Source organism: Oncorhynchus mykiss, chromosome 31, assembly GCF_013265735.2.
Source record: "Oncorhynchus mykiss isolate Arlee chromosome 31, USDA_OmykA_1.1, whole genome shotgun sequence".
NCBI classification, from domain to species: Eukaryota; Metazoa; Chordata; class Actinopteri; order Salmoniformes; family Salmonidae; genus Oncorhynchus; species Oncorhynchus mykiss.
In genome coordinates, this window is record NC_050571.1 from 13540610 (window position 1) to 13612698 (window position 72089).

The following is a 72089-nucleotide window of genomic DNA, read 5'->3' on the forward strand; positions in this document are numbered from 1 at the left end:
CTCAGCCGCTAAGTGGTAGGCCACACAAACTCCAAGAACGGGACCGCCGAATAGTACCAACTCAGTTTGGTGGAGGAGGAATAATGGTCTGGGGCTGTTTTTCATAGTTTGGGCTGGGTCCCTTAGCTCCATTCTAGACGATTTTGCGCTTCCAACTTTGTTGCAACAGTTTGGGGAAGGCCCTTTCCTGTTTCAGCATGACAATGCCCCCGTGCACAAAGCAAGATCCATACTGAAATAGTTTGTTGAGATTGGTGTGGAAGAACTTGACAGCCCCGCACAGTGCCCTGACCTCAACCCCACCAAACACCTTTGGGATGAATTGGATCGCCGATTGCTAGCCAGGCCTAATCGCCCAATATCAGTGCCTGACCTCACTAATGCTCTTGTGGCTGAATGGAAGCATGTTCCCCCAGCAATGTTCCAACATCTAGTAGTAAGATTTCCCAGAAGAGTGGAGGCTGTTGTAGCAGCAAAGGGTGGAAAACACTCAATGTTAATCCCCATGATTTTGGAATGAGATGTTCGACAAGTAGCTGTCCACATACTTTAGGCCTTAGAGTGTGCTTGTATGCCTCATTTACTCAAGTGTTTCCTTTAGTTTGGCATTTCACAAGCTAAACTCTAAACTTCCCTAGCAGACACTAATGCTAAACTCTAAACTCCCTCCTAGCAGACACTAATGCTAAACTCTAAACTGCCTCCTAGCAGAGACTAATGCTAAACTCTAAACTCCCCTAGCACAGACTGATGCTAAACTCTAAACTCCCCCCTAGCAGACACTAATGCTAAACTCTAAACTCCCCTGGCAGACACTAATGCTAAACTCTAAACTCCCTCCTAGCAGACACTAATGCTAAACTCTAAACTGCCTCCTAGCAGAGACTAATGCTAAACTCTAAACTCCCCTAGCACAGACTGATGCTAAACTCTAAACTCCCCCCTAGCAGAGACTGACGCTAAGCAAAGAGCAATGACAACGTTTCATGTTGAATATATCCCCAATGAAATATCCCATCTCTCCCAGGGTTTGGTGCTGGAATAACCACACACACATGCTCTTTCTCTCTTCTTGTCTGTCTCTCTCTCCTCACCTCCCCCTCACACCCCTTTGTCCCTGAGTCCTATCTACAGCACAATATTAAGCTGTTGTTTACTGTAGCATGATTTACATTGCTGTACCCTGTCAGACAATGCTGCAGAGAGTACGTCCGAACAGCGAAGGGATCAACAGAGTTCAAATATAACTATCAAGACTGTCGCTCCATATGTTGGAGGTCTGAAACACTGAAATCAGACCGTAGGGGAGACTGTCATCCAGTACAGCTGTTTTTTTTATTATTTTTTCTTTTTCTTTTTCAAGTGGTTTCAGATTATTTCTGTAACGAAAAGCACTATGGAAGTTTTTATTTTTATTTGACCTTTATTTAACTAGGCAAATCAGTTACGAACAAATTCTTATTTTCAATGATGGCCTAGGAAAAGTGGGTTAACTGCCTGTTCAGGGGCAAAACGACAGATTTGCATCTTGTCAGTTCGGGGATTTGATCTTGCAACCTTTTGGTTACTAGTCCAACTCTCTAACCACTAGGCTACCCTGCCACCCTGTTGAAAAAAAATATTATTATTTAGTCAGTAAAAGTGGTTCAATGTTTACTTCCCAGACATGTTTTTTTCTTTGTATTATCTTTTACCAGATCTAATGTGTTATATTCTCCTACATTCATTTCAGATTTCCACAAACTTCTAAGTGTTTCCTTTCAAATGGTACCAAGAATATGCATATCCTTGCTTCAGGTCCTGAGCTACAGGCAGTTAGATTTGGGCAAAAATTGAAAAAAAGGGTCTGATAATTATTTAAACAGGAAACTGGTCCCAAGTGTCTATGTTGAGTTTGTCCTTCCTACTGTATTCTTTACTACTCTCAAGCCAGTTCCGTGAATCAGACAGGAGGGAAATGGCTCCTTTTGAGATGTGATGACAGTGGAGTGAAGTTAATGTAACTCATTCATTATTTAACCTGCTGATGGCCCTCTGATTGCTCATCACTCTCTGTTTGTGTGTGTGTGTGTCATCACTGATGCTCCTGGCAAGTCAGCAAAGCCTCCATTACCTCCCCAGGTCTTCACAATAGGAGTTCTAGGACCTCTTATTTTTTTAGTTTATGGCTGGCTTTCTGTTTCACTGAATTTGAGATAAAATCAACATATTTAATTAACATTTCCAACAGTCCAACATATTCAATTATACACTTTTTATATATATTTTTGAAATATTTCCTGGAGAGAATCAACACTTAAAGGTATTTTCAATGTTCAGTACCCAATAGGATAAACACAGAATGTGACTCCCTGTTGCTTAAGGGAAGTTTTCAACAGACATCTTTACATGTTTTGACTACACTACAGTATACATCATATTTTTATCAACCAGAATACATCATCTGTGAAAAACTAAAGCTATCCAGTGTTTGTGAAAATGTGTTGTTGTAATAATCAGCTCTCTGCTCAAACAAGCAGAGCTATACAGAGCAGAAACACTAAGGGTGGGTCACAGTCACAGCTGGCACAGCTGGCACACACACACAGGGGCGTCATGCACCCCAAAAATCTGAGAGGGCACAAAGTACGTGAGGATGGCTGGGGGGTGTTCTGGAGTAGGCAAGGCCCCCCCCGTCCATAAATTGGAGATTTATTTTTTATTTTTCAAACACGTGAAACAGCTTTTTCCTGTGATCTAGAACCATAATCATTATGCTTAATTTTTCTGCATATCTAAGCATTTTGAAGTGGAATTGCCTAGGAGCAACAACGGCTCAGCCGCGAGGTGGCAGGCCACACAAGCTCACAGGAGGGACCTCTCTCTCTCTCTCTCAGCTCCTTGTGAGTAGCATGACAATGAATACTTGCCTTTTATTTACATTGCTGTACCCTGTCAGACAATGCTACAGAGAGTACGTCCGAACAGCGAAGGGATAAACAGAGTTCAAATATAACTATCAAGACTGTCGCTCCATCTCAGGTCTGAAACACTCAAATCAAACCGTAGGGGAGACTCTGTCATGCAGTACAGCTGTTTTTTTATTATTCTTGTTTCTTTTTCTTTTTCAAGTGGTTTGAGATGATTTCTGTTACGAAAAGCACTATAGAAGTTGAATAAATTATTATTAGTTAGTCAATAAAAGTAGTTCAATGTTTACTTCCCAGGCAGTTATTTATGAAATCATATGCATTAATACTCTGAGTTAACTTGGAGTAATTCCATGTGCATAATGCTTCTGATATTGAAAGAGAACCACCATTAGATGAGCTGAGATTCACAAAGACAAAGACCAGATTAAGAGTGAGAACGACCGGAAGGATCATTGACAAGGTGGACCTGAATGTTTTGACTTTTGAAAACTTTAAAAAATGTATCCTTCCTTTCTTCACAAGTAGGATAGGACTCGTTTCCCAGACACCAGGCCAAGCCTATTTCTGGTCTAAAGAGCACTTTCAACAGGGATTCTCAATTAAGTATGATACAGTATTCCTGGTCTAAATAGCACTTTCAAAAAGGATTCTCCATTAAGCAGGAAACTGGCCCCAAGTGTCTATGTTGAGTTTGTCCTTCCTACCGTATTCTTTACTACTCTCAAGCCAGTTCCGTGAATCAGAGAGGAGGGAAATGGCTCCTTTTGAGATGTGATGACAGTAGAGTGAAGTTAATGTAACTCATTCATTATTTAACCTGCTGATGAGGACCTCTGACTGCTCATAACTCTCTGTTTGTGTGTGTGTGTGTGTGTCATTACTGATGCTCCTGGCAAGTCAGCAAAGCCTCCGTTTTCTCCCCAGGTCTTCACAACAGGAGTTCTAGGACTTCTTTTTTTAGTTTATGGCTGGCTTTCTGTTTCACTGAATTTGAGAAAAAATCCAAAGCTATACTTAAGTAACATTTCCAACAGTCCAACATATCCAATTATACACTTTTTATAATTTTCTTTGAAATATTTCAATGAAGAAAGTCAACATTAAAAAACGTTGAGGTCTTTTCAATGTTCAGGACCCAATAGGATAAACACAGAAAGTGACTCCCTGTTGCTTTATGGGAAGTTTTCAACAGACATCTTTACATGTTTTGGCTACACTACAGTATACATCATATTTTTATCCACCAGAATACATCATCTGTGAAAAACTAAAGCTATCCAGTGTTTGTGAAAATGTGTTGTTGTAATAATCAGCTCTCTGCTCAAACAAGCAGAGCTATACAGAGCAGAAACACTGAGGGTGGGTCACAGTCACAGCTGGCACACACACACACAAGGGCGTCATGCACCCCAAAAATCTGAGGGGGCACAAAGTAAGTGAGGGTGGCTGGGGGGTGCCCCCAGTCCATAAATTGGAGAATGTTGCATTTTTCAAACACCTGAAACAGCTATTTCCTGCGATCTAGAACCATAGTTATTATGCTTAACTCTATTTCAAAAATATTTATATTTTCCTGCATATCTAAGCATACCTCTTGTGCTGACTGGTGGTTATTTCTTTATTAAGGAAACAAAATATGCTTCACTGCTAAAATCTGGATAAACGTTTAAAAGAAATCTGTGTCTTTTTCAGTAAATGTAGTAATTGCTTGCTTTTCTAAAGTCGACCAATCTTGCCAGCAGGAATGCCAGCTAAGATAGTTAGACAAGCTACTCGAACTTGATTAATAGCCTGAAATGGCTTATTATGAGGTCGGGAGCTAGTTATGAGGTCGGGAGATGGGGACCTAGCTACAGTGCCTTGCGAAAGTATTCGGCCCCCTTGAACTTTGCGACCTTTTGCCACATTTCAGGCTTCAAACATAAAGATATAAAACTGTATTTTTTTGTGAAGAATCAACAACAAGTGGGACACAATCATGAAGTGGAACGACATTTATTGGATATTTCAAACTTTTTTAACAAATCAAAAACTGAAAAATTGGGCGTGCAAAATTATTCAGCCCCCTTAAGTTAATACTTTGTAGCGCCACCTTTTGCTGCGATTACAGCTGTGTCGAAGTCGCTTGGGGCATGTCTCTATCAGTTTTGCACATCGAGAGACTGACATTTTTTCCCATTCCTCCTTGCAAAACAGCTCGAGCTCAGTGAGGTTGGATGGAGAGCATTTGTGAACAGCAGTTTTCAGTTCTTTCCACAGATTCTCGATTGGATTCAGGTCTGGATTTTGACTTGGCCATTCTAACACCTGGATATGTTTATTTTTGAACCATTCCATTGTAGATTTTGCTTTATGTTTTGGATCATTGTCTTGTTGGAAGACAAATCTCAGTCCCAGTCTCAGGTCTTTTGCAGACTCCATCAGGTTTTCTTCCAGAATGGTCCTGTATTTGGCTCCATCCATCTTCCCATCAATTTTAACCATCTTCCCTGTCCCTGCTGAAGAAAAGCAGGCCCAAACCATGATGCTGCCACCACCATGTTTGACAGTGGGGTGTTCAGGGTGATCGGCTGTGTTGCTTTTACGCCAAACATAACGTTTTGCATTGTTGCCAAAAAGTTCAATTTTGGTTTCATCTGACCAGAGCACCTTCTTCCACATGTTTGGTGTGTCTTCCAGGTGGCTTGTGGCAAACTTTAAACAACACTTTTTATGGATATCTTTAAGAAATGGCTTTCTTATTGCCACTCTTCCATAAAGGCCAGATTTGTGCAATATACGACTGATTGTTGTCCTATGGACAGAGTCTCCCACCTCAGCTGTAGATCTCTGCAGTTCATCCAGAGTGATCATGGGCCTCTTGGCTGCTTCTCTGATCAGTCTTCTCCTTGTATGAGCTGAAAGTTTAGAGGGACGGCCAGGTCTTGGTAGATTTGCAGTGGTCTGATACTCCTTCCATTTTAATATTATCGCTTGCACAGTGCTCCTTGGGATGTTTAAAGCTTGGGAAATATTTTTGTATCCAAACCTGACTTGATTACACACAGGTGGATTGTATTTATCATCATTAGTCATTTAGGTCAACATTGGATCATTCAGAGATCCTCACTGAACTTCTGGAGAGAGTTTGCTGCACTGAAATTAAAGGGGCTGAATAATTTTGCACGCCCAATTTTTCAGTTTTTGATTTGTTAAAAAAGTTTGAAATATCCAATAAATGTCGTTCCACTTCATGATTGTGTCCCACTTGTTGTTGATTCTTCCTCAAAAAAATACAGTTTTATATCTTTATGATTGAAGCCTGAAATGTGGCAAAAGGTCGCAAAGTTCAAGGGGGCCGAATACTTTCGCAAGGCACTGTAGCTAAAGACAACTTCATAAAATGGTTTGCTAGCTAGTAGTATTAAAGAGAAACAACCATTTGTTTTTAAATATACAGTGTCTTCAGAAAGTAAATCTGTAGAAGTTTGTGAGTGCTTTTGGTGACAAGCCAAATTTTTTCAGCCTCCTGAGGTTGAAGAGGCGCTGCTGCGCCTTCTTCACGATGCTGTCTGTGTGGGTGGAACAATTCAGTTTGTCTGCGATGTGTACTCCGAGGAACTTAAAACTTACTACCCTCTCCACTACTTTCCCATCGATGTGGATAGGGGGGTGTTCCCTCTGCTGTTTCCTGAAGTCCACAATCATCTCCTTTGTTTTGTTGACGTTGAGTGTGAGGTTATTTTCCTGACACCACACTCCGAGGGCCCTCACCTCCTCCCTGTAGGCTGTCTCGTCGTTGTTGGTAATCAAGCCTACCACTGTTGTGTCGTCTGCAAACTTGATGATTGAGTTGGAGGTGTGTATGGCAACACGCAGTCGTGGGTGAACAGGGAGTACATGAGAATGAGAACACATCATTGTGGGCCCCAGTGTTGAGGATCAGCGATACCTTCACCACCTGGGGGTGGCCCATCAGGAAGTCCAGGACCCAGTTACATAGGGTAGGGTCGAGACCCAAGGTTTCAAGCTTAATGATGAGTTGGAGGGTACTGTGGTGTTGAATGCTGAGTTGTAGTCAATGAACAGCATTCTCACATGGGTATTCCTCTTGTCCAGATTGGATAGGGCAGTGTGCAGTGTGATGGCAATTCCATCATCTGTGGACCTATTGGGCCGTTAAGCAAATTGAAGTGGGTCTAGGGTGACAGGTAGGGTAGAGGTGATATGATCCTTGACTAGTCTCTCAAAGAACTTCATAATGACAGAAGTGAGTGCTACGGGGCCATAGTCATTTAATTCAGTTACCTTAGCTTTCTTGGGAACAGGAACAATGGTGGCCATCTTCAAGCATGTGGGGACAGTGGACTGGGATAGGGATTGATTGAATATGTCTGTAAACACACCAGCCAGCTGGTCTGCCCATGCTCTGAGGACGCGGCTGGGGATGCCGTCTGTGTCAGCAGCCTTGCGAGGGTTAACATGTTTAAATGTTTTACTCATGTCGGCCACGGAGAAGGAGAGCCCACAGTCTTCGGTAGCGGATTGCGTTGGTGGCACTGTATTGTCCTTCAAATACGTTTTTTTTATGATTACACTTCAACTGTGAGAGACGGAATCTAAAATACTTATGTCATGTAATAAAATGCAAATTAATTACTTAAAAATCATACAATGTGATTTTCTGAATATTTGTTTTAGATTCCGTCTCTCACAGTTGAAGTGTACCTATGATAAAAATTACAGACCTCTACATGCTTTGTAAGTAGGAAAACCTGCAAAATTGGCAGTGTATCAAATACTTGTTCTCCCCACTGTAACTAAGTGGCTAAGGGAACAAAACATTTATATTTTGGGTCCATGGCCAGGAAACTCCCCAGACCTTAATCCCATTGAGAACTTGTGGTCAATCCTCAAGTGGCAGGTGGACAAACAAAACCCCACAAATTCTGACAAACTCCAAGCATTGATTATGCAAGAATGGGCTGCCATCAGTCAGAATATGGCCCAGAAGTTAATTGACAGCATGCCAGGGCAGATTGCAGAGGTCTTGAAAAAGAAGGGTCAACACTGCAAATATTGACTCTTTGCATCAACTTCATCTAATTGTCAATAAAAGCCTTTGACACTTATGAAATGCTTATAATTATACTTCAGTATTCCATAGTAACATCTGACAAAATTACCTAAATACACTGAAGTAGCAAACTTTGTTTAATATTTGTGTCATTCTCAAAACTTTTGGCCACAACTGTACACCAGATAGGACAGACTGACCCTAGCCCCCGATAAATAGGCTATTTCAGCGTAGTTACTGGGGACTGAGACAGGGGGATTGGGAAACTGTGGCCCCATTCAAAATGACTCCCAGACAGGGCCAATCAGGCAGGATAAACACCACCCACTTTGCCAAAGCACACCCCCAAACCACTCAAGGGAAATCAACAGACCCCAAACTTACTACCATGAGACAAGCCCAAGCATAGCCTCCGGAATAGGGTCAGAGGCACAGAATCCCAGGGGTGAGTAGAAAGCCGGCCAGGCAGAGACAGCAAGTGCCTTGCCGTTCACATTCACACTATAGAGCCACAATCATAGTACCTATTGAAGAGACTTATAGGTTGAGACCGAGACTACATCTCTCAAATGGATCGGCAGACCATTCCATAAATGAGGTCTATAGGAGAAAGCCCTGCCTCCAGCTGTTTCTTTGAAATTCAAGGGACAATAAGGAGGCCTGTGTCTTGTGACTGTAGCGTACATGTAGGTTACATCATGTATGGCAGTGGGAGCAAGTCCATGCAATGTCTTGTAGGTTAATATTAAAACCTTGAAATCATTAATAGACATATAGGTGTTGTCTGAGTGATGATGTTCCAGGAGTTTCAGGAGTTTCAGAGAAGTGCAGCTGAGCTGAAGGCACTGAAGAAAATGTCCCCAGAGGCCAGGAGTCTAGTGTTGGGGGTGATATGGAAGCCGCAGTCAGATGAGTAGAGTGAGTGACAGGGGATTGAGATGTGCAGCATGTCAGATAGGTAAGAAAGAGCCAGGACATGGAGAGATTTGTAGGTGAGCAGTGAAGTTGGTGGAGAGTGGATGTGATGTATCAAGATGGCGCAGACAGAGATGGTCGGACTCGCTTTGAGTCCTTAGGAATCTGCATTTTTTTTACCCCAGGAAATCTTAAGTCTTATTACATACAGCCAGGAAGAACTATTGGATAAAAGAGCGATGTCCTCTGTTTGGACTACCACCCAGGACAATGGATCTAATCCCAAAAGCCGACCCAAGACAACAGCGCCGCAGAAGGGGCTGATGAAACGGCCTCCTGGTCAGGCTCCGTAGATGTTCACATCGCCCACCGCTCCCCAGTATACTACCCGCCAATGCCCAGTCTCTTGACAACAAGGTAGACGAAATTCGAGCAAGGGTGGCCTTCCAGAGAGACACCAGAGATTGAAACATTTTCTATTTCACAGAAACATGGCTCTCTCGGGATATGTTGTCGGAATCGGTTTAGCCACCGGGCTTCTCCATGCATCACGCCTAAAAAGATAAACACAACTCTTTGGGAAGAGGAATGGCGGGGGTGTATGCTTCGTGATTACCGACTCATGGTGTAATCATAACAACATACAGGAACTCAAGTCCTTCTGCTCACCCGACCTAGAATTCCTCACAATGAAATGCCGGCCGTATTACTTTCCAAGAGAATTCTCGTCAGTTATCGTCACAGCTGTGTACATTCCCCCTCAAGCAGACACCAAGATGGTGTCTTCTTCAACCCCAGGAGGCTGAAGAAATGTGTCTTGTCAACCAAAACCCTGACTAACTTTTACAGATCCACAATCGAGAGCATCTTGTTGGGCTGTATCACAGCCTGGTGTGGCAACTGCTCCGCACTCAACCGCAAGGCTCTCCAGAGGTTGGTGGGATCTGCACAATGCATCACCGGGGGCAAACTACCTGCCCTCCATGACACCTATAGCACCTGATGTAACAGGAAGGCAAAAATATCATCAAAGACAACAACCACCCGAGCCACTGCCTGTTCACACCGCTACCATCTAGAAGGCGAGGTCCGGACAGGTGCATCAAAGCTGGGACCGAGAGAACGAAGAACAGCTTCTACCACAAGGCGATCAGACTGCTAAACAGCAATCAATAACTCAGAGAGGTTGCTGCCTACATGGAGATCTCAGAGAGGTTGCTGCCTACACTGGCCACTTTAACAAATGGATCACTAGTTACTTTAAAACTTCTTAGGGATAGCTTAGGGATAGCTTTTTTAAATGTTCACCTAAAATTACATACCCAAATCTAACTGCCTGTTGCTCAGGCCCTGAAGCAAGGATAAGCATATTCTTGGTACCATTTGAAAGGAAACACTTTGAAATTTGTGGAAATGTGAATTGAATGTAGGAGAATATAACACCAAAGATCTGGTAGAAGAAAAAACAAAGCAAAACAACTTTTTTTTTCTACTACCATATTTAAAATGCAAAAGAACGGTCCCATGACTATGATTGTAATTCCGATGGCGTCCACAAGAGGGCAGCAGTGTGTGTGCAAAGTTTCAGAATGGTAACTTGAAGAATGAGCAAGCTACATGATATTTAGTCTGAAGTCACCGAGGTGTCCTTCACGATTTGCCGAAATGTACCCAAGTGGCCTCCGAGTTGCCGAATTGGTAAATTGAAAGATTTTCAAGACCATAACTATAGAAAACATACAGAAATGCTATGCTAATAAAAAATACAGGTTTACACACTCCAGGGAATATCAAACATTAAACACCTCCTTTAGTCTCTATCCCCCTGTGGTCATTAGCTGTGGGCCGTCCCCTTAGACGGTTCCCCGACTCAACCCGGCTCCCCTTCAGCAGGGCCTCAGTGTTCTGATGAGCCTCCATTGCTTCCAGGGGGTCCTCCGAGGTCTGGGGCTTGCATAGACTCACAGCCCTCTTCATGTTGTGGGGTAGCGCACTTAAGAAGCGATCCATGACCACTTTGTCTACGATGGAGAGGGTAGATCCGTCGGTTAGGAGCCATATCCTGGTGATGTGCAGTAGGTCATCTGGGCTCGGGGAGACCAGTTGGGTCCACCGGGCCTGGCTGTACCCATAGCGGCGGAGTATCTTCCGTTTGAGACAGTCGTGGTTAGCTGCCTGTTGGACGTTGCGTTCATAATACTCCTTCCGGACAGGAACGGGGCCCGAAGACTCGGCCACTTCTCCGTTGGCCACCCTTCCCAGAGCGCTGTCCGTTCAAACGTGCAGAAGGTAGGTTTCCATGTCGACATCCTCCATTAGCTTTATTAAAAACTGGTTTCCATGTCAACATCCTCCGTTAGCTTTATTAAAAACTGGTTTCCTTGTCCTCATCCTCCGTTAGCTTTATTAAAATCTGGTTTCCATGTTGACATCCTCCGTTAGCTTTATTAATGACTGGTTCCCATGTCGACATCCTCCGTTAGCTTTATTAATGACTGGTTTCCATGTCGACATCCTCCGTTAGCTTTTTTAAAAACTGTTTTGGATGCGATTCAGTAGGCGTTCCTCCCCGTTGATTCCTGATTTCCTCAACCAGGCAGACATTTTGCAGGCACTGTTCCTCCAGCATTCATCCTGAACTGCCAGTTGCGGTTGTTGGGCCAGGACAAACTGATGCTGATGCTGCGTAAATGTCAACCCTGATCTGACCACGTTGTCAAATTCCCGCATTCTCCGCCACTTGTTTCAGACCAGATTCCTCCTACTCCTCTGTGAAAAAATTGCCTTTCATCGAACCATCTTTGGCACACATTAAGTCATGAACATTCTATTGTTGTCCGACAACAAACTTGTCCATATTGTTATGAAAATGGTCAAACACAAAAACGACAGTCTGGAGACATCGCAGCAGAGGGAAGGGTGGAACATAGCAAGAGATAATGAAAGTGTCATAATGAAGCGCTGATGTTTAGCCAATTAAGAGGTTGTACGTGTATTTGCCTTGGCTACAGTAAGTTCACAGAGAGAGGTCAGAGCTTTCTTTCCCTCATAGGGGATCCATATTTCGTTGTCAATCTACCCCAAATGAAATTCAGAGCTTGTGTGTGTATGTGTGTGTGTGTGTGTGTGTGTGTGTGTGTGTGTGTGTGTGTGTGCGTGCGTGCGTCAGGGGTTGAGGCCTCATTGGCTAGAACTCGAATTGCTAGGGGAAATGGCACTGCACAGCTTCCAGAAAACAGTTGCTTTCAAACTAGGGATTTTGTGGCTAATTGAGGTAAGACAGTAATTTCTGCTCATAGGTTTTGCATGTATGAACTACACATTGACACATCCAGCCCAAAGCGGGAGGTTTGTTTAAAACATAATTACTAGTTGACAAAGTGCTAGAGCATGTCTTTAAGTTGTCACACAATAGCATTCCAAAGTACAGCACATTGTGCACCTTTATAAAATGAAAACTTTACAGCTAAGTAGTGGAAGGTAGGCCTATACCCTTACAGCAGGGGTTTTAAGTGTGTGTGTGTGTGTGTGTGTGTGTGTGTGTGTGTGTGTGAATGTGTGCGTGTGCGTGTGCGTGTGTGTTGTATGTAGAGAGAAAGAGTGTGGGGGTCAATTCCACCTCTCTCAGCACCAGTCATCACTATTCTGCTAACCACTACAGTGTTTCCAAAACTCCTCCACTCTGCTGTCACTCACACAACCCACTGCCTTCCTGGTATCAGCACAATGAAAAATGAGAGAGCAGGAGAGAGGGGGGAGAATGAGAGAGGGGGGGAGAGAGTGGGGAGCGAGAGAGAGAGAGAGATGAAACAGCACACTCAGTCTGCACCTCATGTGATGTGCTCATGTCCAGCACACATTTCCCACATACTGTTTAGATGCTGTTGTATGGAGTTGTCTGGAGTTGGCAGTTTTGTAAAAAGGGGAGTGTGTAAAATATTTTATTTTCAATGGAACAAAACAGCCCACTGCTAATACCACGCGTCTCCTCACATCTCCTAAGACAGGGAATATGGCAGGCCCAAAGGAACTGTTCTCTGAACATTTTCCTCTGGTGAATGATGACACAAGGTAGCAGTACAACAGTTCTAGGATAGAAAAGAGGGATGTCACTGCAGCCCTGCATGCAAACACTGTTTGACCTGGCTTATAGAGACGCCAGTCAAGTCTGTGCATATAGTAACACAACAATGAGAGTGAGAGTGAGAGAGAGAGAGAGTGAGAGAGAGAGAGAGAGAGAGAGAGAGAGAGAGAAAGAGAGAGAGAGAGAGAGAGAGAGAGAGACCACAGTGTGCAGCAATATTTGTGACCCTCTCCAAATATGGTGCTGACTCAATAGTATTGATTTCTTCCTTACAAACATGCACAGTCCTGATCACTAAAGCTCAGACAGTACCTTTAGGTCTCTGCATGCAAAACAGTCTTCAAGTGATTCAAGTCACTATTTTCTATTTAATGAGAACCCCCCCCCCCCATCCCTCTGTCTTTTTCCCCTGAAGCTCTTGCCAATAGAGAGGTGCTGGAACCAGAACTCGACATACAGTACATTATAGTATACTGCCATCAGGTGGTGAAACAATAGGTTACATACCGGCCTAGTGAAATCAAGCAGCACAACAACGATCTCTACTGGTTGAAGTACTACACAGTACTACACAACAATGTGTACATTTGATCGTGACAGTGTAGACTCTTCTAGGAGGCTTTTAACACAACATTTTTCCTCGAATGAAGAAATAGATGGAGAAACCAATAACGATAATCACTGGAGAGCACACACTCCTTTCCTGCCTACTCATTTGAAGCCAGACCTCAAATGTTTGTTGATGTTTTTTCATGTTGTAGCGTTTCAAGCGTTGTCAAGCATTGTCCCATAAGCCTGACATGTCGCATATTTGTATATAAAAGATCACACTCGATTAGAAATGGTAACATTGCTCAGTTGCAACCAATATTGAGAACCATATGAAGAGGTGATCTCTCGGTAAACCATCAATACGCGCTAAGATCACACGCACAGCTGATCTCATTGGCAACCACTATTGGCCACTATGGCCTCATATGGGCAAAAATCTGTCCTCCGCCCTCTCTCCTCCGTTTTCTCTCCTCCTTGACCAGAAACCAGTAAGTGGTCGAGGAGCATGTCAATTTGTCAGTAGGAAAATGGAAGACAGTCCTCCCATCCTCGATAGCCTCCTTTTGGTGAGGAAGCACGTTCAAAACAACTGGGAACTCGGAAATCTCCGACTTCCGACTTTAGTGCGTTCAACACAACTGGAACTCTGAAATCTCAGACTTCCGACTTTAGTGCGTTCAACACAACTGGAACTTTGAAATCTCCGACTTCCAACTTTAGTGCGTTCAACACAACTGGGTACTCTGAAAAAAATTCCAAGTCGGACACTGGCATCGTTCTAGAGCTCCGACTTACCGACGTGAAGATCACTGACATCAATTTTGACCCTGTTTTTTTTTCCAGAATTCCCAGTTGTCTTGAAAGCACCATTAGTCCATCATGGAAGAGAAAAGGAGAAAAGCTTGCAAACATTTAAAAAAAATATGCTACTTTTATCTATAAAATGTCTTGCACAACTACCTACATTTGTTGTTATCACTTTATTCATTTGTTCTGGGATTCCATCCTGTAAACGTAACTTGCCTGATGAAGAGCGAATAGAGAAGGAGAGTTTCATTTCATCAAGCACCTTTTTTATCCACTTTCCTTCTCCTCGCCGCCTCTCCTCGATAGCCTTTTAGACCAGAAAGGCCAGAAGATGCAGGAGTTGAGCAAAGCTCATGTTAATCCTCCTTAAAGGCCCTCACCCATCTGAGCAGTTAGCTTGTATGCCCTCACCATCTGAGTGGTTAACTTGTATGCCCTCACCATCTGAGTGGTTAACTTGTATGCCCTCACCCATCTGAGCAGTTAGCTTGTATGCCCTCACCATCTGAGTGGTTAACTTGTATGCCCTCACCAATCTGAGCGGTTAGCTTGTATGCCCTCACCCATCTGAGCAGTTAGCTTGTATGCCCTCACCATCTGAGTGGTTAGCTTGTAAGCCTTCACCCATCTGAGTGGTTAGCTTGTATGTCCTCAACCGTCTGAGCGGTTAGCTTGTATGCCCTCACCCATCTGAGCAGTTAGCTTGTATGCCCTCACCATCTGAGTGGTTAGCTTGTATGCCCTCACCATCTGAGTGGTTAGCTTGTATGCCCTCACCCATCTGAGTGGTTAGCTGCTATGCCCTCACCCATCTGAGCGGTTAGCTTGTATGCCCTCACCCATCTGAGCAGTTAGCTTGTATGCCCTCACCCATCTGAGCGGTTAGCTTGTATGCCCTCACCCATCTGAGCAGTTAGCTTGTATGCCCTCAACCGTCTGAGCGGTTAGCTTGTATGCCCTCACCCATCTGAGCAGTTAGCTTGTATGCCCTCACCCATCTGAGTGGTTAGCTTGTATGCCCTCACCTGTCTGAGCGGTTGTCTGGTATGACCTCACCCGTCTGATCGGTTGGCTGGTATGCCCTCACCCGTCTGAGCGGTTGGCTGGTATGCCCTCACCCGACTGAGTGGTCCTGTCAGAACTTAATGTTGTCTATTACCACAACACACATTAGAAAGTGATTAATGTGTGATACACAGGACTGGAGTTCTACAGGGAAGAAAAATACACATATGACAGTATTAAAATACTTGTAGCACAATGGGATGGAAAGGGGGATACCTAGTCAGTTGTACAACTGAATGCCTTCAACCAAAATGTGTCTTCCACATTTAACCCAACCCCTCTGAATCAGAGAGGTGCGGGGGCTGCCTTAATCAACATCCTCGGCACCTGGGGAACAGTGGGTTAACAGTGGCCTTAATCAGGGACAGAAATACAGATTTGTACCTTGTCAGTTTGGGGATTCAATCCAGCAACCTTTTGGTTACTGTCCCAACACTCTAACCACTAGGCTACCTGCCACCCCATGTGTGAAACTTACTCCTGAACCTGAAGTGTCTGGCTTGCGTTGCCTCTTCAGCTAGCGAAGAAGCTTGAGGGTGGACGGTCTCGTGTGTTTGCGAGGCAGAGGTTTCGAGTTCGCGCCAGGTATGGGCCGAACCGGATCGAAGTGGTAATCTCTAAGCAAGCAGTGTGACGTCGTTTACATCTGCAATAGGAATATATAACAGGAATGAAAAGCATATTCATATACCAGCACATACACATCAACAAAACATATAAACATCTCTCTGGTGAGAAAGAAATGAATAACTCTGACATGCTAGATTCTCTCTCTTGACTGGTGGAGATCTTATCCGATCTGCCCTGGTGCCACAGGGTTGTAAATTACTCTGTGCATGTGCCAGCCTCAAGAACTGTCTCTGAAACATCTATTAGGTTCTAGAACTGTCCATAGTACTAGTGAATGCTGGCACAGACAATTTAAAAACATGCAGATGTTGTATCTGAAATATATTTACAAATGAGCTTTATGTTACACAGTACAGTATGCACAGTACCAACGTAGGGAAGCAACTATTTGGGACTGAGAATTGCTGACAGCATAAAAGCCACCACTGGAAACCTACACCTCACTTTTTGGATGCACACAGAATGTTCCTAGTAAACACACAGATAACATGGTCGTTAGCCAACAACCACAGCCACTCTTACCTGGAGTCGAGGGGTCAGAGACCAAATGTGCATTCGGGCCTTCTGATTGGTGGAAACCAGGAGGCTGTGATATACAGCTGAAAAGGGGATACATCACAATAACAGGATTTTGGGGAAAGTCAAGTGCACAATTCAAGTTGCTTTAGCAATGGCAAATATACAGTACTTCACATAAGTAGGTAACACTCACCAATAAGCCATCCATCCTCAACAGCTCCCACCTGTTGGCTTATTGGCCAACATGGCTGTTCTGCAGACTGAAGGAGTCATGCGTTCCATCTGGCCAACATGGCTCTTCTGCAGACTGAAGGAGTTGTGCGTTCCACCTCGCCAACATGGCTGTTCTGCAGACTGAAGAAGTTGTGCGTTCCATCTGGCCAACATGGCTGTTCTGCAGAATGAAGAAGTTGTGAGTTCCATCTGGCCAACATGGCTGCTCTGCAGAATGAAGAAGTTGTGCGTTCCATCTGGCCAACATGGCTGTTCTGCAGAATGAAGAAGTTGTGAGTTCCATCTGGCCAACATGGCTGCTCTGCAGAATGAAGAAGTTGTGCATTCCATCTGGATAACATGGCTGCTCTGCAGACTGAAGGAGTTGTGCGTTCCACCTCGCCAACATAGCTGTTCTGCAGTGTCATGACGTTGCCCTCTTTGGGTACAGCGAGCACCTCTTTGGGCATAGCGAGCACCATCCCCCCTCTCTCTATACTCCCTACGCCAGGCTCTGTTAGGCAGGTCATAAATTCTCCTCATGGCCAGAGTATAAGAGAAGTGAGTTTACATAGAGAGAACAAAGGAATTTCTTCCCCCTCACATAACTCGAGAACTGAACAGTATTCATGTTCTGGAGAATGTATAAAAGGTTGGTGAAGTAGCTAGCTACGAACTGGTCCGTTTGGTACAATTTTGTGAAACCCATGAGAGACAGTACAGGGACATTACCATAACCCTGTTTATACAAGAGTCTCAGTTGTGAGGCTTGCATTTAATTGTGATATAAAATGAATGAGTAGAGATGAAACTATTGGTGAAATGATGTGATGCTATGTAATGATGTTAATGTGAGAGAACTGTATTTCTGTTTAAAGTTTCACTAAGTCAATGGCACGCCCCCAGGAGCACAGACATGACCTGGCGTCATGGGACAGCCCTTTTCTATGTTACGAATAAAACTTACAACTTGGGAATTTGAGTAGAGACCATGCATTTCTCTAGCTGAATTCTTAACCTCGTGGATAAACTCTTAGACTATCGATACCGACAGAATAAGAACAAGTCTTTGATATTAATTACTAGTCTGGAGCTAGGAATTCGGTATCATTGAACGCGAAGACCGACAACCGCCGAAACATCTACTCTATAACGACATGAATGAATGTTACTCTGAACTATCCATCCTAACCACAGCAGAGAGAGAGAGAGGACGGACAAACTCTCCAACAGAAACAAACTTTCCAACAGAGATCAGGACGACACACTGAGCGTAAATATATATATTGATTGCAATTATTCCGGAATGAGTGAGCATTCATGTGCAAAGGATTAGCATTTGAATTGGTATAATTATCAACTTTGTGGTGTCTCATCTCAATCCACCCCCACGTCCCTTTTGTCTGTTTATGCATTTCTGTGATTTATTTAGTTAGTAAATAAGTGATTTAAGACAATTGATGTATGGATGACTCATAGTGAAGACTGGGTTCGTGCAGATAACCAGCAATTTACGACGCTTGGAATGAGACTAACGTGAGGTAAAGAATAATAAATTAATTGGAAGACTAATTGATCAGATATTAAAATATCTGAAAGTTATATTAGGAAAATTATAACCTTGTAATCTGAATATTTTCCTTGGTGCCCCGACTTCCTAGTTAATTACAGTTACATGATTAAGTTAGATTAATCACGTAATAATAATTACCGAGAACTTTTGATAAAGATGAATCTTCAGTATAATGATGTGAAAGACACGACAGCAGAATGAAGGAGTGCTGCGTTCCACCTGGCCAACTTGCCACCATCCAGCAGCGTCTTTTACGCATCACAACCTAGCATCTCCACAATAAGAGTGGAAGCCTTTTCTGTTTACATAGTTGAACTTGTTTGGGGACCGTGCTTTTATGGTGATGTGGGTGCCATCTATCCATTCATATTTGGGAACCCATTGATGTCTAATACAGTATGTCATCCATTATTAACTTGTCTTAATACAGTATGTCATCCATTAATAACTAGTGTTATACAATATGTCATCCATTATTAACTAGTCTTAGTACAGTATGTAATCCATCAATAACTAGTTGTAATACAGTATGTCATCCATTAATAACTAGTCGTAATACAGTATTTCATCCATTAATAACTAGTGTTATACAGTATGTCATCCATGAATAACTATTATTAACTAGTCTAATACAGTATGTCATCCATTATTAACTAGTCTAATACAGTATGTCATCCATGAATAACTAGTGTTAATACAGTATGCCATCCATTAATAACTAGTGTTATACAGTATGTCATCCATTAATAACTAGTCTAATACAGTATGTCATCCATTAATAACTAGTCTAATACAGTATGTCACCCATTAATAACTAGTCTAATACAGTATGTCATCCATTAATAACTAGTCTAATACAGTATGTCATCCATTAATAACTAGTGTTATACAGTATGTCATCCATTAATAACTAGTCTAATACAGTATGTCATCCATTAATAACTAGTCTAATACAGTATGTCATCCATTAATAACTAGTCTAATACAGTATGTCATCCATTAATAACTAGTCTAATACAGAATGTCACCCATTAATAACTAGTCTAATACAGTATGTCATCCATTAATAACTAGTCTAATACAGTTTGTCACCCATTAATAACTAGTCTAATACATAATGTCATCCAATTAATAACTAATCTAATACAGAATGTCATCCATTAATAACTAGTAGAAAACAGCATGTCATCCATTAATAACTAGTCTAATACGGCATGTCATCCATTAATAACTAGTCTAATACAGTACGTCATCCATTAATAACTAGTCTAATACAGTATGTCATCCATTAATAACTAGTCTAATACAGTATGTCATCCATTAATAACTAGTCTAATACAGAATGTCATCCATTAATAACTAGTCTAATACAGAATGTCATCCATTAATAACTAGTCTAATACAGTATGTCATCCATTAATAACTAGTCTAATACAGTATGTCATCCATTAATAACTAGTCTAATACAGAATTTCATCCATTAATAACTAGTCTAATACAGTATGCCATCCATGAATAACTAGTGTTAATACAGTATGTCATCCATTAATAACTAGTGTTATACAGTATGTCATCCATTAATAGCTAGTCTAATACAGTATGTCATCCATTAATAACTAGTCTAATACAGTATGTCATCCATTAATAACTAGTCTAATAGAGTTTGTCATCCATTAACAACTATTATTAACTAGTCCAGTACAGTATGTCATCCATTAATAACTAGTCTAATACAGAATGTCATCCATTAATAACTAGTCTTATACAGTATGTCATCCATTAATAACTAATCTAATACATAATGTCATCCATTAATAACTAGTCTAATACAGTATGTCATCCATTAATAACTAGTCTTATACAGTATGTCATCCATTAATAACTAGTCTTATACAGAATGTCATCCATTAATAACTAATCTAATACAGAATGTCATCCATTAATAACTAGTCTAATACAGTATGTCACCCATTAATAACTAGTCACCCATTAATAACTAGTCTAATACAGAATGTCACCCATTAATAACTAGTCTAATACAGTATGTCACCCATTAATAACTAGTCTAATACAGTATGTCACCCATTAATAACTAGTCTAATACAGAATGACCAAGTGGAAAATAAAGTGTTCCTGAACTGTCCACATCTAAAATTAGTAACAAAATCAAGCCAATTATGATTGTTAATCTAAAATGTTTACATTAAATTATAGTGTAATTTGTGTACTGTACTGAACTGAACTATACTCTACCCAAGTTTACTGTTCTCGAGTTCCTTACGATTCACTGGGTCTACATTCTTACAATACATCTTTTTTATTACTTTCCAACCTTGCTAATTTCCATTTTCCTGATAGGTCAAGATTTCAATGTGGGCGGGTGTAGAGAACCTAGACCCAGCTGTGTGGTACAGTATCTAACTCATTGACACGGTAACAACTGGAGATCAACTGATCTGCTGGTTTATTCTTGTGTGTTTTTGAAGCAAGCAAGTTTGTTTTAACACACTGGTGCATGTGATCTCCCGGTAGTATTGTTTTAACACACTGGTGCATGTAATCTCCCGGTAGTATTGTTTTAACACACTGGTGCATGTAATCTCCCGGTAGTATTGTTTTAACACACTGGTGCATGTAATCTCCCAGTAGTATTGTTTTAACACACTGGTGCATGTAATCTCCCAGTAGTATTGTTTTAACACACTGGTGCATGTAATCTCCCGGTAGTATTGTTTTAACACACTGGTGCATGTAATCTCCCGGTAGTATTGTTTTAACACACTGGTGCATGTAATCTCCCGGTAGTATTGTTTTAACACACTGGTGCATGTAATCTCCCGGTAGTATTGTTTTAACACACTGGTGCATGTAATCTCCCGGTAGTATTGTTTTAACACACTGGTGCATGTAATCTCCCAGTAGTATTGTTTTAACACACTGGTGCATGTGATCTCCCGGTAGTATTGTTTTAACACACTGGTGCATGTAATCTCCCGGTAGTATTGTTTTAACACACTGGTGCAAGTAATCTCCCGGTAGTATTGTTTTAACACACTGGTGCATGTCATCTCCCGTTACTATTGTTTTAACACACTGGTGCAAGTCATCTCCCGTTACTATTGTTTTAAGGAATCCCGGTGCTGTCCGTTAAGTCCGCCTGTTGGTTGCAAATGATCCATTGGTTTTTAGATTTCAAATGTCCAAATGATCCATTGGTTTTAGATTTCAAATGTCCAAATGATCCATTTGGTTTTTAGATTTAAAATGTCTAAATGATCGCTGCCGGCCTACTCTCCACCACCGTGGATAGTTTGTGGACTTATAAGAGGAGCACTATCCAGCAGGTGTGACCAAACAGTATTTGGAATGTTCCATAAAAAAAATGGAGGATATTTTCCTAATATCTTTATTCATTTAATATTTCTGTGACAATATGGGCTGATATGCTGAAGTGTACTCTGTATTGGCCAGTGAAACACAAACTATTTAGAAATATTGAATAGATGAAATGATCTGTTTGTTATTTTGAGTTTGTACAGTATGTTAGTGTTCGTTGCCAAATCCTTACAACTGAATAATACAAAACAAACACTAAGCTCAAGTCATAACTTTAATTCAGTTATAAAAACTACATATTTACACAGCTTGATAAACCTCTGTAATATACAGAGCATGTAAACTACAGAAAAGTTACGCATTCATAATTACATACAGACATAATATTAATGTTAAAAAAACACACTGTCATTGCTACAGTAGACCATAGTAAAGATGGCCGACATCTTTGTCTGTGTGATGTCTGTAGGACTGATACTATCTTTATGGAGAGTGTCTGTGAGGGTGTGAACAGATCTATCATCATCCTGCTCAGTCTGTGGCTGAACAGCGTCTGTCTGTCTTTCTAACGTTACTGTTTGCACAATCAACATCAACAACATGTCCGTGTCTGTAGGGCTGTCTTTGTGGGTTACCTTTGTGTCTGTCTTTGAAAGGAGTCTATGTCTGTATCTGTGTCTGTGTGACTGCTGTCTGTAGGGCTGTCTTTGTGGGTTACCTTTGTGTCTGTCTTTGAAAGGAGTCTATGTCTGTATCTGTGTCTGTGTGACTGCTGTCTGTAGGGCTGTCTTTGTGGGTTACCTCTGTGTCTGTCTTTGAGAGGAGTCTATGTCTGTATCTGTGTCTGTGTGACTGCTGTCTGTAGGGCTGTCTTTGTGGGTTACCTATGTGTCTGTCTTTGAAAGGAGTCTATGTCTGTATCTGTGTCTGTGTGACTGCTGTCTGTAGGGCTGTCTTTGTGGGTTACCTCTGTGTCTGTCTTTGAGAGGAGTCTATGTATGTATCTGTGTCTGTGTGACTGCTGTCTGTAGGGCTGTCTTTGTGAGTTACCTCTGTGTCTGTCTGAGAGGAGTCTATGTCTGTATCTGTGTCTGTGTAACTGCTGTCTGTAGGGCTGTCTTTGTGGGTTACCTCTGTGTCTGTCTTTGAGAGGAGTCTATGTCTGTATCTGTGTCTGTGTGACTGCTGTCTGTAGGGCTGTCTTTGTGGCTTACCTATGTGTCTGTCTTTGAGAGAAGTCTATGTCTGTATCTGTGTATGTGTGACTGCTGTCTGTAGGGCTGTCTTTGTGGGTTACCTCTGTGTCTGTCTTTGAGAGGAGTCTATGTCTGTATCTGTGTCTGTGTGACTGCTGTCTGTAGGGCTGTCTTTGTGGGTTACCTCTGTGTCTGTCTTTGAAAGGAGTCTATGTCTGTATCTGTGTCTGTGTGACAGCTGTCTGTAGGGCTGTCTTTGTGGGTTACCTCTGTGTCTGTCTTTGAGAGGAGTCTATGTCTGTATCTGTGTCTGTGTGACTGCTGTCTGTAGGCCTGTCTTTGTGAGTTACCTCTGTGTCTGTCTTTGAGAGGAGTCTATGTCTGTATCTGTGTATGTGTGACTGCTGTCTGTAGGGCTGTCTTTGTGGGTTATCTCTGTGTCTGTCTTTGAGAGGAGTCTATGTCTGTATCTGTGTATGCGTGACTGCTGTCTGTAGGGCTGTCTTTGTGGGTTACCTCTGTGTCTGTCTTTGAGAGGAGTCTTTGTCTGTATCTGTGTCTGTGTGACTGCTGTCTGTAGGGCTGTCTTTGTGGGTTACCTCTGTGTCCGTCTTTGAGAGCAGTCTATGTCTGTATCTGTGTTAGTGTGACTGCTGTCTGTAGGGCTGTCTTTGTGGGTTACCTCTGTGTCTGTCTTTGAAAGGAGTCTATGTCTGTATCTGTGTCTGTGTGACTGCTGTCTGTAGGGCTGTCTTTGTAGGGTGTGTCTGTATCTGTGTCTGTGGCCGTTGAGTCGCTATGTTTGATGCATGTTTCTGTTGGCATAGTCTCAGTGTTGTTAGGGTCACAAGGTATTCGGTCTACACTGCCAGTGTCCTCTGTTATTGTAGTGTCTACAAATGCACTGCTTGTTGTTGTATAGTCATTCTGTGTGTGTTCAACGTCTGCTTGACAAGGGCTTGTGTCTGTAGTGTCAGTGTCTTGGTCTATGTGAGTAGCCCATGGGAGGATCTTGTCTGGATTTGAGTTACTGGTGTCTCTGTCTATTTTAAACACATCAGAATCGGCTTCATGGTTATCTGCATTGGTGTGACTGCTGTCCTTACAGTTAGCATCTTTGGAATTTGCTTCTGCAACGATAGAGTGACCACATCCAGTCTCAGTCTCTGCTTCTCTCTTTTTGGTAACTGGATGCTGTTTCTCTGTAGTGTCTGGGTGTCCTATCTCTGTCTCTCCCCTCTCCGTGTCTCCAAGTCCTGTGTGTTGTCCCTCTGTGTCTCCCCTCTCCATGTCTCCAAGTCCTGTGTGTTGTCCCTCTGTGTCTCTCCCCTCCATGTCCTGTAGTCCAGCAGGCTCCAAACTCAGGCTCTGTGCACTGTCCATGTCAATAGCCTCTTTGGGGATAGCATCTGCATGCTCACTGCATCCAGTCTCTGGCTCGGTCTCCTCCATGACTGTGTTTCTCGTCTCCAGGTCTGTATCACATGTTACTACTCCTCTCCCCTCCGTCTCTTCTCTTCCCTCCGTCTCTGTCTCTCCTCTCCCCTCCATCTCTCCTCTGCCCTCCGTCTCTTCTCTTCCCTCTGTCTCTTCTCTTCCCTCTGTCTCTGTCTCTCCTTTGCCCTCCATCTCTCCTCTCCACTCCTCTGTCTCTCCTTCCCTCCCATCTATCTCTTCCAGCCCAGAGAGTTCCCTCCTCAGGCTCTGTGCTCTTTCCCTGTAAGCCTGGCAGAGCAGTGGGTCTGGCATATGGTTGGCATGGATCTCTGCCAGCTTCATGTAGACCACATACAGCGCCTGCGGGTTGGCACGGTCCTCCAGGGCTGCAGCTAGAGCCAGCTGGAAGTAGCCCACCGAGTCATAGGCATCCTGGGGAGAAGGAGGGTGGGGGAGATGGAGGAGAGGAGGGAGGGGGGGTGGAGATATGGGGGGAGAGGAGGAGGACAGAGGTGTTGGGAATAATTGGCCTTTTAGGTAATGTATTCATTAATAGCTTTAAAGGGTTTGTTACTATCTATCAGTGGTGTAAAGTACTCAAGTAAAAATACTTTAAAGTACTACTTTAGTCGTTTTCTGGAATCTGTACTTTTTACTCCATACATTTTCCCTGACACCCAAAAGTACTCGTTATATTTTGAATGCTTAGCTGGACAGGAATATGGTATAATTCAAGTACTTATCAAGAGAACATCCCTGCTTTGTCACGCCCTGATCTGTTTCACCTGTCTTCGTGATTGTCTCCACCCCCTCCAGGTGTCCTTTATATTCCCCAGTGTATTTATCCATGTGTTTCCTGTCTCTCTGTGCCAGTTAGTCTTGTATGTTTCCAAGTCAGCTAGCGGTTTTCCCATTCTCCTGCTTTTTGCATTCTCCTTATTCTAGTCCTCCTGGTTTTGACCCTTGCCTGTTTCTGGACTTTCAGACCATTCTGCCTGCCTTGACCAAGAACGAGCCTGTCTGCCACTCTGTACCTCCTGGACTCTGATCTGGTTTTGACCTTTTTGCCTGTCCACGACCCTTCTCTTGCCTACCCCTTTGGATTAATAAACATTGTAAGACTCCAACCATCTGCCTCCTGTGTCTGCATGTGGTCTCGCCTTGTGCCTTGATATGCTTATCCCTACTGACTCTGATTTGGAGGACTCACTAAACATAAATGCCCCTCCTGACTATCTGTAAATAAAAAAAACAAGAAAATCATTAGAATTTTACTCAAGTAGTATTTTACTGGGTGATTCACTTTTACTTGAGTAATCTTCTGTTAAGGTATCTTTACTTTTACTCCAGAATGACAATTGGGTACTTTTTCCACCACTGCTATCGCTCTCTCCTCGCTCTCTGTCCCCCTCTCTCTCACATGCTGTAGTGATATTCAACTGGAAAGCCTGTACAGGTTAACGAACTACCCGATAGTAAAGACAATCAGTAGTACTTCTGCCCTTCAGAGCCGGGGCCTTCACCTTTAGTTTGTGCAGGGTCAGGTCCCCCAGCCTGCAGTAGAGCTTGGTGTAGTATCTAGCCTCCAGGGGGTGCTGCAGTACAGCAGGGCTGAGAGACAGAGACTTGAGATAGTAGTTCTCTGTCATCTCATACTGCTCCAGACTGTAGTACACTGTAGCCAGACGGTGGTACGCTGCGCGCTCGTTCACACACACACCTGGAGTACAATAACATCGCAGGATGGTTATCTACATGAATGGAATGAACAGATTCAAACCAAGATTAGTAGTCCTGGTTATAGGAAGCAGACCAGTAGCTGGAAGCTAAAGGGTTGCTGCTTCAAATCCCGGTCCAGGTAATAAAAGTGCCCCTCCCTCCCTCCCTCCCTCCCTCCCTCCCTCCCTCCCTCCCTCCCTCCCTCCCTCCCTCCCTCCCTCCCTCCCTCCCTCCCTCCCTCCCTCCCTCCCTCCCTCCCTCCCTCCCTCCCTCCCTCCCTCCTTCCCCACCTCCCTCCCTCCCTCCCTCCTTCCCCACCTCCCTCCCTACATCCTTCCCTTCTTCCCCACCTCCCTCCCTCCTTCCCCACCTCCCTACATCACTCCCTCCTTCCCCACCTCCCTCCCTCCCTCCCTCCTTCCCCACCTCCCTTCCTACATCCCTCCCTCCTTCCCCACCTCCCTCCCTCCTTCCCCACCTCCCTACATCCCTCCCTCCTTCCCCACCTCCCTCCCTCCCTCCCTCCATCCCTCCCTCCTTCCCCACCTCCCTCCCTACATCCCTCCCTCCCTCCCTCCCTCCCTACATTACCTGTTTTGGTACTGATCTGTACAGCCAGAATGGCGTACTGTAGAGCCTCTTCATACTCTTCCTGGGTCATCAGTAGTTCAGTCAGTTTACTCAGCAGTCTGAACTCTGAGTGGACGTCATGGATGCTCCGAGCAAACGGGAGACTGCCGTCCTAAAACAAGAGCAGAGAGCCACCGGTGTTATAATGTGTTGCTTTTAACAGGCTCAGGCCATGGTATAAAGCCTGTTATAAATGTGTGTAAAATGGCACACTAGTCCAATTCAAATCTTATGTGTCACTCATTTTCCAATTGAATTGAAACTATTATACAGTAACTTTGAAATACATGTTACCAATAAGTCATAACAATCTATAATCTCATGGAGGAGATGGACCCTCCCAAACCTAATTTCCTCCTCTGGTGATCAATAAAGTTCAATTCAATAACATCCCCTCATCCACACCCTGTAGAAGGGCAGTGACGCCAGTCTGTTCCTGTGGCCTTTGAAGAAGATATCTCCTGCCTCCTCGTAGATACTCATGGTGAAGCGAGGGTCATTCATCCTCAGGGCTGTTTTCACCGCTGCCTGCAAGTCAATCAGAATCAATCCATAATCAATACACCACCATATTAATCCAATGCTCTGAGGGAACATCTCGTATGGTATTTACATTTTGGAAAATGCCAAAGTACCAGTACTCTAACATGTGGCATATACTTCATTAAACTCGTTGTTTGGCATTTGGATCATGCAAGGCAGGATGTTGTAAACAAGGTTTATAGAGAGACAGATATTGTGACATCATATGATAAAACGTGCTATGAAGATGATAAAATCCAGTGTGATTATAGGTCAGGTATGGGGAGAAGATGGTGATCACTGTGGTTGTTGACTGATAAGAGTCCATAATGTTCATGTTCATGCAGACACACATAGAGAGACTAATTTACTTCCCTCTTTATCTCCTCTTCTATCTTTCACTCTCCTCTTTGCCTTCTCTACTTCTTCTCCTCCGTCTCTCCCCCTCTCTCATGGTGGTACAGGTGAACCAGTTAATCTTTGTGGATGAGGTAATAGATCTCTCTCTGTCCCTTTCTCTCTTCTCACTTTCTCTCTTCCCCCTTTCTCTATTCTCCCTTTCTCTCTTCCCCCTTTCTCTATTCTCCCTTTCTCTATTCTCCCTTTCTCTATTCCCCCTTTCTCTATTCCCCCTTTCTCTATTCTCCCTTTCTCTATTCCCCCTTTCTCTATTCCCCCTTTCTCTCTGGACTCACCTGTAGGTACATGTCCGCCAGTTCGTCTTCATGGATGAGGTAGTAGATGCGTCCCACCTGAAGCCACGTCTCTGACTCTTCCTCTCTCTTCCCCAAGTCAATGGAGATACGCAGACTCTGCTTACTGTAGTCCAGAGACTTCCTTGATGATCTGTTTGAAATGAATAACTTTATTAATCCTCAGACTCTGCTTACTGTAGTCCAGAGACTTCCTTGATGATCTGTTTGAAATGAATAACTTTATTAATCCTCAGACTCTGCTTAGTGTAGTCCAGTGACTTCCTCGAAGACCTGAGAATAGCAAAACAGTAATTCACTCCAAATAAGTTATTGATAGGGAGAGAGAGGGAGATAGAGACACAGCGTGAAAGACAGAGAGAGAGATCAGAATTTAGACAGATATATAAACCTACTTCTCAGTATTGAGGGAGAGGTAGAGACAGACAGACAGATATATAAACCTACTTCTCAGTATTAAGGGAGAGGTAGAGACAGACAGGTATATAAACCTACTTCTCAGTTTTGAGGGAGAGGTAGAGACAGACAGATATATAAACCTACTTCTCAGTATTGAGGGAGAGGTAGAGACAGACAGATATATAAACCTACTTCTCAGTATTGAGGGACAGGTAGAGACAGACAGATATATTAACCTACTTCTCAGTATTGAGGGACAGGTAGAGACAGACAGATATATAAACCTACTTCTCAGTATTGAGGGAGAGGTAGAGACAGACAGATATATAAACCTACTTCTCAGTATTGAGGGCGAGGTAGACACAGACAGATATATAAACCTACTTCTCAGTATTGAGGGACAGGTAGAGACAGACAGATATATTAACCTACTTCTCAGTATTGAGGGACAGATAGAGGCTACTGAGGATCTCTAGATATTCTCCCTCTAGTCTCTTGTCCTTCAGGTCCCTGGACACAGACACACAGTGCTCATAGTAGAGGATACTCTGTCCATACAGCAGCACGTCGGCATAGTGACGACTCAGGACTTTAGCCACCACCATCTGACCTAGAGAGAGAGAGAGAGGACAGAGGACTGATAGTGGCTACTTTTGATTTACATGCAATAATCGTCATTGGTTGTTGTCTTTCATAGTTTGTTGTTGTGTTGTGGTTGAACTAGCGTTAATGTTAGGTTTTGGATTAGGGTTAGGGTTAGGGTTAGGATTAGGGTTAGGGTTAGGGTTAGGGTTAGGATTAGGGTTAGGATTAGGGTCAGGGTTAGGGTTAGGATTAGGGTTAGGATTAGGGTTAGGGTTAGGGTTAGGGTTAGGATTAGGGTTAGGATTAGGGTTAGGGTTAGGGTTAGGGTTAGGGTTAGGATTAGGGTTAGGGTTAGGGTTAGGGTTAGGGTTAAGGTAACTCACTATGGAGGTTCCTGGCCTGGAGGGTTAGGGTTAAGGTAACTCACTATGGAGGTTCCTGGCCTGGAGGGTTAGGGTTAAGGTAACTCACTATGGAGGTTCCTGGCCTGGAGGGTTAGGGTTAAGGTAACTCACTATGGAGGTTCCTGGCCTGGAGGGTTAGGGTTAAGGTAACTCACTATGGAGGTTCCTGGCCTGGAGGGTTAGGGTTAAGGTAACTCACTATGGAGGTTCCTGGCCTGGAGGGTTAGGGTTAAGGTAACTCACTATGGAGGTTCCTGGCCTGGAGGGTTAGGGTTAAGGTAACTCACTATGGAGGTTCCTGGCCTGGAGGGTTAGGGTTAAGGTAACTCACTATGGAGGTTCCTGGCGTGGAGGGTTAGGGTTAAGGTAACTCACTATGGAGGTTCCTGGCCTGGAGGGTTAGGGTTAAGGTAACTCACTATGGAGGTTCCTGGCCTGGAGGGTTAGGGTTAAGGTAACTCACTATGGAGGTTCCTGGCCTGGAGGGTTAGGGTTAAGGTAACTCACTATGGAGGTTCCTGGCCTGGAGGGTTAGGGTTAAGGTAACTCACTATGGAGGTTCCTGGCCTGGAGGGTTAGGGTTAAGGTAACTCACTATGGAGGTTCCTGGCCTGGAGGGTTAGGGTTAAGGTAACTCACTATGGAGGTTCCTGGCCTGGAGGGTTAGGGTTAAGGTAACTCACTATGGAGGTTCCTGGCCTGGAGGGTTAGGGTTAAGGTAACTCACTATGGAGGTTCCTGGCGTGGAGGGTTAGGGTTAAGGTAACTCACTATGGAGGTTCCTGGCCTGGAGGGTTAGGGTTAAGGTAACTCACTATGGAGGTTCCTGGCCTGGAGGGTTAGGGTTAAGGTAACTCACTATGGAGGTTCCTGGCGTGGAGGGTTAGGGTTAAGGTAACTCACTATGGAGGTTCCTGGCGTGGAGGGTTAGGGTTAAGGTAACTCACTATGGAGGTTCCTGGCGTGGAGGGTTAGGGTTAAGGTAACTCACTATGGAGGTTCCTGGCCTGGAGGGTTAGGGTTAAGGTAACTCACTATGGAGGTTCCTGGCGTGGAGGGTTAGGGTTAAGGTAACTCACTATGGAGGTTCCTGGCCTGGAGGGTTAGGGTTAAGGTAACTCACTATGGAGGTTCCTGGCGTGGAGGGTTAGGGTTAAGGTAACTCACTATGGAGGTTCCTGGCCTGGAGGGTTAGGGTTAAGGTAACTCACTATGGAGGTTCCTGGCCTGGAGGGTTAGGGTTAAGGTAACTCACTATGGAGGTTCCTGGCGTGGAGGGTTAGGGTTAAGGTAACTCACTATGGAGGTTCCTGGCGTGGAGGGTTAGGGTTAAGGTAACTCACTATGGAGGTTCCTGGCCTGGAGGGTTAGGGTTAAGGTAACTCACTATGGAGGTTCCTGGCGTGGAGGGTTAGGGTTAAGGTAACTCACTATGGAGGTTCCTGGCCTGGAGGGTTAGGGTTAAGGTAACTCACTATGGAGGTTCCTGGCCTGGAGGGTTAGGGTTAAGGTAACTCACTATGGAGGTTCCTGGCCTGGAGGGTTAGGGTTAAGGTAACTCACTATGGAGGTTCCTGGCCTGGAGGGTTAGGGTTAAGGTAACTCACTATGGAGGTTCCTGGCCTGGAGGGTTAGGGTTAAGGTAACTCACTATGGAGGTTCCTGGCGTGGAGGGTTAGGGTTAAGGTAACTCACTATGGAGGTTCCTGGCCTGGAGGGCTAGGGTTAAGGTAACTCACTATGGAGGTTCCTGGCCTGGAGGGTTAGGGTTAAGGTAACTCACTATGGAGGTTCCTGGCCTGGAGGGTTAGGGTTAAGGTAACTCACTATGGAGGTTCCTGGCCTGGAGGGTTAGGGTTAAGGTAACTCACTATGGAGGTTCCTGGCCTGGAGGGTTAGGGTTAAGGTAACTCACTATGGAGGTTCCTGGCCTGGAGGGTTAGGGTTAAGGTAACTCACTATGGAGGTTCCTGGCCTGGAGGGTTAGGGTTAAGGTAACTCACTATGGAGGTTCCTGGCCTGGAGGGTTAGGGTTAAGGTAACTCACTATGGAGGTTCCTGGCCTGGAGGGTTAGGGTTAAGGTAACTCACTATGGAGGTTCCTGGCCTGGAGGGTTAGGGTTAAGGTAACTCACTATGGAGGTTCCTGGCGTGGAGGGTTAGGGTTAAGGTAACTCACTATGGAGGTTCCTGGCGTGGAGGGTTAGGGTTAAGGTAACTCACTATGGAGGTTCCTGGCGTGGAGGGTTAGGGTTAAGGTAACTCACTATGGAGGTTCCTGGTCTGGAGGGTTAGGGTTAAGCTAACTCACTATGGAGGTTCCTGGCGTGGAGGGTTAGGGTTAAGGTAACTCACTATGGAGGTTCCTGGCCTGGAGGGTTAGGGTTAAGGTAACTCACTATGGAGGTTCCTGGCGTGGAGGGTTAGGGTTAAGGTAACTCACTATGGAGATTCCTGGCCTGGAGGGATATGAGGAGGCCCATCTCAAAACACAGCCTGACATCCTGGCTCCTCCCCCTGTCCTTGTAGCTCCGCCCCAGCCATAGGTATGTCTGGACGTGCTCCTCGTCAACGGGACTCTCCCAGATCTCCAGGAACAACCACAGAGACCTGAGGGAAATACAGTAGGAAACAGTTCCACTCATTCAACGGTTTACAACCATGTAGATACAGACCAGTCTAACTCAGCAGGTTACAACCATGTAGATACAGACCAGTCTAACTCAGCAGGTTACAACCATGTAGATACAGACCAGTCTCACTCAGCAGGTTACAACCATGTAGATACAGACCAGTCTCACTCAGCAGGTTACAACCATGTAGATACAGACCAGTCTCACTCATTCAATGGTTTACAACCATGTAGATACAGACACTAACATTCTAACATGAACTGTAAAGAATTAATCATATTTCAAAAGTAACACTCATGGATGTAAGCATCCACCTACTGTTCACACACACACACAACTGACCCACTGCCCCATCCGCCCCAAACAGCCTCCCTCCTTGCTGACCTGAATAGGAATCGTTCTGCCAGTGTGGGTGCCCCCACGCCCAGTGCCAGGCAGCCCAGGTTGGCGAGGGCCAGGGCCTGGTTCCTCTGGTTGCCACTCTCCCTGGAGATGGTGAGGGCGTGGTGGAGGTGGCTTCCGGCCTCTGCGATGCGACCCTGTCGCCGCAGACACAGAGCCAGCAGGTTGTGGACCACTCCCCTCTGGGTCGGGCTGTCGGTTCCCTGAAAGAAAGGAGAGGAGATAGAGGTATGATTGATTAATTGATTACAAGATCTTTACAAGTCCTGTTAAAAACTACTGTAACATGAGCAGGTGGCAAGGCAGAGCTGCTACCTTGTTCCTTACATCTGACCAGTTATTTCAGAGCTAAACAAGTGTGCAGTGGATGAGGACTAGGGGTCAATGTTGACTATGGTAATGATACTCACAATAGTTTAGAGATATCTGTAATGTAGTTAGTTACCTTTAATAGTTACCTGTAGAGAGTAGTTACCTGTAGACACTGTAGTTACCTGTAGAGACTGTAGTTACCAGTAGACACTGTAGTTACCTGTAGAGACTGTAGTTACCTGTAGAGACTGTAGTTACCTGTAGAGACTGTAGTTACCTGTAGACACTGTAGTTATCTGTAGAGACTGTAGTTAACTGAAGAGACCGTAGTTACCTGTAGAGACTGTAGTTACCTGTAGACACTGTAGTTATCTGTAGAGACTGTAGTTACCTGTAGAGACTGTAGTTACCTGTAGACACTGTAGTTATCTGTAGAGACTGTAGTTACCTGTAGACACTGTAGTTACCTGTAGAGACTGTAGTTACCTGTAGAGACTGTAGTTACCAGTAGACACTGTAGTTACCTGTAGAGACTGTAGTTACCTGTAGGGACTGTAGTTTCCTGTAGAGACAGTAGTTACCACTAGACACTGTAGTTACCTGTAGAGACTGTAGTTACCTGTAGACACTGTAGAGACTGTAGTTACCTGTAGAGACTGTAGTTACCAGTAGACACTGTAGTTACCTGTAGAGACTGTAGTTACCTGTAGACACTGTAGACACTGTAGTTATCTGTAGAGACTGTAGTTACCAGTAGACACTGTAGTTACCTGTAGAGACTGTAGTTACCTGTAGACACTGTAGTTATCTGTAGAGACTGTAGTTACCTGTAGACACTGTAGTTACCTGTAGAGACTGTAGTTACCAGTAGACACTGTAGTTACCTGTAGAGACTGTAGTTACCTGTAGGGACTGTAGTTTCCTGTAGAGACAGTAGTTACCACTAGACACTGTAGTTAGCTGTAGAGATTGTAGTTACCTGTAGACACTGTAGAGACTGTAGTTACCTGTAGACACTGTAGTTACCTGTAGAGACTGTAGTTACCTGTAGGGACTGTAGTTTCCTGTAGAGACTGTAGTTCCCAGTAGACACTGTAGTTACCTGTAGAGACTGCAGTTACCTGTAGAGAGTGCATTTACCTGTAGAGACTGTAGTTACCTGTAGAGACTGTAGTTACCTGTAGAGACTGCAGTTAGCTGTAGAGACTGTATTGACCTGTATTGACTGTATTTACCTGTATTGACTGTATTTACCTGTATTGGCTGTATTTACCTGTAGAGACTGCAGTTACCTGTAGAGACTGTAGTTTCCTGTAGAGACTGTAGTTACCTGTAGAGACTGTATTTACCTGTAGAGACTTCAGTTACCTGTAGAGACTGTAGTTACAAGTAGAGACTGTAGTTACCTGTAGAGACTGTAGTTACCTGTAGAGGCTGTAGTTACCTGTAGAGACTGTAGTTACCTGTAGAGACTGTAGTTATCTGTAGCGACTGTAGTTATCTGTAGAGAATGTAGTTACCTGTAGAGACTGTAGTTATCTGTAGAGACTGTAGTTACCAGTAGACACTGTAGTTACCTGTAGAGACTGTAGTTACCTGTAGACACTGTAGTTATCTGTAGAGACTGTAGTTACCTGTAGACACTGTAGTTACCTGTAGAGACTGTAGTTACCAGTAGACACTGTAGTTACCTGTAGAGACTGTAGTTACCTGTAGGGACTGTAGTTTCCTGTAGAGACAGTAGTTACCACTAGACACTGTAGTTAGCTGTAGAGACTGTAGTTACCTGTAGACACTGTAGAGACTGTAGTTACCTGTAGACACTGTAGTTACCTGTAGAGACTGTAGTTACCTGTTGACACTGTAGTTACCTGTAGAGACTGTAGTTACCAGTAGACACTGTAGTTACCTGTAGAGACTGTAGTTACCTGTAGGGACTGTAGTTTCCTGTAGAGACAGTAGTTACCACTAGACACTGTAGTTAGCTGTAGAGACTGTAGTTACCTGTAGACACTGTAGAGACTGTAGTTACCTGTAGACACTGTAGTTACCTGTAGAGACTGCAGTTACCTGTAGAGAGTGCATTTACCTGTAGAGACTGTAGTTACCTGTAGAGACTGTAGTTACCTGTAGAGACTGCAGTTAGCTGTAGAGACTGTATTGACCTGTATTGACTGTATTTACCTGTATTGACTGTATTTACCTGTATTGGCTGTATTTACCTGTAGAGACTGCAGTTACCTGTAGAGACTGTAGTTTCCTGTAGAGACTGTAGTTACCTGTAGAGACTGTATTTACCTGTAGAGACTTCAGTTACCTGTAGAGACTGTAGTTACATGTAGAGACCGTAGTTGCATGTAGATACTGTAGTTACATGTAGAGGCTGTAGTTACCTGTAGACACTGTAGTTATCTGTAGAGACTGTAGTTACCTGTAGAGACTGTAGTTACCTGTAGAGACTGTAGTTATCTGTAGAGACTGTAGTTACAAGTAGAGACTGTAGTTACCTGTAGAGACTGTAGTTACCTGTAGAGGCTGTAGTTACCTGTAGAGACTGTAGTTACCTGTAGAGACTGTAGTTATCTGTAGCGACTGTAGTTATCTGTAGAGAATGTAGTTACCTGTAGAGACTGTAGTTATCTGTAGCGACTGTAGTTATCTGTAGAGACTGTAGTTACCTGTAGAGACTGTAGTTACAAGTAGAGACTGTAGTTACCTGTAGAGACTGTAGTTATCTGTAGAGACTGTAGTTACCTGTAGAGACTGTAGTTACAAGTAGAGACTGTAGTTACCTGTAGAGACTGTAGTTATCTGTAGAGACTGTAGTTACCTGTAGAGACTGTAGTTACAAGTAGAGACTGTAGTTACCTGTAGAGACTGTAGTTATCTGTAGAGACTGTAGTTACCTGTAGAGACTGTAGTTACCTGTAGAGACTGTAGTTACCTGTAGAGACTGTAGTTACCTGTAGAGACTGTAGTTACCTGTAGAGGCCGTAGTTACCTGTAGACACTGTAGTTAGCTGTAGAGACTGTAGTTACCTGTAGAGACTGTAGAGACTGTAGTTACCTGTAGAGACTGTAGTTACCTGTAGAGACTGTAGTTACCTGTAGAGACTGTAGAGACTGTAGTTACCTGTAGAGACTGTAGTTACCTGTAGAGACTGTAGAGACTGTAGTTACCTGTAGAGACTGTAGTTACCTGTAGAGACTGTAGTTACCTGTAGAGACTGCAGTAGTGGCTGCAGGGTGTGCTGTCCCCTCTCAGGCTCTCCCGTCAGGACTAACAACCATCCCAGCAGTACTGAAGCCTCGAACCCCTCCTCCTCGTTGATACCTCCCCCCGTCTGTACAGCCTGCTGGGCACAGGGCAGGGCCTTCACCAGGGCGCCGTGTTGCTGGTACACACAGGCCAAGCCCAGACACAGGTCCCTCTGGGTCTTAAGGTCCTCACCCCGCTCCGCAATGGCCAGAGCCTGCTGAAGATACACCACGATCTGGGCGGGGAGAAGAGACGTCCCTTCTTTCCATCGCGGATTCAGACGCACCTATGGAAAATGTACATGTTAAACATTTAAAGAACGATATGTTATTTTGAATTTTTTGGTTTGTGTGTCCGATATTTCCAATGTGTCTGTTGTATACTTTGTATCAATATGTCAATATGTGATGGCCTAACAAACAAACCGTAGCCTACCGAGTTCCTGCTGAACAATTCTATCCTGTGGAAGGCGTCCTGTAGTGAGTGCTCCTGTCCAGAGTCAAGGCTGAGTGATGCCAGGGCCAGGTAGGGCATGTATTTACGGTGGTAGAGCCGGGACAGGAGCCAGTTGAGGTCCAGGGGGGCGATGGGGCGCCCCTCCTCAGCAGACAGGGTAACGGTGAGGAACTGGAGGCGCTCCACGAAGGGCAGGGCGTCATCTATCTTTCTATATTAATAATCGTACAAATAATAACTATATATTTGATTTATAACAAACTTTTCACAGATATATTGAAACAAAGGACACCGAGTGTGTCCAACATGGCACCCTATTCACTATATAGTGCACCATATTTGACCAGAGCACTATGGGACCTGCTCAAAAGAATTGCACTATATAGGGAATTGGATGCCATTTGGGAGCATTGACAACACAGACAACACCAACCTAAGGAGGAGGAAGAGGCTGGCGGTGAGGTAACAGACCCGTGCCTCCAGGTGTTTGTCCCCTTCCACCACAGACCTCCGCAGCACCAGCATCAGCAGCTCAAACTCATCCAGGGAGGTGAAGGTGTGTCTGGGGAGACAGAGGAGCAGAGCACTGGCCTTCTCCAGGGTCGGGGGCAGCTTGTTGGCCATCTTCTGTTTGAGGTAGATGGCTGTGAGGTTGGTGTAGAGGGCGATGAGGAGAGGGAGGTCAGAGAAACCATCAACAGAGACGCCAAGGGCTTCCTCGTAATACACACGGGCCTGGGAGAGAGGGATGGGAGATTAACATTTAAGTTAATTTACATATGTGTGCTCTTAAATGAACTTTTAGTGCTCTTATGTGCTCTTAAATTAACATATTATGCATGTGTGTTTGTGTGTGTATGCGTAAATGTGTGTGTGCATGTGTACATACTCCAGTGTTCCTCCCTTCTGCCCTACCTGGGAGTACTTGAGCTTCTTGGCGCAGAGCCTCCCCAGTAGGAAGCATGCCCGTCGGTGTGCCCAGGCCATGCCCGTTCTCTTAGCCCCCTCCCTGACAATCTCCAGATGGCCCAGTAACTCATCCTCACTCTGTCCTGAGAATGTCAGCCACAGGAAGGAGTGGTTTAGGTCATAGAGGGGCAGGAAGTCCTCCTGGAGGAGAGGAGAGGAGAAGAAGAGAGGAGAGGAGAGGAGAGGAGAGGAGAGGAGAGGAGAGGAGAGGATGGAAAATTAATATAATAGATTACTTTATTGACAATCAACAGTGAATTAAAAAACAAACACAACTATACAAACCAGACGCAAACCCCTAAATCTCTTCAATTTCAAAACAGTGGTTCTTTGACCTCTCACCTGGAAGTGAGGCATGTTGAGCAGAGTCAGGGTTGGGTCACAGACCTCTGACTCCACCCCTTCCCAGCTCCCCTCCTCCAGGAAAAGGGGTGGGTCTTCCTGGAACTCATTCATCTCTCTGAAGGTGTCGTCCAGACTGAAGGACAGCAACTCCCCGTCACCGCCACGCCCCAAAGCATTCTGGGAGGCGTAGAAGGAGGGGCGGGGCGAGGAGTGAGAGAGAGAGGGGCGGGGGGAGGAGTGGTAGGGGGGTGTAGCGTCACTCTTCTCTGAGATGATGGACTGCCGGGCGCTGACGGGGGGCTTATGCTCTGAGAGAGAAAGATATGAACCCTGAATGTAAAGGTTTCGGTACACTGGATATGAAAATCCATGTACTGTACATTAGAAATGTAGCTATGAAACTTCCTTGACTCTCCTAGCAGTTCAGCTTGGTGCTGCAATATGTGCCTGTTCAACAAATTAATAAAATATTATCTCCCTTGTCATGGGCGCAACTTTGGTTTGATAGATCACATTCCAATGGTAAAGCTGCCATTTCTGAATGGGCGTCCCCAGTGAAAGTTACGTCCCTGTCCCATGTAAAATGAAATGTGAGCAAAAACTGAAACAGTATTAGTTTCCTTCTCTCCTCCTAAACAGGGAAGAAAAGTAAAGAGTTTGACTATGTACAGAGTTACCCTTTTAGTGTTCTGGCCTGCTTATTCTGTTGTTTCCAAAACATCTACAGCTGTCAGGGAGAAAAGGTTCTTGGCTTTGACTGAGACAGAAGGATATATCGACCTCTACACAATCTTCTACCATTCAGCTGAGGTTGTATTAACAATCTGATAAACAACGTATTAACTTTCATAAATATCTTATTTCCTTGTTAATAGATGACGTATTACTAACCTTGTTTTGGTTGGTTTCTGATGTACGTAAAGTCAGACTGATCCAGTCTATCTGCAGGAAGAAATATATATTTAACAGCTGTTTCACATACAGTGGTCCTTCGTTTAAATGTTGCTTGGTAATGCAGCACAGACTGTGGGCTCACGTAGAATTCTATGGCACATTATTTAACTGTCAGCCATTGTTGCCATTTATGCTAGTTAATGCTAGTTTGACCACCAGAGGGCGTCTTTGAGAAGCTAAGTTATTGAAATGAAATGGGGCTGTAGGCCTAAGGGTCCTCTGTACTGCAGCTGTTTTAGCGTAACTTACCTATTGATAAAGCATACAGTACAGGTCTTTAAATACAGTCAAGCAGCACTCAGTATAACACAGTTGTTCCCTACCGACAATAGTCTGACAGTACTCAGTATAACACAGTTGTTCCCTACCGACAATAGTCTGACAGTACTCAGTATAACACAGTTGTTCCCTACCTACAGTAGTCTGACAGTACTCAGTATAACACAGTGGTTCCCTACCTACAGTAGTCTGACAGTACTCAGTATAACACAGTGGTTCCCTACCTACAGTAGTCTGACAGTACTCAGTATAACACAGTGGTTCCCTACCTACAGTAGTCTGACAGTACTCAGTATAACACAGTGGTTCCCTACCTACAGTAGTCTGACAGTACTCAGTATAACACAGTGGTTCCCTACCTACAATAGTCTGACAGTACTCAGTAATTCCCTTTACTGTATAGACTGAGGGATCCTCTCCTACCTAGTCTGTAGACAGTACTGATGTCAGAGGAGAAGAGTCTCTCTAGGAGGCCGCTGTCTCTGGGTTCACTACTGCAGGGGTTAATCTGGGCCATTGACGCACGTTCCTCCTCACTCAGAAACACCAGTTGTCTGTCTCTGACAAGGAGGGAGAGAGAGCGAGAGTGAGAGGGCAGAGAGAGGGAGTGGAGAGAGACAAAGAAAGCATTATCACCCACATGACTGCTCTCAACCACCCCTCCATCCCTCCACCCTTCCATCTCTCTATCCCTCCATCCAACCCTCCATACCTCCACCCTTCCATCTCTCTATCCTCCATCCAACCCTCCATACCTCCATCCTTCCATCCCCCCACCCCTCCATCTCTCTACACCTCACTCCCTTTACCCCTACACCCCTCTGCAACCATTTATCCTTCCATCCCTGCCCTCTTCATCTCTCTTCTCCTCCATCCCCCCACCTCTCCATCTCTCTACTCATCCATCCCCCCATCCCCCCACCCCTCCATCTCTCTTCTCCTTCATCCCCCCACCTCTCCATCTCTCTACTCATCCATCCCCCCATCCCCCCACCCCTCCATCTCTCTACTCCTCCATCCCCCCACCCCTCCATCTCTCTACTCCTCCATCCCCCCATCCCCCCACCCCTCCATCTCTCTACTCCTCCATCCCCCCACCCCTCCATCTCTCTACTCCTCTACTCCTCCATCCCCCCATCACCCCACCCACCCCTCCATCTCTCTACTCCTCCTTCCCCCCACCCCTCCATCTCTCTACTCCTCTACTCCTCTATCCCCCATCCCTCCATCTCTCTACTCCTCCATCCCCCCACCCCTCCAACTCTCTACTCCTCCATCCCCCCACCCCTCCATCTCTCTACTCCTCCATCCCCCACCCCTCCATCTCTCTACTCCTCCATCCCCCGCCCCTCCATCTCTCTACTCCTCCATCCCCCACACCTCCATCTCTCTACTCCTCCATCCCCCCACCCCTCCACCTGAAGCCTCTACTATTAACAACAGATAAACAGATAGACCAGGTAAATGTGAACATGACACATTGTCCACTGTCCTAACTGTTCCTAGAAGACTGAGTTGAGGGGTGAATAAATACAAGTTTTGAAAGAAAATAGATATTTTGAAAATTAGATTGTGCACAAATAATTTGGGAACACATAATTGTGGAATTTTTTTTTTTATTTGTGTTAAAAATAACTGTTTTCAGCAAAACTATTATAAATTCATAATATTATTCACAGTGGTTTGGTATTGTAATACTGTTGTCAAATCAAATCAAATCAAATCTTATTTGTCACATACACATGGTTAGCAGATGTTAATGCGAGTGTAGCGAAATGCATGTGCTTCTAGTTCCGACATTGCAGTAATAACCAACGAGTAATCTAACCTATAGCCCTCACAGTGGTTTGGTATTGTAATGCTGTTATCTATAGCCCTCACAGTGGTTTGGTATTGTAATGCTGTCATCTATAGCCCTCACAGTGGTTTGGTATTGTAATGCTGTTATCTATAGCCCTCACAGTGGTTTGGTATTGTGATACTGTTGTCTATAGCCCTCACAGTGGTTTGGTATTGTAATGCTGTCATCTATAGCCCTCACAGTGGTTTGGTATTGTAATGCTGTTATCTATAGCCCTCACAGTGGTTTGGTATTGTAATGCTGTTATCTATAGCCCTCACAGTGGTTTGGTATTGTAATGCTGTTATCTATAGCCCTCACAGTGGTTTGGTATTGTAATGCTGTTATCTATAGCCCTCACAGTGGTTTGGTATTGTAATGCTGTCATCTATAGCCCTCACAGTGGTTTGGTATTGTAATGCTGTTATGTATAGCCTTCACAGTGGTTTTGGTATTGTAATACTGTTATGTATAGCCCTCACAGTGGTTTGGTATTGTAATGCTGTTATGTATAACCCTCACAGTGGTATGGTATTGTAATGATGTTATGTATAGCCTTCACAGTGGTTTTGGTATTGTAATACTGTCATGTATAGCTCTCACAGTGGTTTGGTGTTGTAATACTGTCATGTATAGCTCTCACAGTGGTTTGGTATTGTAATGCTTTTATGTATAGCCCTCACAGTGGTATGGTATTGTAATACTGTCATGTATAGCCCTCACAGTGGTTTGGTATTGTAATGCTGTTATCTATAGCCCTCACAGTGGTTTGGTATTGTAATGCTGTTGTGCCATCAAACCCCTGCAACTTATCCAGAACGCTGAAGCCCACCTGGTTCTCTCATGTCACCCCGCTCCTCCACACACTGCAATGGCTTCCAGTTGAAGCTCACATCCACTACAAGATCATGGTGCTTTCCTACAGACCAGCAAGAGGAACTGCCCCTCCCTATGCTCAAACCCTACACCCCATCCCGAGCTCTCAGTTCTGCCGCATCTGGTCTCTTGGCCTTCCTACCCTATGGGAGGGCAGGTCCCGCTCAGCCCAGTACAAGCTCTTCTCCGTCCTGGCACCGTAGTGGTGGAACCAGCTTCCCCTGAAGCTAGGACAACATTCCCTGCCCAACTTCCAAAACCCCCTGAAACTCTGCCTCCTCAATGAGTATCTTAAATAATCCCCCTCCTCACCTCGACCCCCCCACTTCTAGCTCTGACTTTGCTGACAGCTACTTTATTGAGGAAAAGTGTATTTAATATGCATGTGATGTGTGGTTGTCCCACCTAGCTATCTTAAGATGAATGCACTAACTGCAAGTTGCTCTGGATAAGAGTGTCTGCTAAATGACTAAACATTTCACATTTAAATGTATTGCTCTTACGGGGGTTTGGCGTTGAGTGGCTTGACGTGAGCCTTGTGTACGAAGCCGGTGTTTCCTGTAGAGCAGTGTGTTCCTATGAACAGGTCCAGACCTCGGAGTAGCATCCCCTGTATCTCAATCAGGTCACCTCGACTCAGCTGGAGCTCATCAGATCCTACTGGGTTGTGGTCCACTACAACCTCACAGGATCCGGTTACTGCAGGGGGAGGGGAGAGGAGAGGGGGTTGGAGGAAATACCTAGTATGTGTAATGAACACTGGCCATGGCATGAGTGTAGTGTGCTGTAGAACCCTGTAGGTTCCTGCCCTCACCTATAGGGTGATGGAGCTGTCATCTATCTGAAGGGTTAGGTTTAGGGTTAGGGTTAGATTTAGGGTTAGGTTTAGGGTAAGGGCCTCACCTATAGGGTGATGAAACTGTCATCTATCTGAAGGGTTAGGCTTAGGGTAAGGGCCTCACCTATAGGGTGGTCAAATTGTCCTCTCTCTGAAGGGTTAGGTTTAGGGTAAGGGCCTCACCTACAGGGTGGTCAAACTGTCCTCTCTCTGAAGGGTTAGGTTTAGAGTTAGGTTTAGGGTTAGATTTAGGGTTAGGTTTAGGGTAAGGGCCTCACCTACAGGGTGGTCAAACTGTCCTCTCTCTGAAGGGTTAGGTTTAGAGTTAGGTTTAGGGTTAGATTTAGGGTTAGGTTTAGGGTAAGGGCCTCACCTATAGGGTGGTCAAACTGTCCTCTCTCTGAAGGGTTAGGTTTAGGGTTAGTTTTAGGGTTAGGTTTAGGACTAGGTTTAGGGTTAGGTTTAGGTTTAGGGTTAGGTTTAGGGTAAGGGCCTCACCTATAGGGTGGTCAAACTGTCCTCTCTCTGAAGGGTTAGATTTAGGGTTAGGTTTAGGGTAAGGGCCTCACCTATAGGGTGATCAAACTGTCCTCTCTCTGAAGGGTTAGGTTTAGGGTTAGATTTAGGGTTAGGTTTAGGACTATGTTTAGGGTTAGATTTAGGGTTAGGTTTAGGGTAAGGGCCTCACCTATAGGGTGGTCAAATTGTCCTCTTTCTGAAGGGGAGCATCCGGCACAGTCAGAGTACTTCCTCAGAAACCACCTACACAAACAGGAAACACATTAGCTTGGGACAAAATGGCTGCCATATTTCCCTACTAAATATAAGGCGAGAGGAAATACCAGTGTGAAAATGAAGGATAGAGGTTGATAGCTTAGAGGATGACTGAGTATGTCACTGTGTCATGTTATAAGGTCTACATACATCATAGGATGTAATGTGACTTACTGGTAGAAGGGGTATGGGTTAGGGTAGAGACTAGGTAACTCACTGGTAGAAGGGATATGGCAGCGGCTGCATGGTGTTGACAGGCACTAGTCCGTGTTGTCCGGTGGAGAGAAGGGTGCCCTCCCAGTGACTGTCCTGCCCCGTGTCTCTAACCATCAGCAAATCGTTACGTCTGAAACACAACTCCTCTTCCTCATCACTATGCTCACCACTGCTCACCAGCGCCTTGGCGAAGAACGAACCTGGGGGAGAGAGATACATACAGGTAAATAACACGCAACGAACACCACACCAGATGCAGGTTTCTGTAAAGAATGAACATTCTACTGAACTAATGGGATATTTTCATGGAACTGAGGCTCTGTCCTACGTCACAGAATACTGTTTTAAAAATCCATTCTCAACATACACATGCCTTCACTGGCTATTGATTCCTCTCAGCCATTAGGGAGAACAGTACTTCCTCTTAAAAGAGCATGTCTACAATGGAAATGCAGTGTAGGAAAATACCTCTCTAAAGTATGCTGAGTTAATGGCTGACAAATTGTAAAGTGAAAAGGGGCACTGTGGTTTTTGCTGTTTTACTTGATCTCTGAACATACAGAACACGTCATCAGTTAAAGTGTAGCTCTATGTCATTTCTAGGTATCTGGAACAACTTCTGAAATACCATGAAAATGTCCCTTCAGTTCAGTGGTTGAGTAATAGGTTGACATTTTATGCTTCTGTTCTTCTCTGAGGGGAGTGTAATGTAAACTGATGTTGATGATGAAGGTCAGGAAAGTAGAGCACATAAGCTGTCCATAAGGAGTTCGTAGAGTGTGTAAGGTCTTCATAACGTGTCCATTAGTAGTTTATAAACTGTTCATAAGATGTTTTAAATTTTTTAATTTAACCAGGTAGGCTAGTTGAGAACAAGTTCTCATTTACAACTGCGACCTGGCCAAGATAAAGCAAACCAGTTCCACACAAACAACACACATGGAATAAATAATAAATAAGTCAAGAACACAATAGAAAAAAAAGAACGTCTATATACAGTGTGTGCAAACGAAGCAGCGAAGTAATTACAATTTAGCAAATTAACACTTGAAGTGATGTCTATAAAGACTTCATAAGATGCTGATATGGTGTTCATAACCTGTCATAAGGAGTTCAAGTGTCCATCCCAAACCTTCTAAACTAGCAGTCCCAGGTAGTGTGGCCAGGTGTTGTTCATAATATGGTTATAACATGTCATAAGGTGTTCATAAGTTGTTCATAGGGTGTTTATAAAGAGTTTATAAGGTGTTCGTTCACCCTCCTGCAGCAGCAGTCCCAGGTAGAGTGTTGCCAGGTGTTCCTCGTCTACAGTCACAGTGATCTCCAAGTCCCTCAGCAGCTCAGTGTCCAGCCAGAACGACTGGTCACAGAGGAAATTCTCCAGGCACCGCGCCACATAGCCTGGACATACAAAATGTACATAGTATGTTCATAACATGTCATAAGGTGTTTATAACATGGCATATGCTGTTCATAAGGATCACCACACCACACAGCCTAGACACACAACGAAGTAAGAGGAAGTTGTCCCTACATCCTGATGTAAGGCCTGTTTTTTCCGGGTCGATTCGTTAGGATTGGGTGCGGGGACGCTGGTCCTAGATCTGTGCTTATTGGCAACTTCTAACCAGGCTGGACATAATAATCAGCTATCAGACTGTGTAAATGAGAGTTTCATCCATGTCAGGTAGACTAGGATAGTACAGCATACCCAGAGCCAGGTAGGTAGAGAACTTCCAGATCTCCTCTACAGTCTTGAAGGTGATGACAAAGCTGTCCTTCTCAGCGTGGACAGACAGCAGACGGGCAGACAGGTCCTGTATGGAGGCAGAAGAACCAAAGACATTGATGAAGGAGCAGAGAGGATGCAGAGAAGGTCACCTTTATGCTAAACCGACTCCTGGCCCCTACGACAGGGAGAAAATACTTTCAGCAGGACAACGGTTGGTACTGCACCTTTGGTCTAGGCGGGGTCATCGGTTTTGGCATGCCTTGACCTCTAACTTCTAACAACCGACCTAAGACCTGTGACTAACCTTGAAGAGCTGAATGACGTCCTGACTGTTGCTCTCGACGACCCTGAGTCTTGTACGGAGCGCCTCCTGTAGTTCAGAGTCAGGTATTACACCTGAGCACCGCCGACCGCTGAACACTAGAACCACGTCTACACACACACAAACACACACACAACACACAAACACACACACAACACACACACAAACGCACGTACACACGCACATATGCACACGGGCACACACACACACACTGTCAGTCTCATCATCAGACGGTAGGCGTATTGACTGATACTGTGATATTGTCATGTAGAGGTCAATATGTAGAGGTTAAGCTGTTTATGTGACTTTTCGCAGAAGGTAAGTGAGTGAATTTTAGAGCCATTCTCAGTGAGTGTATTACAGAGCTCATTGAGTGTATTACAGAGCTCAGTGAGTGTATTACAGAGCTCAGTGAGTGTATTACAGAGCTCATTGAGTGTATTACAGAGCTCAGTGAGTGTATTACAGAGCTCAGTGAGTGTATTACAGAGCTCATTGAGTGTATTACAGAGCTCAGTGAGTGTATTACAGAGCTCAGTGAGTGTATTACAGAGCTCAGTGAGTGTATTACAGAGCTCAGTGAGTGTATTACAGAGCTCAGTGAGTGTATTACAGAGCTCAGTGAGTGTATTACAGAGCTCAGTGAGTGTATTACAGAGCTCAGTGGGTGTATTATCAGTGAGCTCATTGAGTGTCTCAGTGTTAGACTAGGAATAACATATCTATTACAGCCTTGAGTGACTCTTAGTGGACGTTTAAAAGGGACCTTTAAACATTAGGTCCATTTAGTAGAGAGCTACACAGGAACCTGCTGGAGGAAAGTAACAGATTATCATAGAGTAGCTAAGTAGCTGTGTCTACTGCAACATTAATGTTAAGGGAAGATGAAGAGTCATCAGTTTTCTTGCAGGATGTTGACATACATACAGACAACATGAATGATAAAGTGATCATCTAGATGACTGTATAGAAAGAGACAGGATACAATAGAGATGCTGTGATAGCATCAACACCAACAGATCCACAATAAGCATCACACCACACAACCATGACCAGCAGCTGGTCAGCATAACCAGCAACACCACAACATTAGCAGTTAGCACATCCATAGCAGGAAAAGAGAGAGAAACACCCTGGCTGTCCCAAATGGCACCGTATGGGTCAAAAGTAGCACCTATGGGTAATCGGGTGCCATTTGGAACACATCCGAGTATCTGTGAGTAGAACAGTACCTGAGGAGAACCTCTCTCCCACAGCCAGTGACACGGTGCTTCCTCTGGTGAACGCCTCCTTCCTCGTCCAGTAACTGTCCAGCTCCGCCTCCCCTTCCCCAGACTCCACCCCCGGACCCTCCTCCTCCCCTGGAGAAACCAGGAAACAGAGGTCAGGTCAGAGGAACCCTCAGGAAGGAAAGGGGTGATACAGTTGTTTGGGGGTTGATTTTAAAAATAAACTTTTGTTTCAGCAACATGTGCTCTGTAAGCAAGTTCAAGATCATCCATCAACTTTGTTGTGTGACAACTATGAAGGGGGATGGAGACCAAATAGTGGACATGGCTACAAAACAACACCAGCATTTACCATCATTTAGTGTCCACATTGCTGCATTGTCTATCCTTCTGGAATGCAAACCAGTCAAGGTAACGAGACAAAGTGACAGAATTTGTGGTTTTTCTATGTTACTGTATGAGAGAACATTCACACTAAAGTTGCATATCTGCTGGTGTACAGTGTATTCTGTGATCCAGCTGATGAGGGTTTCAATAGTGATGAGTTTTTTCCTCCAGAACATCAACAGGACATGAAGAGTCTATCATAGCCCACACATCTATTACCGTACTGCAGCTCCCAGATGGTCTGTTACAATATAATGACCTGCTCTGGTTCTCCTGACAGGGCTTTGTGACTGGTGACGGCTTCACACACACGTGCTCACACACACACACACACAGACACACACACACACACACACACACACACACACACACACACACACACACACACACACACACACACACACACACGCACACACACAGAAACACACACACACAAAGGCTTTATGAGCGGCTGGGCTGGCTTCCCCATGTTGTTGTCCCATTGTCCCAAACACATCCTCAGTCTGGGACTGACCGGTGACCAGTGGCGTGACACAACAGCCTGAAAGAATCCTCCCAAACAGCCTGAAAGAATACTCCCAAACAGCCTGAAAGAATCCTCCCAAACAGCCTGAAAGAATACTCCCAAACAGCCTGAAAGAATACTCCCAAACAGCCTGAAAGAATACTCCCAAACAGCCTGAAAGAATCCTCCCAAACAGCCTGAAAGAATACTACCAAACAGCCTGAAAGAATCCTCCCAAACAGCCTGAAAGAATCCTCCCAAACAGCCTGAAAGAATACTCCAAAACAGCCTGAAAGAATCCTCCCAAACAGCCTGAAAGAATACTCCCAAACAGCCTGAAAGAATACTACCAAACAGCCTGAAAGAATACTCCCAAACAGCCTGAAAGAATCCTCCCAAACAGCCTGAAAGAATACTACCAAACAGCCTGAAAGAATACTACCAAACAGCCTGAAAGAATCCTCCCAAACAGCCTGAAAGAATACTACCAAACAGCCTGAAAGAATCCTCCCAAACAGCCTGAAAGAATACTCCCAAACAGCCTGAAAGAATCCTCCCAAACAGCCTGAAAGAATCCTCCCAAACAGCCTGAAAGAATCCTCCCAAACAGCCTGAAAGAATCCTCCCAAACAGCCTGAAAGAATCCTCCCAAACAGCCTGAAAGAATACTCCCAAACAGCCTGAAAGAATACTCCCAAACAGCCTGAAAGAATCCTCCCAAACAGCCTGAAAGAATACTACCAAACAGCCTGAAAGAATCCTCCCAAACAGCCTGAAAGAATCCTCCCAAACAGCCTGAAAGAATACTCCCAAACAGCCTGAAAGAATCCTCCCAAACAGCCTGAAAGAATCCTCCCAAACAGCCTGAAAGAATCCTCCCAAACAGCCTGAAAGAATACTACCAAACAGCCTGAAAGAATCCTCCCAAACAGCCTGAAAGAATCCTCCCAAACAGCCTGAAAGAATCCTCCCAAACAGCCTGAAAGAATACTACCAAAAAGCCTGAAAGAATACTCCCAAACAGCCTGAAAGAATACTCCCAAACAGCCTGAAAGAATCCTCCCAAACAGCCTGAAAGAATACTACCAAACAGCCTGAAAGAATCCTCCCAAACAGCCTGAAAGAATCCTCCCAAACAGCCTGAAAGAATACTACCAAACAGCCTGAAAGAATCCTCCCAAACAGCCTGAAAGAATCCTCCCGCTTAAACGACCACTGTTATGTTGTTTAGGCTACAGCGTAATACAATGTTTCATTGTTTGCTACAGTACAAATCCAGAAACACTCCAAATTAGTCTGGGAAATATAACTCATGCAGGACATGGGAAGGAGGAACATCATTGCGACAGAATCAGCTGGATGTTTTGTGAAGGTCATCGAAGGCTTTTTTACTGTACTCTACCTCGATTCCTAACATCATTTCCTGTGAAGTGCCCATTGGTTCCCGCTAGCGTGTACGGTGGTTCCCTCCATAGTGCATCCAGCTCAGCAGGGGAGATGTCTGGGAGGGGGGAAGGAGATAAGTGTGACACACATCAGTAAATGGTCGCTTTCCCCTGATCAGACGTTGCATGCATCAACCAATGGTTGCACGCCATGTCATCGACTGTACCTTCGGGCACCAGATTGCTATAGAATATGATGTGGTTAGCTGATAAAATACCTATCCAGGAGATTAGTCTAACACACATCTGTAAATGTCTGGGAGGGTGAAGGAGAATAGTGTAACACAAAGTAGTAAACACCATCAAGGGGTGCATGTCAATAGTCTAAAGTGGATTCCTCTCCTCATATCTCCATCAATACTCTGATGAGGAGAAGGATACCAGGAAGGACACATTTACTAGTCCTGAAGGAAAATTGTGTTGGTTGAAAATGTTGTATCACAAACAGGTCAAACAGCAAATAGTGAACAGTCTTTACAAGAAAAGCAGCTAGCCATCAGACATCGTAAGACAGCGCTTCCCAATCCTGGTCCTGGGGAGCCCAAGGGTTGCAAATGTTTGTTTTTGCCATAGCAGTATGGCCTTACCAGCCACACTGATCTAGAGACAGATACTAGCAATATGGCCTTATCAGCCACCCTGATCTAGAGACAGATACTAGCAGTATGGCCTTACCAGCCACACTGATCTAGAGACAGATACTAATATGGCCTTACCAGCCACACTGATCTAGAGACAGATACTAGCAATATGGCCTTATCAGCCACCCTGATCTAGAGACAGATACTAGCAGTATGGCCTTACCAGCCACACTGATCTAGAGACAGATACTAATATGGCCTTACCAGCCACACTGATCTAGAGACAGATACTAGCAATATGGCCTTACCAGCCACCCTGATCTAGAGACAGATACTAGCAATATGGCCTTACCAGCCACCCTGATCTAGAGACAGATACTAGCAGTATGGCCTTACCAGCCACACTGATCTAGAGACAGATACTAGCACTATGGCCTTACCAGCCACCCTGATCTAGAGACAGATACTAGCACTATGGCCTTACCAGCCACACTGATCTAGAGACAGATACTAGCAATATGGCCTTATCAGCCACCCTGATCTAGAGACAGATACTAGCAGTATGGCCTTACCAGCCACCCTGATCTAGAGACAGATACTAGCAGTATGGCCTTACCAGCCACCCTGATCTAGAGACAGATACTAGCAGTATGGCCTTACCAGCCACCCTGGTCTAGAGACAGATACTAGCACTATGGCCTTACCAGCCACCCTGATCTAGAGACAGATACTATCAGTATGGCCTTATCAGCCACCCTGATCACCCTGATCTAGAGACAGATACTAGCACTACACACCTGGTTCAAATAATCAAAGCTTGATGATGAGTTGATTATTAGATGTAGATGTGTGGTGCTAGGGCAAAATCCAAAACGTGCACCCCCTGGGGTCCAGGGACCAGGATTGGGAAAAGCTGTGGTAAGGGTTGACAGGGGACCGGAAACACAATGGCAAGAAGCAGAGAGGTCACACAATGACCCAGAGACAAACATCTGCACTGACATCATCAGCCAAAAACCCCACACATCACTGAGCGTTACCCATGAGACATCAGCTCAGCAAGACGAGAGAACAGTCAGACTAGAACACACTCAGACAAGGACAAGCATGCCCTGTAAACGGAACACAACAACGGTAAGCCTTTGTGTATTGTATACAAAACTGTATTGGTAAGCCACAGCTGACAGTCAATGTCAAAATTGTCTTCATGCTTTTGACCTTGTCGTAATACTGGTAATATTACCCAACATAGCAGAGAGACTCTCTCCACAGGACCAAGCATAAAGACAATACAATACACAATGATTGACTGGTCCGTTATGCTGCACTGAGACACAGAACACAACAAACTGCACAGTTTAGTAACAATATGACAGACAGGACTGCAACTACAGTACACACAACAAGCACAATCAAACACCACCTAACACAGCGTCACACTGACACACCATGCCCTGTACTATACTATACCTTCATGGGATAGCCTGTTACCCATATCATATAGATATACCTACAGCAGCAGTATCTGTCTGAACGAGTGAGATGCTGCTCTCTGTCTTCTCATGTCAGTGACCTACTAGCCTCAGCTACAGGCTGTGGGTACAGACGGCAGAGTGAAGTGGAACCAACCTGGGAAGAGAGGGCAGCGTTTGAGGAGCGGAGAGCAGCAGGAGGACGAGGAGGCCCGGAGAGGAGTGCAACAGCACCACGCCATGTGTACCAGCAGCTTACAGCTCCCAGAAATCAATGCTGCCAACAGCCGCAGCTCTCAGCACAGCTCTCAGCTACTAAGCATTCAGACTGACTGTCTGGTGGTCCGGCTCTGTCTGTCCTCAGAGACAGCTCTCTCTTTTTCTCTCCTGCTCTGATCTATCTCTCTCGTTCTGATCTCTCTCTCTCTCTCCTGCTCTGATCTATCTCTCTCGTTCTGATCTCTCTCTCTCTCTCTCCTGCTCTGATCTATCTCTCTCGTTCTGATCTCTCTCTCTCTCTCCTGCTCTGATCTATCTCTCTCGTTCTGATGTCTCTCTCTCTGTCTCTCCTGCTCTGATCTATCTCTCTCGTTCTGATCTCTCTCTCTCTCTTTCCTGCTCGGATCTATCTTTCTCACTTTCTCTTTTTCTGATTTCTCTCTCTCTCCTGTGTTGGATGTCTGATCTGTCACTTTCGTTCTCTCTCCAGTTAACTCTCTTTAGAGCTTCTTCCTGTACCCACACATCTCTCTCTCTCTCCCTCTCTCTCTCTCTCTCTCTCTCTCTCTCTCTCTCTCTCTCTCTCTCTCTCTCTCTCTCTCTCTCTCTCTCTCTCTCTCTCTCTCTCTCTCTCTCTCTCTCTCTCTCTCTCTCTCTCTCTCTCTCTCTCTCTCTCTCTCTCTCTCTCTCTCTCTCTCTCTCTCTCTCTCTCTCTCTCTCTCTCTCTCTCTCTCTCTCTCTCTCTCTCTCTCTCTCTCTCTCTCTCTCTCTCTCTCTCTCTCTCTCTCTCTCTCTCTCTCTAGCTGCTGCCCAGTCTGTGAATACACAAAGCACTCTTTTCTGATGGCATGTGTGAGTGGGGTGGTTAGTGAGAGAGAATGTGTGTGTGAGAGACCCCACTGTTTGTGCTGCTGAGACAGAGTAGTGCTGACCAACTGTAAGAGAATGCCAGCAGAGTGCAGCAGGCTACAAGGTCACTCTACAAGAGGTTACTGGGCACAGGTCTAAGATCAGCTTACCCTCCTCCACTCATAACCAGTAGAGGGGACAACACAAAACAAACCTTTCCCATAATCAGGGGAAACACCATCCTACTCTCTGCAAGGTCACCATAGTGACCAGGGCTCGTATTCACAAAGCGATGCTGATCTAGGAGTGCTGACTGGGGATCAGTTTAGTCTTTCAAATCATAATGAATACGATTTTATAGACAGGGGGAACCTGATCCTAGATCAGCTCTACTACTGAGACGCATCGTGAATACCCGCCCATAGGGTCAGGGATTGGGATCAGATGGGGAGTTCTGATTGGCTGAAAGCTTGAGTGCTGCACATTGTGGGAGGATGCTACACTGTTCAAAGGAAAAGCTTTGAAACACAAAGCTAGTGGCAACTAAGCTGCCACAAACTTAGGGTATTGAAACATCATCCTGAGATGTTTTGAAACATGACATGGTGTGTTGTAACTCTACTTAATCAAGAGTTGGTCAACACCATGCCAGGGACAGGGAGCACTAACAGAAAGGTTTAAAAAAACAATTTGATGTTTCGTATTTCCAATTCCTGTAAATGAGATTCACTTCTCTTGTTGTTTATTCCCTTTTCATATTGTTTATTCCCTTTTCATATTGTTTATTCCCTTCTCTTGTTGTTTATTCCCTTCTCTTGTTGTTTATTCCCTTCTCTTGTTGTTTATTCCCTTTTATTATTGTTTATTCCCTTTTCTTGTTGTTTATTCCCTTCTCTTATTGTTTATTCCCTTCTCTTGTTGTTTATTCCTATTTCTTATTGTTTATTCCCTTCTCTTATTGTTTATTCCCTTCTCTTGTTGTTTATTCCCTTTTATTATTGTTTATTCCCTTCTCTTGTTGTTTATTCCCTTATCTTGTTGTTTATTCCCTTCTCTTATTGTTTATTCCCTTCTCTTGTTGTTTATTCCCTTATCTTATTGTTTATTCCCTTTTATTATTGTTTATTCCCTTCTCTTATTGTTTATTCCCTTCTCTTGTTGTTTATTCCCTTATCTTGTTGTTTATTCCCTTCTCTTATTGTTTATTCCCTTCTCTTACTGTTTATTCCCTTCTCTTGTTGTTTATTCCCTTCTCTTGTTGTTTATTCCCTTCTCTTGTTGTTTATTCCCTTCTCTTATTGTTTATTCCCTTCTCTTGTTGTTTATTCCCTTCTCTTGTTGTTTATTCCCTTCTCTTATTGTTTATTCCCTTCTCTTGTTGTTTATTCCCTTCTCTTATTGTTTATTCCCTTCTCTTGTTGTTTATTCCCTTCTCTTGTTGTTTATTCCCTTCTCTTGTTGTTTATTCCCTTCTCTTGTTGTTTATTCCCTTCTCTTATTGTTTATTCCCTTCTCTTGTTGTTTATTCCCTTCTCTTGTTGTTTATTCCCTTCTCTTGTTGTTTATTCCCTTCTCTTGTTGTTTATTCCCTTATCTTGTTGTTTATTCTCTTGTTGTTTATTCCCTTCTCTTGTTGTTTATTCCCTTTTATTATTGTTTATTCCCTTCTCTTGTTGTTTATTCCCTTCTCTTGTTGTTTATTCCTATTTCTTATTGTTTATTCCCTTCTCTTATTGTTTATTCCCTTCTCTTGTTGTTTATTCCCTTTTATTATTGTTTATTCCCTTCTCTTGTTGTTTATTCCCTTATCTTGTTGTTTATTCTCTTGTTGTTTATTCCCTTTTATTATTGTTTATTCCCTTCTCTTGTTGTTTATTCCCTTCTCTTATTGTTTATTCCCTTCTCTTTTTGTTTATTCCCTTCTCTTGTTGTTTATTCCCTTCTCTTGTTGTTTATTCCCTTCTCTTGTTGTTTATTCCCTTCTCTTGTTGTTTACTCCTTTTTCTTATTGTTTATTCCCTTTTCTTGATGTTTATTCCCTTTTCTTATTGTTTATTGCCTTCTCTTGATGTTTATTCCCTTTTCTTATTGTTTATTCCCTTCTCTTGTTGTTTATTCCCTTTTCTTATTGTTTATTCCCTTCTCTTGATGTTTATTCCCTTCTCTTGATGTTTATTCCCTTCTCTTGTTGTTTATTCCCTTTTCTTATTGTTTATTCCCTTTTATTATTGTTTATTCCCTTCTCTTGTTGTTTATTCCCTTATCTTGTTGTTTATTCCCTTCTCTTGTTGTTTATTCCCTTCTCTTATTGTTTATTCCCTTCTCTTGTTGTTTATTCCCTTCTCTTATTGTTTATTCCCTTCTCTTGTTGTTTATTCCCTTCTCTTATTGTTTATTCCCTTCTCTTATTGTTTATTCCCTTCTCTTATTGTTTATTCCCTTCTCTTGTTGTTTATTCCCTTTTATTATTGTTTATTCCCTTCTCTTATTGTTTATTCCCTTCTCTTGTTGTTTATTCCCTTCTCTTGTTGTTTATTCCCTTCTCTTGTTGGTTATTCCCTTCTCTTATTGTTTATTCCCTTCTCTTATTGTTTATTCCCTTCTCTTATTGTTTATTCCCTTCTCTTATTGTTTATTCCCTTCTCTTATTGTTTATTCCCTTCTCTTGTTGTTTATTCCCTTTTATTATTGTTTATTCCCTTCTCTTATTGTTTATTCCCTTCTCTTGTTGTTTATTCCCTTCTCTTGTTGTTTATTCCCTTCTCTTGTTGTTTATTCCCTTCTCTTATTGTTTATTCCCTTTTATTATTGTTTATTCCCTTTTATTATTGTTTATTCCCTTCTCTTATTGTTTATTCCCTTCTCTTGTTGTTTATTCCCTTCTCTTGTTGTTTATTCCCTTCTCTTGTTGTTTATTCCCTTCTCTTATTGTTTATTCCCTTTTATTATTGTTTATTCCCTTTTATTATTGTTTATTCCCTTTTATTATTGTTTATTCCCTTCTCTTGTTGTTTATTCCCTTCTCTTGTTGTTTATTCCCTTCTCTTATTGTTTATTCCCTTCTCTTGTTGTTTTTTCCATTCTCTCATTGTTTATTCCCTTCTCTTGTTGTTTATTCCCTTCTCTTGTTGTTTATTCCCTTCTCTTGATGTTTATTCCCTTCTCTTGTTGTTTATTCCCCTTTCTTACTGTTTATTCCCTTCTCTTGTTGTTTATTCCCTTCTCTTGTTGTTTTTTCCATTCTCTCATTGTTTATTCCCTTCTCTTGTTGTTTATTCCCTTCTCTTGTTGTTTATTCCCTTCTCTTGTTGTTTATTCCCTTCTCTTGTTGTTTATTCCCTTCTCTTGTTGTTTATTCCCTTCTCTTGATGTTTATTCCCTTCTCTTGTTGTTTATTCCCTTCTCTTATTGTTTATTCCCTTTTATTATTGTTTATTCCCTTCTCTTGATGTTTATTCCCTTCTCTTGTTGGTTATTCCCTTCTCTTGATGTTTATTCCCTTCTCTTATTGTTTATTCCCTTTTCTTGATGTTTATTCCCTTCTCTTGTTGTCACGTTCTGACCTTGTTTTATTGACTCAAGTCCATGTTAAGTCTGTATATCACAAGTCTGAACAGGGCCCCATGTGCTCAGTGTAACAAGGGTGGTTCATCACAACAGTTAAGTCTGAAGACTGGCTGAGTCAGTGTTTTGGGCAGTGTTTTGACAAGCAGGAGACCCGGGTTCAAATTCATATTGTCACGCACATACCAGCTTTATGCTGTAAATGTTATCTCGGCTTTAAGTTGGACATGTTATCTCGGCTATAAGTTGGACATGTTATCTCGGCTATAAGTTGGACATTTTATCTCTGCCATAAGTTGAACATGTTATCTCTGCTATATGTTACCTTACTTAACCCTAAACATTTTGAAAGTAACATAATTTATAACCTCACAATGAGCCTGGCAGTTGTGGTATGAATTACTGCCATTGCCTACCCTAGGAAAAGTATTCAATTTCCTGTGTCCATTTGAACATATTTCAGCAAATTGTGGACGAATATGACAGCTCTGTCTATTAATCTCAATACATTTATAAAAATGTGTCACTGGAAATGAATGTATGAGAGAGACAGTCTGAAACATAATTTGTGTGATTTGATGTTGCCTTTTACATGATCTGAAACCCTCAAAAGGTGTTTTCACAAGTTCACAACTCTCTCTTAAATACCAGTGTTACCAGAGTGTTCCTTGTGATTCATTCAAATGTCTGCCACAGTACTGTTTCAGAGTACTTCTACTCTGTTTTAAACCACATTCTACTGTATGTATCAACACACATTGGGGTTTACATTCAAAGACAGCTTAGGTGCACTACTTTTCATGGTTTCAGTACACAATGATGGTATTTTGAGTCTCTCTATTTTAACAGTGCAGGGAAAGGAATGGGGTAGGTAGGGCATAACTAATCAAACCCTCATTGCCTACTTTCCACTTCTCTCTCCCTCTCTCTGTCATCCAGTATTTCCATGCTAAAGTGAAGAAAACGAGGACGAAGATGCTCCTTCTCTAGAAACAACACCGGTCACTCCATTGAGGCATCCACAATTCCCAAACGGCTCCCTATTCCCTATGTAGTACACTACTTTTGTCCAGAGCCTTATGGGTCTTGGTCAAAAGTAGTGCACTATATAGGGAATAAGGTGCAATTTAGGACGAAGGCCATGTCCTGATTGAATCAGTGTGTCTTGTGAGTCAGACAGCTGTAAACAGCCTGAGGCTCTTTACAGGAGAAACAACACTCTGTTTCCAGACACCGACAGACACATTACAGAGAAATCTAATAGAGCAGGTTTACTCCCAAATGGTACCCTATTCCCTATGTAGTGCACTACTTTAGACCAGAGCTCTATCTGGTCAAAAGCCCTATCGGCCCTGACCAAAAGTAGTGCACTACACTATAGGGAATAGAGAGGCCCCTGGAAGGCAGGCTCCTGAGCTCCTCATTACACAGGCTGGAGCACAGCATGTTGAAATGACAAACTGTTGTCCAACAGAGGATTTATACCCATATCTTCATCATCATGTCACAGACTGGATCATGCTCTGCTGGGGATTTTAATAGAACAAATCAATCATCTGATTATAATGCAGACTAAGTCACAATGCTCTCCAGACACCTTGGCTGCTGTTGATCTAGCTAGACGTTGTTACATTCAAAGATACGTTTGCAGAAATGCTTCGGAATTTATGTAAGGTGTTTCCGTACGTTGCTAAATGTTCTAATACATTCAATTTGATGACATCACAATGACACACTAACTCATTCTCATTCCGTGGCATTCTGTAATGGAACGTTGCTGCCAGCAGAACAGTAAACGTTCTAAACTACTCAAGAGGTTAACAGTTCATGGATGTCAATGAGGAGCAATGGAGAAGAGCAGAGTCAGAAAAACTGACACAGAGTTATTTTAAACTGCCCTCCACGTTAGCACCATTATTCTAATTGGGATTCGAGATCAATAGAATATCATTGTTACAGAACTTTTGATGCCATTATGAAGCCTAAGAACCTTCATAAACCTCAAACCTATATAGCTGGGCTATGGGTTCAACTGTAAGGCTGTGGGGTAAGCGTGTGTGAAATGAGTGTAAGTGAGGGACAGGGGTAACATGAGACAGACAGGGGGCTCTATGTTTAGCCTAACCCCCTGGAACAACACACGCCTGTGTGCCTGTGACTGAACTACAGCTGAGAGATCCCCTCACTACAGTATAGTGGCTATCACAGAGAAACACACACACACGTATCTACTGCAAATCATAGTCTAACGATCACACATTATCCATTGATCTCTTTAATTTGCTATGTCCTCAGATGGGAAGGAGAGAGAGAGAGAGAGAGAGAGAGAGAGAGAGAGAGAGAGAGGGAGAGACATAGAGAGAGAGAGAGAGAGAGAGAGAGAGAGAGAGAGAGAGACAGAGAGAGAGACAGAGAGAGAGACAGAGAGAGAGAGAGAGAGAGAGAGAGAGACAGAGACCACTGTAATTGTATGAAGCCATAATATAACATTTGAAATGTCTCTATTCCTTAGAAACTTTTGTGAGTGTAATGTTTACTGTTCATTTTTTATTTTTTATTTCACTGTCTATTACCTATTTCACTTGCTTGGCAATGTAAACATGTTTCCCATGCCAATAAAGCCCTTTGAACTGAATTAAGTTGAATTGAGAGAGAGTAGGACTAACACACACACACAGCATAAGTTCAAGACAAAGTGGAACTCAAACATACTCAATGAATACAGACAGATAGTTAGAGAGAAGAGTGTGTCTCACCTCTGTCCTGCTGTCTGTTCTCTCCTGTCACTTCATTCCTCATGAGGGTGGTAGTGGTGCAGTAGTCCAGTATAGTAGTCCCAGTGTGTCCTCAGTCTGTTCACTGCCCAGTGAGGGAAACTTCCCCATCGGCCAGGCTAAAGCCCAGTCACTCTGTTCCTGTCCCTGTTCCTGTGTTTGGCTAGAGCAACGGACAGCTGTGATTTCAGCCGTGAGAGAGTGTGTGACAGTGTGTGAGAAAGAGTGTGTGACAGTGTGTGAGAAAGAGTGTGTGACAGTGTGTGAGAAAGAGTGTGTTTGTGAGAAGAGACTGTGTGTATGTCAGGGGCAGCATGACTCTGACCACTGAGGAAGTACTGAAACTCCTCCCCCTCCACTAACTTCTATGGGACAGGGTTTCCACTAGATAACAGCAATAAACTCAGATTCCACGGTCACAACATCAAAACTGGCAGTAACAGAAACATTTGGGAAAAAAATCTACTTAATTTAAGATTAGGGTTAGGCATAAGGTTAGGGTTAGGCATAAGGTTAGCCGTGTGGTTAAGGTTAGGCATAAGCTTAGCCGTGTGGTTAAGGTTAGGGTTAAGGTTAGGCATAAGGTTAGCCGTGTGGTTAAGGTTAGGGTTAAGGTTAGGCATAAGGTTAGCCGTGTGGTTAAGGTTAGGGTTAAGGTTAGGCATAAGGTTAGCCGTGTGGTTAAGGTTAGGGTTAAGGTTGGCAGTGTGGTTAAGGTTAGGGTTAGGGTTAGGCATAAGGTTAGCCGTGTGGTTAAGGTTAGGGTTAGGGTTAGGCATAAGGTTAGCCGTGTGGTTAAGGTTAGGCATAAGGTTAGCCGTGTGGTTAAGGTTAGGCATAAGGTTAGCCGTGTGGTTAAGGTTAGGTAGGGTTAAGGTTGGCAGTGTGGTTAAGGTTAGGGTTAAGGTTGGCAGTGTGGTTAAGGTTAGCAGTGTGGTTAAGGTTAGGGTTAAGGTTAGCAGTTTGGTTAAGGTTAGGGTTAAGGTTAGCAGTGTGGTTAAGGTTAGGGTTAAGGTTGGCAGTGTGGTTAAGGTTAGGCATAAGGTTAGCTGTGTGGTTAAGGTTAGGGTTAAGGTTGGCAGTATGGTTAAGGTTAGGGTTAAGGTTAGCAGTGTGGTTAAGGTTAGGGTTAAGGTTAGCAGTATGGTTAAGGTTAGGGTTAAGGTTAGCAGTGTGGTTAAGGTTAGGGTTAAGGTTAGCAGTATGGTTAAGGTTAGGGTTAAGGTTAGCAGTGTGGTTAAGGTTAGGGTTAAGGTTAAGGTTATTTTAACAGGAGGAATTGTAGAATTGGGCAGGGTTTAGCCATGATTATGACTGTTGGTGTGTTAACTAGTGATGAGTCTTACGACACATGCTGCGGTTACTGTCTCTGATGGCGTGGAGTGTAATCCACCGAGACTCTGTGACACAAACAGTGACAAAACCTGGTCAGATCATTTCAAGTCATCGGTCTCAAGTCAAAGTCGAGTCCCGAGTCTTGAGGCACCAAGTCCAAGTCAAGTCTCAAGTTATTTTATTTTCTATCAAGTTGAGTCTAAAGTCAGCAAATTTGTGACTCGAGTCCACAACTCTGGTGATGATCATGGGACAGGGCCAGCTCTCTCTCTCTCTCTCTCTCTCTCTCTCTCTCTCTCTCTCTCTCTCTCTCTCTCTCTCTCTCTCTCTCTCTCTCTCTCGCTCTCTCTCTCTCTCTCTCTCTAGTTCAAGTACAAAAGGGAAAATAAATAAACATTAATATGGGTTGTATTTACAATGGTGTTCGTTCTCCAGTGGTTGCCCTTTTCTTGTGACAACAGGTCACAAATCTTGCTGTTGTGATGGCACACTGTGCCTCTAATATGGTCATACATTTGGCAAGAGGTTAGGAAGTGCAGCTTAGTTTCCACCTCATTTTGTGGGCAGTGAGCACATAGCCTGTCTTCTCTTGAGAGCCAGGTCTGCATACGGTGGCCTTTGTCAATGCCAAGGCTATGCTCACTGAGTCTGTACATAGTCAAAGCTTTCCTTCAGTTTGTGTCAGTCATAGTGGTCAGGTATTCTGCTGTGTACTCTCTGTGTAGGGCCAAATAGCATTCTAGTTTACTTAGTTTTTTTGTAAATTCTTTCCAATGTGTCAAGTCATTATCTTTTTGTTTTCTCATGATTTGGTTGGGTCTAATTGTGTTGCTGTCCTGGGGCTCTGTGGGGTGTGTTTGTGTTTGTGAACAGAGCCCCAGGACCAGCTTGCTGGTCCTCTTCTCCAGGTTCATCTCTCTGTAGGTGATGGCTTTGTTATGGAAGGTTTGGGAATCGCTTCCTTTTAGGTGGTTGTAGAATTGAATGTCTCTTTTCTGGATTTTGATAATTAGTGGGTATCGGCCTAATTCTGTTCTACATGCATTATTTGGTGTTTTATGCGGAGTCTCAATTTGGTGTTTGTCCCATTTTGTGAATTATTGGTTGATGAGCGGACCCCTAGACCTCACAACCATGAAGGGCAATGTAACTGATTCTCTCTCTCTGTCCTCTCATGCTCTCTCTTCTCTCTCTCTATCTCATCTTCCTCTTCACTCTCTCTTCTCTCTCCTCTCTGTTTTCTTTCTCTGTAGCTCTCTCTCTCTTTCTCAACCATTTACTCAATCACTTTCTGATATTTCTCTGTAGACAAATTATAAACCCACTTCTGTGTATTCTTTGTTGTGTGTGTGCGTGTGTGTGTCTGTGTGGGTGAGTGTGAGTGAGTGTGTGACTGTGTTTCTCTATGTGTTCCCCCTGATAGCTTGGTTAAATATAAACTCTGCACCTGATTGTGTATCCCTGGCCCCAGTGAGCCTTGACAAAGTCACCCTGAGAAAGAATAACACACCGAACATGTGACCACAGAATTCAGGATTGGCTGTGCAGGCCACGGTGTGTGTGGCTGTGCAGGCCGCGGTGTGTGTGGCTGTGCAGGCCGCGGTGTGTGTGGCTGTGCAGGCCGCGGTGTGTGTGGGTGTGCAGGCCGCGGTGTGTGTGGGTGTGTGTACGTGTTTTCCTACCTTATCAGGACCCCAATAACCTAACAATTCACCCGAATGTCCTGACAAGTTTTAAGGTTTGGGTTAGGGTTAGGGTTAAGTTTAGGGTTAGGTTAGGATAAGGCTTACGGGTAGGGTTTTTTACTCCCCAAAAAGGCCTGAAATTTCACAAAAACAAAAATCTGTGTGTGTGTGTGTTGTGTTAACCTATATTAACAGTAACATGACAGCGTCTGGGTGTGTTGTGTTAACCTATAGTAACAGTAACATGACAGAGTCTGGGTGTGTTGTGTTAACCTATAGTAACAGTAACATGACAGAGTCTGGGTGTGTTGTGTTAACCTATAGTAACATTAACATGACAGAGTCTGGGTGTGTTGTGTTAACCTATAGTAACAGTAACATGACAGAGTCTGGGTGTGTTGTGTTAACCTATAGTAACAGTAACATGTGTTGTGTTAACCTATAGTAACAGTAACATGTGTTGTGTTAACCTATAGTAACAGTAACATGTGTTGTGTTAACCTATAGTAACAGTAACATGACAGAGTCTGGGTGTGTTGTGTTAACCTATAGTAACAGTAACATGACAGCGTCTGGGTGTGTTGTGTTAACCTATAGTAACAGTAACATGTGTTGTGTTAACCTATAGTAACAGTAACATGTGTTGTGTTAACCTATAGTAACAGTAACATGACAGCGTCTGGGTGTGTTGTGTTAACCTATAGTAACAGTAACATGACAGAGTCTGGACTGTGTTGTGTTAACCTATAGTAACAGTAACATGAGAGAGTCTGGGTGTGTTGTGTTAACCTATAGTAACAGTAACATGACAGAGTCTGGGTGTGTTGTGTTAACCTATAGTAACAGTAACATGACAGAGTCTGGGTGTGTTGTGTTAACCTATAGTAACAGTAACATGTGTTGTGTTAACCTATAGTAACAGTAACATGACAGAGTCTGGGTGTGTTGTGTTAACCTATAGTAACAGTAACATGACAGAGTCTGGGTGTGTTGTGTTAACCTATAGTAACAGTAACATGTGTTGTGTTAACCTATAGTAACAGTAACATGTGTTGTGTTAACCTATAGTAACATTAACATGACAGAGTCTGGGTGTGTTGTGTTAACCTATAGTAACAGTAACATGTGTTGTGTTAACCTATAGTAACAGTAACATGACAGAGTCTGGGTGTGTTGTGTTAACCTATAGTAACAGTAACATGACAGAGTCTGGGTGTGTTGTGTTAACCTACAGTAACATTAACATGACAGAGTCTGGGTGTGTTGTGTTAACCTATAGTAACAGTAACATGACAGCGTCTGGGTGTGTTGTGTTAACCTATAGTAACAGTAACATGACAGAGTCTGGGTGTGTTGTGTTAACCTATAGTAACAGTAACATGTGTTGTGTTAACCTATAGTAACAGTAACATGACAGCGTCTGGGTGTGTTGTGTTAACCTATAGTAACATTAACATGACAGAGTCTGGGTGTGTTGTGTTAACCTGTAGTAACAGTAACATGTGTTGTGTTAACCTATAGTAACAGTAACATGACAGAGTCTGGGTGTGTTGTGTTAACCTATAGTAACAGTAACATGTGTTGTGTTAACCTATAGTAACAGTAACATGACAGAGTCTGGACTGTGTTGTGTTAACCTATAGTAACAGTAACATGACAGAGTCTGGACTGTGTTGTGTTAACCTATAGTAACAGTAACATGACAGAGTCTGGACCTATAGTAACAGTAACATGACAGAGTCTGGACCTATAGTAACAGTAACATGACAGAGTCTGGACCTATAGTAACAGTAACATGTGTTGTGTTAACCTATAGTAACAGTAACATGACAGAGTCTGGGTGTGTTGTGTTAACCTATAGTAACATTAACATGACAGAGTCTGGGTGTGTTGTGTTAACCTATAGTAACATTAACATGACAGAGTCTGGGTGTGTTGTGTTAACCTATAGTAACAGTAACATGACAGAGTCTGGGTGTGTTGTGTTAACCTATAGTAACATTAACATGACAGAGTCTGGGTGTGTTGTGTTAACCTATAGTAACATTAACATGACAGAGTCTGGGTGTGTTGTGTTAACCTATAGTAACAGTAACATGACAGCGTCTGGGTGTGTTGTGTTAACCTATAGTAACAGTAACATGTGTTGTGTTAACCTATAGTAACAGTAACATGTGTTGTGTTAACCTATAGTAACAGTAACATGACAGAGTCTGGGTGTGTTGTGTTAACCTATAGTAACAGTAACATGACAGAGTCTGGGTGTGTTGTGTTAACCTATAGTAACAGTAACATGACAGAGTCTGGACTGTGTTGTGTTAACCTATAGTAACAGTAACATGTGTTGTGTTAACCTATAGTAACAGTAACATGTGTTGTGTTAACCTATAGTAACAGTAACATGACAGCGTCTGGGTGTGTTGTGTTAACCTATAGTAACAGTAACATGACAGAGTCTGGACTGTGTTGTGTTAACCTATAGTAACAGTAACATGACAGAGTCTGGGTGTGTTGTGTTAACCTATAGTAACAGTAACATGTGTTGTGTTAACCTATAGTAACAGTAACATGACAGAGTCTGGGTGTGTTGTGTTAACCTATAGTAACAGTAACATGACAGAGTCTGGGTGTGTTGTGTTAACCTATAGTAACAGTAACATGACAGCGTCTGGGTGTGTTGTGTTAACCTATAGTAACAGTAACATGACAGAGTCTGGGTGTGTTGTGTTAACCTATAGTAACATTAACATGACAGAGTCTGGGTGTGTTGTGTTAACCTATAGTAACATTAACATGACAGAGTCTGGGTGTGGTGTTAACCTATAGTAACAGTAACATGTGTTGTGTTAACCTATAGTAACAGTAACATGTGTTGTGTTAACCTATAGTAACAGTAACATGACAGAGTCTGGGTGTGTTGTGTTAACCTACAGTAACATTAACATGACAGAGTCTGGGTGTGTTGTGTTAACCTATAGTAACAGTAACATGACAGAGTCTGGACTGTGTTGTGTTAACCTATAGTAACAGTAACATGTGTTGTGTTAACCTATAGTAACAGTAACATGTGTTGTGTTAACCTATAGTAACAGTAACATGTGTTGTGTTAACCTATAGTAACAGTAACATGTGTTGTGTTAACCTATAGTAACAGTAACATGTGTTGTGTTAACACATGTTACGATGTGTTGTGTTAACCTATAGTAACAGTAACATGACAGAGTCTGGGTGGGTTGTGTTTGTTCTGAGTGGAGCTGAGAGAGGAAGCTAAGTCCATAACAGAGCAGAGAGGAAACAAGACAATAGAGGGATGTAGAGAGGCGCCTCTCTCTCTCTCTCTCTCTCTCTCTCTCTCTCTCTCTCTCTCTCTCTCTCTCTCTCTCTCTCTCTCTCTCTCTCTCTCACTTTCTTCGTTTTTCCTTTTTCCTTTTTCCTTCCTTCCTTCTCTCTCTCTCTCTCTCTCTCTCTCAATCTCTCAGAGCCACAAAACTTCAACCCCCCTAATGATTGCTATGGGCACAAGACATCCCTGCTCTACAACTTGCCAATATTTTTGTTTATTATGTTCACCCACTAACCCTCCAATCAGCAATCCCAATTCATATTAGGTCATTTAATTCTATAATGATTCACCTCATTGGATTCACTGATTCCAACCCTTATTATCTCAACTTTGGAGTTACTCATTAGGACTGTGTAATTGTATGAGTGTACGTGTGTGTGTGTGTGTGTGTGTGTGTGTGTGTGTGTGTGTGTGTGTGTGTGTGTGTGTGTGTGTGTGTGTGTGTGTGTGTGTGTGTGTGTGTGTGTGTGTGTGTGTGTGTGTGTGTGTGTGTGTGTGTGTGTGTGTGTGCAGGACTTGCAGTAAAGTGTGCTCTTGTGCCAGGCATGCGTTGTGCCCATTGTCTTCTGAACTGAAAACAGGAAACTTATGAGGGCAGGAGGGTTCTGCACCGGCATATTCTCCTCACCAGTGTGTATAAGGAATAATTAACAAGGGGCTATTCATTCTCTGGAAAATAATGCATAACATGGAAGCAGAGAATGCATAGAGCCCTGAGTTGACTATTCTGCTTATACCACAGCTATAATTTAACACATTTGCCGCTAGAAATGTGTTTGTTTGCTTGTTGGAATGCACTGAAGTAACTACAGAAGCTAGCAACTTTACTAGAGCTACTACACAGTGTTTCCCCTATCATCAGCTGAATGAGAGACGATGAGAACCCTCCAGCAGGGTCTGCATATCAGGGCATGTCAAGTGACGACAGTGACAATGACAGGGAGGCTTTGATCCAACATTACGAAACGTACTGCCCTACCTGGATCTCATGGTAGGTTGTCACATTTGGTTAAGATAATGCTGAAATTAATTACTACATTACAAAAATTAACCTCATGAAGACACACTCTCTCTCTCTCCATCTCTCCTGCACACACCCACTCACTCTCACACACACAGTCAAACACACACGCACGCACGCACGCACGCACGCACGCACACACACACACACACACACACACACACACACACACACACACACACACACACACACACTTTCCCTGCAGGTGGTCTAAAGCAAATAAGCACAACCTGTCTTGTACTTTACTAATCGTGATCATGTATAATTTACAGATGTTTCACATTTCAGAGCAGCAGGTCCAGTACATCCTCAGTTTAAGGTCTTTCCAAGAACTATGCAAGGTAACAGGAGGAAGGCATTCAATGTCTCTTGGTACAAGTATCATCCGTGGCTCGAGTACTCACAAAGCCAGGAATCGGCCTACTGCTTTGCATGTAGACACTTCTCCCTGCCAAATGCCCCAGAATCTGCCTTCAAAATGTCGCAGTGTACAAAGATGCTGGGTTTAAAGTACAGGAGAAGTCAGAGAGTCATGTCAACACCACGTTTGCATGGCCTGAGCATAAGAAGGCAATATTTCCAAAAATCCTGTTAGATTCCATAGAGGAGGAGTACCAGAGAAAAGGCAAAGAGAGTCACAAGTACATAACAATAGAGGCTGAAGTACTTCTCTTGACGGCAATGCAAAATATTGCACAAAGGGGTCACAGTGAGACAGAAGAGTCCGTTAACAAGGGGAAATTTTTGTTGCTGAGACCACAAAGCATGACCCAGTGGTAATGAAAACAGGCAATGCAGGTAATGTAAAATGCACCGCCTATACAAGACAAGAGTGTTCTCAGTCACTGCTGAAGAAGGAAGGAGCAGCTATTATTGGTACTGAGGTACTACTACAATGCGGCATGCATGAAAGCTTCCTAGACTTCCAACAAGCCACCCGTTTAAATGCAGAAGGACTCACAGAAGAAATAATCCACTGCCTGGAAAGACATGGCCTAGAGTAAAGACCCCATCTTGTTTGGCAAGGTTATGATGGATCATCAGTGATGAGAGACAGCCAGAATACGGGAGAAGCTAAACATGCTTTCTATGTAGACTGTAATGTGCATTGCCTTAACCTGGCGCTAGTTGACACTGTTAAGTCGTTGAGGCTGAACGCTTCTTTAGTGAATCATTATAGAATTAAGCTCTATATGTTCAAGTCTGGATCCTACCTGCACCAGAAGGCTCTATATGTTCATGTCTGGATCCTACCTGCACCAGAAGGCTCTATGTGTTCATGTCTGGATCCTACCTGCACCAGAAGGCTCTATATGTTCATGTCTGGATCCTACCTGTACCAGAAGGCTCTATATGTTCATGTCTGGATCCTACCTGTACCAGAAGGCTCTATGTGTTCATGTCTGGATCCTACCTGCACCAGAAGTGGTTAGATGATCAGAAAGACATGTACAGAGGTGAGGCCAGGGAGCTGCAGAACTCAGAGACAACAGATGGGTATGTAAGCACAATGCTGGTGGGAATCTTATGGATAGGTTACCTGCTGTACTGTGGGTCTACAGGTAGGAATCTAATGGATAGGTTACCTGCTGTACTGTGAGTCTATAACTATAATAATATAGTTCACACATTTTGTGCCAGGGCAGGCACTTTGTTGATTAGTGATGTTCAGTTGTAAAACTGTTCATTTGTTTTTATTATGTTATGTAACTTATTTATTTTAACATACATTGGTTAAAAGACACAGGTCACAAAAATGAAATGAAAAAGCAATATACCACATTACTTCTTACTAGTAATTCATTTCTTGTTTTACAAACATTTCATACTGTAGCATGCTCGTCCATTTAAAAAACATATATTCCTAGGGGAAACACTGTCTAAAGCCTTGCTCACCGAGTAAACAGACTTGCTAGCAGGGAAGAATGACTGCCCCCTCTTATTGAAGCCATGGAAGTTGAAGGCCGACCGTGGTACTGCAGGCATTGTTTGAAGAAAACAGGATCCCCTATAATGAATGTAAAAATGTCAATCTTCGAGGAAATATAAATATAAAAAATAATCCGAAATATATTTTGAAGACAATCATGGTACCAATAATTGCTTCTAATAAACCAGATGTTTCTCATTGAAAAATGTATTTTAAAATCGCACACAGAAGATGGTGCCGGAGAAGAAGGCAGATGTTTTATGTGCCCCCAACCGATTGTGTTTTCTTGGTTGTTTTTTTTTAATTGTTTGTAACTTATTTTTTTTAACTTATTTTGTAGATAATGTTGCTGCTACCGTCTCTCATGACCGAGGACTGCGAATACCCACCACGGACTGGCAGAATACTTTTTTTTCCTTTAACGAGTCTGACGAGGCCGATACCAACGATATACTGCTTTCTCGGGACCAGTCCCAGATCCCCATGATTTGCGTGAAGAGGAGGCAGAGAAAAGGAGCCGGAGGGCGGGCTGCCTTCTGAGAATTTGTAGGCGATCGAATAAACCCCCACTTCCTTTCATTCTGCTAGCAAAGCATAGCATATTTTATGCTTCACGGAGACATGGCTGAACGACGATACTATCAACATACAGCTGGCTGGTGATACACTGCACCGGCAGGATAGAACTGCCGTGTCTGGTAAGATAAGGGGCGGCGAACTATGTATTGTTGTAAATAACAGCTGGTGCACGTTATCTAAGGAAGTCTCGAGCTATTGCTCGCCTGAGGTTGAGTATCTCATGATAAACTGTAGACCACGCTACCTACCTAGAGAGTCTTCTTCTGTATTTTTTGATAGCTATTTACATACCATCACAGTCAGAGGCTGGCACTAAGACAGCATTGAATTAACTGTATTCTGCCAAAAGCAAACAAGAAAACGCTCACCCAGAGGCGGCGCTCCTAGTAGCCGGGGACTTTAATGCAGGGAAACTTAAATCAGTTTTACCAAACTTCTATCAGCATGTTAAATGTGCAACCAGAGGGAAAAACAACTCTGGACCACCTTTACTACAAACACAGAGACGCATACAAAGCTCTCCATCGCCCTCCATTTGGCAAATCTGACCATAATTATATTCTCCTGATTCCTGCTTACAAGCTATAATTAAAGCAGGAAGGGTCAGTGACTAGGTCAATAAAAAAGTGGTCAGATAAAGTAGATGCTAAGCTACAGGACAGTTTTGCTAGCGCAGACTGGAATATGTTCTGGGATTCCTCCGATGGCATTGAGGAGTACTGTGACAGCCTATAGGGAGGAGGTCAGAAACCTGGCCGTGTGGTGCCAGGACAACAACCTCTCCCTCAACGTGATCAAGACAAAGGAGATGATTGTGGACTACAGGAAAAAGAGGACAGAGCACGCCCCCATTCTCATCGACGGGGCTGCAGTGGAGCAAGTTGAGAGCTTCAAGTTCCTTGGTGTCCACATCACCAACAAACTAACATGGTCCAAGCACACCAAGACAGTCGTGAAGAGCACACAACAATACCTATTCCCCCTCAGGAGACTGAAAAGATTGGGCATGGGTCCTCAGATCCTCAAAAGGTTCTACAGCTGCACCATCGAGAGCATGGTTGCATCACTGCCTGGTATGGCAACTGCTCGGCCTCCGACCGCAAGGTACTACAGAGGGTAATGCGAATGGCCCAGTACGTCACTGGGGCCAAGCCTCCTGCCATCCAGAACCTCTATTCCAGGCGGTGACATAGGAAGGGCCTAAAAATGGTCAAACACTCCAGCCACCCCATAGACTGATCTCTCTGCTACCGCACGGCAAGCGGTACCGGCGCACCAAGTCTAGGTCCAAGAGGCTTCTAAACAGCTTCTGCCCCCAAGCCATAAGACTCCTGCCCCCCCTTTTGCACTGCTGCTACTCTCTGTTATTATCATCAATGCATAGGCACTTTATTAACTCTACCTACATGTACATATAACCTCAACTATCTGGTGACCCAGCACATTGACTCTGTACTGGTACCCCCCTGTATATAGTCTCGCTATTGTTATTTTACTCCTGTTCTTTAATTACTTGTTACTTTTATTTCTTATTCTTATCCGTATTTGTTGGTTAGGGGCTCGTAAGTAAGCATTTCACTGTAAGATCTACACCTGTTGTATTCGGCGCATGTGACTAATAACATTTGATTTGATTTGATTTATACAAATAATTGAGTTGCTAATAGCAGCCTGGAGTACCCTGGTCGGCCTTCAACTTGAGTTACTTAATGAGAGGGGGCAGCACTGAGCTAGCCTGCAACTTCACTTATTGGAGTAGCTCAAACTGCGAATGTCTCCGTGAGAGGACATCTTAACCGACTTAATTTGGCTTCAATGCACTTTTGGGTGCGTTCAAGCCGATCACTTTTGTCAAGTCGATGGTCACCGCCTTTCAAAGTGTGTTGTATTATGGGTATAAAAATGTGGGTTAGGCGAGGGTTTGGCGTTCCAGGATGTCCTTGTCGCATCGTGCTCTAGCAACTCTTTGTAGTGGGTTCCAGCGCAGGTATGCTGACTTCAGTTGCAAGCTGTACAATTTTTCCTCCAACACATTGGTGGGGCTGCCTTCCAGGTTAAGCGGGCAGTGTGGGTTTGTGTTTTGGAGGATGCATGGCTCTCAACCTTTGCCTCTTAGAGTACGTACGGGAGTTGCAGTGATGGGACAAGACTATAACTACCAATTGGGGTGGAAAAAATTTTGAGGATTCATGTTGACTGCATGAACTTTACAGAAATCATGTGTTTTTGATGAAGTCGCCTTCAAGTCGCTGCAGTTGCTTCTCACCAACTGCACCATGCAGCCATCACCTGCATTGTGGGTGGATTTATTTGTCAACCAATCTATAGGGGGATTTTGTTTAACCCACAGGAACATGGCCAAAGACGTGACTGAAACAGGAACTAACTTTGCAATTGTAAAGCTAAAGGGGATACAAATGAAAGTGATATTTGAGACCTCTCTCTAGGGTTTTAGGTTTTATTTATTTGTAAAGGAAAGAAGTGAATGACAAAACAGTGCAGATGAAAACCTGATAAAATCGGTATGCAGGTGTGGTTGGAAGACCAAATGTGCTGATATGAAAACTACACCACAAATGTATAAGTACAAAACAAAAGTGTGTTCAATCAGTTAAATACAACCTATTAATTATAACTGAACAAGACAAACTCAGTAAACAAGAAAAAGCATGTTTGATTATGTGAGAGAGAGAGTTAGGCTACACGGAGGGATTATTGGGTAGTTTGGTTCATCAGACTGACCCCCAGTCTTCACTTGAAGTTATTGAGGGATGATGAGGTTTTGGCAATGCGAAGATAAGAATTCCAGAGCATGGTACCTCTGTATCGAATAGACAATTGACTATATGAGGTGGGGCAGTGGGGAGGGTGAAGGTTATAGCAGTGTCTTGTATTATATGGATGGATTTCAGAATTAACCTGGAAGAATCCACTGAAGGATTTAGGTAAACTGTCTGGTGGGTATGTGTATTTGTAGATGAAAGTACATAATTGCCGTAGATTAATGTCGTAATTAGACGAGATATTGACTTTCTTAAACAAAGGTGCAGATGGAGCCAGGTAATTAGTCTTGCGAGTCTTGCAAATGTCTTCTGGTAAAATTATAATTTGTGTAGGCAAATCGGTCTTCCAAATGGACAATGACCCAAGCATACTTCAAAAGTTGTGGCAAAATGGCTTTAGGACAACAAAGTCAAGGTATTGACACCAGCTCTGTCAGGAGGAATGGGCCAAAATGCACCCAACCTATTGTGGGAAGCTTGTGGAAGGCTACCCAAAGCGTTTGACAAAAGTTAAACAATTTAAAGGCAATGCTACCAAAGACTAATTGAATGTATGTAAACTTTTGACCCTCTGGGATGTGGTGAAAGAAATAAAAGCTGAACTAAATCATTCTCTCTACAATTATTCTGACATTTCACATTCTTAAAATAAAGTGGTGATCCTAACTGACCTGAGACAGGGAATTGTTACAAGGATTAAATGTCAGGAATTGTGAAAAACTGAGCTTAAATGTATTTGACTAAGGTGTATGTAAACTTCCGACTTCAACTGCATGTACTGCTGTTCACACTCAACGTCAACAAAACTAAGGAGATGATTGTGGACTTCAGGAAACAGCAGAGGGAGCACCCCCCCCCCCCTATCCACATCGATGGGACAGTAGTGGAGAGGGTAGTAAGTTTTAAGTTCCTCG

At 43.6% G+C, this 72089-nt stretch overlaps 1 protein-coding gene across 4 annotated transcripts; it reads right to left on the minus strand.

Moving 5' to 3' along the window:
* Nucleotides 1–21923: 21923 nt before the first annotated feature.
* sh3tc2 (SH3 domain and tetratricopeptide repeats 2) lies at nucleotides 21924–58815 on the minus strand. Of its 4 annotated transcripts, none has more exons than XM_036969770.1 (25): nucleotides 58482–58815; nucleotides 51092–51250; nucleotides 48998–49096; nucleotides 46707–46835; nucleotides 45457–45584; nucleotides 45132–45237; nucleotides 44678–44821; nucleotides 43422–43620; nucleotides 43119–43192; nucleotides 42096–42291; nucleotides 39300–39436; nucleotides 38535–38585; nucleotides 37641–37951; nucleotides 37245–37439; nucleotides 36763–37064; nucleotides 36309–36540; nucleotides 35833–36159; nucleotides 32285–32505; nucleotides 31711–31877; nucleotides 28711–28888; nucleotides 27862–28012; nucleotides 27050–27172; nucleotides 26606–26756; nucleotides 25819–26015; nucleotides 21924–24727 (listed from the first exon to the last, which is right to left on the minus strand). In XM_036969770.1, the coding sequence occupies exons 2-25, from the start codon at nucleotides 51114–51116 to the stop codon at nucleotides 23537–23539; spliced, it is 5034 nt and encodes a 1677-aa protein (XP_036825665.1). In that variant the 5' UTR covers nucleotides 51117–51250; nucleotides 58482–58815; the 3' UTR covers nucleotides 21924–23536. The 4 variants fall into 4 exon arrangements, with proteins under 4 accessions (XP_036825665.1, XP_036825664.1, XP_036825663.1 ...); XM_036969769.1 differs by lacking the exons at nucleotides 51092–51250; nucleotides 58482–58815 and adding an exon at nucleotides 51251–51535 and having other exon boundaries at nucleotides 21924–24103; nucleotides 24149–24727; XM_036969768.1 differs by lacking the exon at nucleotides 51092–51250.
* Nucleotides 58816–72089: the final 13274 nt, after the last annotated feature.

What these genes read in the sequence shown, in the direction of transcription:
- sh3tc2 (XM_036969767.1), bottom strand. Translation starts at nt 51,335, where the DNA reads ATGGCGTGGTGCTGTTGCACTCCTCTCCGGGCCTCCTCGTCCTCCTGC. An exon ending in ACGCTGCCCTCTCTTCCCAG is followed by an intron (nt 49,097 to 51,250) that starts GTTGGTTCCACT and finishes CCCCCCTCCCAG; the next exon opens with ACATCTCCCCTGCTGAGCTG. An exon ending in GGGACTGCTGCTGCAGGAGG is followed by an intron (nt 43,621 to 44,677) that starts GTGAACGAACAC and finishes TCTCTCCCCCAG; the next exon opens with GTTCGTTCTTCGCCAAGGCG.